The sequence below is a fragment of the Pocillopora damicornis genome, chromosome 1 (genome assembly GCF_964200805.1).
Source record: "Pocillopora damicornis chromosome 1, jaPocDami1.2, whole genome shotgun sequence".
Lineage (NCBI taxonomy): Eukaryota > Metazoa > Cnidaria > Anthozoa > Scleractinia > Pocilloporidae > Pocillopora > Pocillopora damicornis.
In genome coordinates this window covers 16,835,059-16,897,542 of record NC_142670.1, presented here as the reverse complement: position 1 = coordinate 16,897,542, position 62,484 = coordinate 16,835,059, and the positions used below count along the sequence as shown (strand labels likewise).

Below are 62,484 nucleotides of genomic sequence, written 5' to 3'. Positions count from 1 at the left end.
GTAGGAAAGCCAGCGTGTGTGGCGTGTCTAGCAAACAATCATTTTTCTTTTTCTTCTGGCATTTCAGTTAGAGACTTTTGCTTCGTTTTCATATGTTGTGTTTGGTTTCTTTTATTTCTGAAAGGCAAATGTTCAATTTTTGGACTCTCGTGAACATTTTGCAAATCAAGTTCATTATCTCTGACAAAGACACCTTTAATTTCAAAAGGAACAACCCCTATTTGTAAGCAGGAAATTTTCAAATATGACACAAGGTTTTCAATTCCTTCAATGGTAAGCAAAGTACATTTCCCAAATGAGTGGAGCATCCCATACAAATCCCTGGAATGAGCATCAAAAATTTTAAAGCTTTGTTCTGAATTGTTAATCACTGCAACAGTATTAATTCCAATCGTTAAAAAACAACAATTGTAGTTAAGTCGACAATTTGAAAACACTTGTCAGAGAATTTTGAAGAGACATGTATGGCCCATTATTTGATGCCTTGAACAAACTTCCTGTCAATGACTCACCATATTCTAATGTGTATACTTTATTGTAAATTGAAACAATGCATGGAACATCAGTTAAAAGCAAATAATCATTTGTCTGGACAGAACATCTTATAGAAGTATAAAAATTATTTCCAATGGTAAGAATATTATTCAGAGTGGAAGAAATCCACAAATTGATATCTTCTATGTCGTTATAAATAATAGCAGTAAGTGACATTGCTACACATTGTTTACCAGTATTTTCACCAAAAAGTGCTTCATTTCCTTGACTGTAGTCAGCACATATTGTTCTTGTTGGCTCGATCGGATCGTGCCATAATGTGGCTGCACAAGTTGTGTAAGCCACACAAAAATGTCTCCGTCTTTGTATTTTTGTTGAAGTCGATTTTAAAGGTTAAAAAGGTTGCGAGACTGACGGCTTGTAACATCACTGTTAGATCACATGAACCTACTTATTTGTTTTATCAAAATGTATCTGTTCGTGATCGCAAAAGAGCACGAGCCACGCCCAAACTGATTTTCGTTGGTGCAAAATTTTGAATTACAGTGGCAAAGTCAAAGTGTGAGATTGAAGACTGCAATTAAACTGCACAGCTTCTATTGCTGTCCGTGCTTACTTAAACAAACTCAAAACACTTTGATCCCTCGTTAATTCGATAGAAATAATTAGTGATCATCACCAAAACAAGCTAGACTCAACAATATGAATTTAGAGGAAGTAATCGGTTGTTTCTTGTGAATTGAGACTGGTAACAGCAGTCCCAATGGATGCAGTTTACAACATATGCAAAAAGATTTTGACTTAACACTTTTGGAATTACTCAAATCCGTAATCATCAGCTTGTACGTGCCCTTTGGTGAAAATTATATTAAATTTTTCAGCTAAAGGGCATAAAACCAAAGGGACATTTTATGTGCTAACAAATTCCTTCCTGGCTTTTTTCCTTTCGGATTTTGCTTTTTTCTAGGACAACTTTTAGTGCAATTAAGCAAAGTAAATTGATATTGAATATAGAAAACTAGAGACCTCTTATAAGTAAAGAGTACAAAACTTTTAATACATTCCCCCAAAGAATAGGATCATGGTATTTCATACGCTTGAGCTTAACATTCTGAGAATTAACAAACACCATTATAAGGTTGATAATTTGAAGGAAACTGTCGAATGAGTTACATCTATTAACTATCCTATTACAGAAAGTTTTTTGATTAGTAAAATAACGCTTCACAGTAGGCACAGTCGTCTGGTAATTTGTTATTTAGCAACATGACGAAATTAGAGGTGGCGATGGAGAAACAAATCGAAAATTTTGAAAACCTACTTGAAAGTGCGTAAGAGCGCAAAATACTACAAAACCAAAATGTCATGCCGGTATAACATTACCCTCAGTCAGGCTCAGTAGCGGTGGTTGTCGGTAAACACGTGCACGAGTGGGAGACATTTCATTGCTACCTTCTAATGTCATAGATTTCGTGATGTTGTCCACTCAGATGGTCCTTATGTTTTTTCGGTTAGCTGGTGAAGCTTATTTCCCCCGTGGGACAGGCATGTCACGTCGGCAAGGGATAAATTAATGCGCGAAAATTAATGTAAAGGTTTGATAGTGGAAATTTGTTTGCCTCTTTTTTATAAATTTTTCTAGCTAGCGAAGAGTTAAGACCTCAACTTTTTCAGTATAAATTTCTACAGAACAACATTGTATCAAGACGTCTTCTCGAAAATACAGAGTAAAAGTGCGCAGAGTTCACAACAACATGCTACATATTTTTTAATGGTGAGCACGTGCTCTCGCTTCCTCTTACATACGGGAAATCAGTAACTGACGAAATACGTCACGCCACATGTCACATCCTCCCCAATATAAAAGGGAAAAAAAACGAAAAAACTGGAACATGCATGAGAAACCTTAAACAATAATAAACTGGAACATGGACACTATGTGCGAAAGTGTCTCAACTGGTAATAAATGTTCAATCTTGAACAAAAAATAAAAGGTCCGGTGTTAAGCCTAACAGGCAATGTCCACAAGTTGCTTGTAGGTTGGTCACGCTACAAAGTCCTCAAGGTATGAAGGTCTAGTGACCAGTCTTCCTGACTGGGTTCTAATCCCTGAGTCCAGCTCTTTGTAGGGTTCACCACATGGTAGGCTTTTAGTGCCTGATTCTTTGCGAAGTAAGGGCTCATCTGGCTCGTCAGGGCAGCTTGACATTTGTGGTGGCTCAGTAAGGGTATCCTCAGGAGGCAGTTTGCTGGTCCTTCTTCCATGGCCTAACATGTTGCTGTCTGGTATTTGCTGTGATTCACCACTGGTTGCTTCAGGGCGTGACTAATTAGTCTTTTTCAGATGGGCTCTGTTGCGCCTTTAGGAAGATCCATCTGCTGTCTCAATTTCATATGACTTTTCGTCAAGTCGTTCAACAACCACTCCCTTCTTCCATTCCTTTTGCGCCAGTACAAACGGTTTCAGCCACAAATTGTCTCCCTCATTCAATTTAGGTAAGTCATGGGCATCAGAATTGTAGTATCGAGCCTGCCTTTTTTGAACATCTTTCAGCTTCTCTCTCTCGTGACTAGAGCTCAGGGTTCTTGGTTCCAGGAGAGAACCAGTTGTGGGAAGTAATGTCCTTGTCCTCTTATTCATAAGCCTCTGAACTGGACTACTTCCGATTCCTTGAGATGGGATATTGCGCTCAGCGAGTAGTCCCAAGTAGAAGTCATTGCAACCTTTAGCAGTTCTACGGAGGAGTGTTTTAGCAGACTTCACAGCAGCCTCTACTTTGCCGTTAGCCTTACTATTGTAAGGAGAGGTGACCCTGTGCTCAATGTCCCATTCTTTTGTAAGCTTTTGGAACTCTGCAGCTACAAATTGGGGGCCATTGTCACTAACAAGTTGACACGGACTCCCATGCCTTGCAAAGTGGGCCTTGACTTTTCTGACCACAGTTCCAGAATCTGTTATGTAGCCGGTCCAGCTCCCAATAACCACTATGGTAATTGACCGTTACCAAGTAATATTTCTGGTTAAGGGTGAAGAGCTCCACAGCAACTTTCTCCCAAGGCCTCTGGTATGTCATGACTCATGAAGGTCTCTTTCCCATGAGAAACTTCAAATAATCTGCAGGGCTCACAAGTCGAGATCCAGCGCTTGAGTTCAGAGTTCATACCAGGCCAGTACACACTCTCTCTCGCTCTCTTCAAAGAGCCTTCTACACCAGCGTGCGACACATGTATGTCTTTCTTTATCTCAGCTCTCAGCCCTTGAGGCACAACTAGGCGCTCCCCTTTGAACACCAGCCCATCATAAATACTAAGTTCATCTCTCATGCTGTAGTAGGGGGTCAGCTGAGGTGAGATCTTTGACCGATCCTCGGCCCATCCCTTCTGTATGGTTTCTATAAGCAGTTGCAGGGTTTGATCCTTCGCAGTCTCGAGTTGGACTTTCTGTACCCTCTCTTGTCGCATGGGTAGGAATTGGACCTTATAGACAGACTCAAATTCACTGGGGGTTGATTGACCATCAGCTGGGAGAAATGATCTGCTCATCATGTCTGCCAGCAGTTGGGTATGGCCAGGGGTGTACTGGACGTCTATGTCGAAGGCCAGGCTTCTGAGGAGCATACCTTGTAGGCATTTTGGTGCCCTATCAAGTGGTTTCTTGGCGATAGACTCTAGAGGCTTGTGGTCTATTTTGATGACAACATGACGCCCATAGACATACTGATGCCATTTCTCAAGTGCATAGACAATTGCCAACATTTCTTTTTAGATGGTTGCATAACGGGTCCCTGGATCCGTTAAAGCTCTACTAGCATAAACAAGGGGGCGACCTTCTTGCATAAGGACCACACCAAGCCCTAGGCTACTGGCATCGCACTGTATGGCAAGTTCCTTGTCTGGGCTGTAGTAGGCAAGAACTGGAGCTTGAGTGACAACTGCTTCACCTCATAGAAAGCTTGCTCTTCATCATTTCCCCAGTACCATTCGACTCCTGTCTGGGTCAATCTCCTAAGTGGATCCGTGACTTGGGAAAGTCTTGGCAGGAATTTAGCAAGGTAGTTAACAGTGCCATTCAGTCTCTCAATTTTCTCCTTGGTCCTAGGCGTTTCTAGTTTCAAGATGGCTTCGACTTTGTTTGGGTCAGGTTTCAAGCCCTGTGCAGTCAGCAGATGTCCCATGAAATCCACCTGTTGTACCTTCAGCACCACTGTGTCCCTGTTGAGCTTGACGGACTTCTGCCGGCAACGTTCCAATAGCAACAAGAGATTCTTGTCATGATCTTGCCTGGCTTCATCAAGAGTGTCACCAATACCATAAATCAAGATGCCAGAGCTTGGACCAGACGTTTCTGGTTTAGGTTTAGTATGGCTGTCATCGGTGTGGCTTTTAGGGATATACAGACAGTAGTTCCACAGTCCACTTGCAGACTGACTGGCTTGGAGCTAACGAGCATTTCACAATAAATGGGCTTGTCTTGTTTGGATCGAACACCATTATCAACGACACTAAGAGTCTTAACTGAAGCCACGTCCGAGTCAGAGTCTGAAGGGTTAGAGTCTTGACTTACCGATTGAACTTTGTCTTTTCGCTTGCAAATCTCCGAGCCCTTCCAGTGATTCATTTTACCGCAGACACTGCACCTTTTACCCCATTTTTGCAGGACACAGTTCCTTCTTCATAAGATAAATTTTTAAGCAGAATTTGCATTTGCTCTGAAGGGTTAGAGTCTTGACTTACCGATTGAACTTTGTCTTTTCCCTTGCAAATCTCCGAGCCCTTCCAGTGATTCATTTTACCGCAGACACTGCACCTTTTACCCCATTTTTGCAGGACACAGTTCCTTCTTCATAAGATAAATTTTTAAGCAGAATTTGCATTTGCGCTTTCGTGATTGGGAGTTACTCCTGTCAGGTAAATGTTCGGGACGGTCACTCCGTCTCCAGCTCGTCTTTGGAGGGCCCTTTGCCTTGTTAATCCAATGAACTTCCTCGAGTTTTCCACCTATCGCTTGCATATGAGTTGTGCCGCCCTCCGAGGTTCGACAAATATCGATACACTTCTTTAGGTCGAGCTTTCTTTCCTGAAGTAGACGTTTGCGAGCATCCTCCTTTCTGATCCCAAGGACTATGCGGTCTTGTATCAGAGAGTCCTTCATCGTCGGGCATGTGCAGAAATTACATGTGTCGGTCATGTTTCTGAGGGCGGTCAGGTAAGCATCGAAGTTTTCACCAGCTTCTTGATTGCGTTGGTTGAATTTGATGCGCTCGTACGTCTCGTTTACGTCACCGGTGAAGTATTCGTCAAACTTAACGATTATCGTGTCGACCTTGTTTGAATCTTCGCTCGCAGTGCACTGAAATGCGTTGATTTTCCAAGGCACTCTGCCCGATGGTGCAAAGAAAAAGAGCCTTCTGGTATGCCTCTCCTTGCGTTGAAAATTTCGAAACAATAGCAAAGTTGAGCCAAGTTTGCTTCCAAAACTTCCACCTTTTCGCCGAGCAGTCAGCAAGATTGAGTAAGGGTGGTGGTTTCACTTGAGGTAACGACGGGCGATGGATATTTCCAGCTTGGTTCGAAGCCCTTGTGTGTACAGAAACAGTCGCGGGGGTTCCAGAGGAAGATTCCTCGTCGCTCACCGTTGAAACAGTAAACAGAATAAAAACCACCACCGCTGCCACCATGTATCAAGACGTCCTCTCGAAAATACAGATTAAAAGTACGCAGAGTTCACAAAAACAAGCTACATATTTTTTAATGGTGAGCACGTGCTCTCGCTTCCTCTTAGATATGGGAAATCAGTAACTGACATAATACGTCACGCCACATGACACAAACATAGGTTACGTTTTGTACCTAACGGGGCAATTTTTTATGCATTAATACTCGGTACGCTGCAGATAATAATATAAGAGTTGTAAATGATAATGAAAATGGTAATGATAATTATTCAAACTATATCCACCTTTGTTTCAACTTCTTGATTCTGATGTAGGAAAAATATTTTCAACCATAGGACAACATCAGATAACAAGATATATTTTTGAGATCTGGTTTGAAAGAATTAGTACAAAAAATCGTCTTTCATGTACACGGCGAAACAGAAATTTCTGATCTGAAAATTGGTGCGTCAATGATGACATCATCTGCATTTATAAGTTGAATAATGGTGCGAACTAGTGAAAATGTGAGTTGCCGAACGATAGTTATCTTTCTATATGATCAGGGATCAAATTTGGGTTAGAAAGTCTTCATTTTGCTGCAGCATTCTATCAGCTATCTAGTTAGTTTCCAATAGTAGTAGTAATCAACCCTTTTTTAAACCAAAAATAATTTTCTTTTCTATTTTTTACTGGGAAAAAGAAAAACAACTATGTCAGGACAAAGACCGCAGTATTTGCATAGAAAGTAAAAAAAGGAACTTGGCTTTAGAACTAGTACTTAAAAGAACAATAATTGATCTACCTAAAAAATGCGAAAATACATGGCAGATACTAAACATGTACTTTCAAAGTTAAACTCATCCCTAACCTATTTAGGATTTCAAGAGCAGTTGTAGGAGCCCTGATTATTTATGCAAATGAAATTTGGTAGGCATTCGTTCCTTTTAACAGCATGAGCTTCCCTGCATTTGTTACTGTCTGAAAAAACAACATGCAAACTACATAAAGATTAAAATAAAACGACTGTCAATTCAAGATAAAGGAAAATAAACGTCACAAGTTCAATACTCGTAATCTTATGACACAAATGTTAGAAAACACGAAAACAAGAAACAGGATTTTCCGTCAAGAAATCCCACATCAACAAAAACGAGAAACGATCGGCCATCTATTCATTCTAATAGGAAGATGAAACAAAAAATCAGTTAACTCCAGACCCTGCTTATCATGGAGCACAATATTACATCTAAGGCTAAATGTTTGTACTTTGTTTCAAAGAAATTCGCTACATTTCTGCTGGTAGTCAATACGAATTAAGTCACTGATTATTTTGCATTTTGTTTACGAAATCGTGGAGTTCTATCATTTACTGTCACGTATGTGGAATTCTGTTGTAATTGCAGCATTCGGAACGCAATTATACCGGGAAAGGAGTATATAGAAATTAGAGAAGATAAACGGAAGCGAACTAAACAGTTCAGTAAATAGCCTAAAAATCTAACACTATGAGAGAGAGAAAAAGTTTTTTTTTCTTAATTCAAAAATTGTTCAGATTTTCAATTTAAGAACTAAATTAAAATTATTTTGTCACTCAAATCCTCACTTTGCTTCCATTGCTAAACGTAAAGCAGGCATCCCAAGCTCACGTCTCGAGAGAATGCAAACGATTTTTTCATGAATTAACGAAGTAAAGTTGACTTCCACTTCTAGCTGGCTGGCATTTTTTACTCTTAGGTTATTTCGGGCAGCCAGCGCCCCTATCATTGTCTGTACTATTATTATAAATTCTTCTTTCTTGTATATTTTGGGGTGAAAAATAAAGTTGTTGTTGAAAAATAAAGTTGTTGTTGTAGCGGGAATAATAGTAGGAAAAGCGAGCTTAAAACGGCAGAGAACGCCAGAAACCACAACGGACACACAAGATTTAAGTAAATTCTACTGATTTTACGCGTAAATAATATTTCGAAATATACGTATCGTTGTTAATCGACCACATTTCGTTCCCCATATTATTCCTTACAACGTGGTTAAATTCTCAACGTTCCCCCTCGTTACTTAACACCAAGTCACACAACGCGTGACGCTTTTATGAATCAATCGCTTGCTTTTTTTCTCTCAACGTGAGCTTGGGACGCTTGTGCGTAAAGATATTTACATAATTGCTGAGGCGAATCCTGCCAGCTTGGGTTAACTGTACCTACATCGCTTATTTCTTCTTCTTCTTCTTCTTCTTCTTCCGCGTCTGTTCCCAGGTCGTCCTCAAAATTAATATTCATGTCTACTCCATATCGGAGTATCTTTTAAAATAGCTGCAAGTTTCAGTTTCCTTTGAAGCCAACAAACAAAATAAGTTGGTTTCAAATTCGTGTTGTGGAGATTCCTGACTGCATAGAAAAAATTCAAATAGCGTCCCTTTGTAAAAATGGTCCTTCTGGTTGTTCGGTTGGCTGGTGAAGCTTATTTTCCTCGTGTGACAGGCATGTCACGTCGGCTAAGGATAAATTAACGCCCGCAAAATAATGCAAAGGTTTGATAGCAGAAAATTTTTCCCTTTTTTTCAAATTGTTCTAGCTAGCCAAGAATAAAGACAACGAATTTTCCAGTTTTAAATTCCTACAGAACAACATAGGTTACGTTTTTCAGCTAACGGGGCAATTTGTTATGCATTAATACTCTATAAACTGCAGATAATAACATAAGAGAAGTAAATGGTAGTAAAAATGGAAATGATAATTATTCAAACTATATCCACCTTTTTTTCAACTTTTTGTTTCCTAGCAGAGGGGAACTGATATAGAAAGAATATTTTCAATCATAGCACAACATCATATAATTTTGAGATCTGGCTTGAAATTAACACACAAAATCATCTTTTACGTAAACAACGAAACAGAAATTTCTGATCTGAAAATTTGAGCGTCAATGATGGCATCATCTGTATTTATAAGTTGAATACTGGTGTGCATTAATGAAAACGTCAGTTGCCGAATGATAACTGTCTTTCAATATGATCAGGGATTAAATTTGGAGTAAAAAGTCTTCATTTTTCTGCAGCATTCTATCAATTGTCCAGTTAGTTTCCAATAAAAGTAGTAATCAGTCCTTTTTTAGCTTTAAACCTAAAATAATTTTCTTATCCATTTTTGTTGTACGCGTGACTTAAACGCATCACGCGATTAAAATTATTGTCATAACTCTGAATTTCTTTAAAACAACACTTAACAGCAGCTGTAAAAACCTTCACGTTTCTGTGTATTTATTCTCTGCTGCTAATGTGGATAAATGCGATCAGGCTCTGCAAGTGTAAAGGGACAATCAATATTCAGGTACTTAATGTAATAGCTTTGTAGCTTTCTCCTCTACCCTAAGTAGTCGATTACTTTATCCTTCTTGCGGCAAAGTTGTTAACTTAAAGACGGTGAGCAATTTTTTGGGGGTATCGCAGAATAACTTCATTTCCGGTACAGATGTCGATTCTGTTGATGAATACGTGTTGATTTTATACTCTAACGGAATATTTATTCTTCACTTTTTATCTGTGGAACGTACAGTCTGTTATTCGATCCGTCTAGTGTCTTAAAACTCTGTGAAATGACCGAAAAACGAACTGTACAATGAGCTTCCTTTGTGGTTTCAAAACAAAGGAAACATAGCGCTTCTGTAACACTGATCGAAATTTTATTTCTCTCTATAAACATTACTGCAATGTTGTGTAAACTACTGACGAGAATCAAGAACAATCAGCTTGTTAAAATGTCTAAATGCTTAGAGAAACACAACAAGATTTTGTGGTGAGATCTTCGGACTTCAGAGTGGAAAAATCTGCATGGGAGCGTCCACTTGGAATTTTTGTTTTACACTTAAGAACAAAAAAGAGGAAAAATTGGTGATTAGTTTGTAAAACCAAAAATTTGAAAGTCAAATGAAAACTTAGGCGGAGACAAGAAGCAGTCAGCTTGTGGATGATGCAGGTTCTAAAAATTACCAATATTCAATTTTTTATATTTTTGTCGAGGCTAGCTTTTCTTTCTTCAGCATCAATGAAATTAAAAGGAAATAAATGAAAAAAAATAGGAAAAAGAAAGACACACTTGGTCCACATGCTCTTTAGGAAGACGTAAAAACTACTTGAGTTTCAATAACTTCTAGTATATAAATAACTCTTCTAGTTTATACCTGTTAACTTTTAAACAATAATTCTTAATTCTCTAAACCATACCGGGGCTTTCTCAGGAAAGAGGGTAGTTGGAAAAACGCGATTCATCAAATCCCTTGTTCCTTTTTCGACGAGTGATGATAAGAATGCTCGTCATCGATAGTTATCTTTTAATATGATCAGGGATCAAATTTGGGTCAGAAAATCTTCATTTTGCTGCAGCATTCTATCAGTTGTCTGGCTAGCCTCCAATAGTAGTAGTAATCAGCTTTTTCTTTAAACCTAAACTAATTTTCTTTTCTATTTTTGTTGTACGTGTGACTTTAACGAAAAACGCGATTAAAATTCTCTTCCTAACTTTGAATTTATTTAAAACAACAATTAACAGCAGCTGTAAAAACCTTTACTTTTCTGTGTAGTTACTCTCTGCTGCTTATGTGGATAAATGCGATCAGGCTCGGAAAGTGTAAAGGGACAATCAATATTCAGGTACTTAATGTAAAGGCTTTGTAACTTTCTTCTCTATCCATAGTGGTCAATTATTTTATCCTCCTTGGGGCAAAATAGTTGATTTAAATTCTTAACATTTCCTCTCGTAACGTAACACCGAGTCACACAACGCGTGACGCTTTCATGAATCAATCGCTTGCTTTTTCTCATGACGTGAACTTGGGACGCCTGTGCGTAAAGATATTTTCATAATTGCCGAGGCGCATCCTGCCAGTATGGGTTAACTGTGCCTATATCGCTTATTTCATCTTCTTCTTCTTCTTCATCCGAGTCAGTTCTCAGGTCGCCGTCAAAATCAATATTCATGTCTAATCCATATCTGAGTATTTTTTAAAATAATTGCAAGTTTTAGTTTCCTATGAAGCCAACAAACAAAATGAGTTGCTTTCAAATTCGTGTTGTGGAGGTTCCGGACTGCATAGAAAAAACTCAAATGACGTCCCTTTGTTAATAATGGTCCTTATGGTTGTTTGGTTGGCAGATGAAGCTTATTTTGCTCGTGTGACAGGCATGTCACGTCGGCGAAGGATAAATTAACGCGCGCAAAATAATACAAAGGTTTGATAGCGGAAATTTGTTTCCTTTTTTTTTTTTAATTGTTCTAGCTAGCCAAGCGGAATAAAGACAACGACTTTTTCAGTATTAATTTCCTAAAGAACAACATAGGTTACGTTTTTCAGCTAATTGTTGTACTCGTGAGTTCAACGCATCACGCGATTAAAATTATTGTCTTAACTCTGAATTTATTTAAAACAACACTTAACAGCAGCTGTAAAAACCTTTACTTCTCTGTGTATTTATTCTCTGCTGCTTATGTGGATAAATGCAATCAGGCTCTTAAAGTGTAAAGGGACAATCAATATTCAGGTACTTAATGTAATAGCTTTGTAACTTTCTCCTTTACCCTTAGTAGTCAATTATTTTATCCTTCTTGCAACAAAATTGCTAATTTAAAGACGGTGAGCATTTTTTTCTGTGTATCGCAAAATAACTTCATTTCCGGTACATATGTCGATTCTGTTGATGAATACGTGTTTGCTTTGCGCTCTAACGGAATATTTGTTCTTGACTATTTATCTCTGGAACGTATAGTCTGTTATTCGATCCGCCTGGTTTCTTTAGGTTCTGTGATATCACAGAAAAAATGAACTGTACAATGAACTTTCTTAGTGGTGTCAAAAGAAAGAAAAAATAGTACTTCGGTAAAGCTGATCAAAATTAATTTTCTCTTTATAAACATTACTACAATGTTGCGTAAACTGCTGACGAGAATCAAATACAATCATCTTGTTAAAATGTCCAAATGCTTAGAGAAACACATCAAGATTTAGTGGTAAGATCTTCGGACTTCAGAATGGAAAAATCTGCATGGGAGCGTCCACTTTAAATTGTTGTTTAACATTTAATATATATAAAAGAGGAAAAATTGTCGATTAGTTCGTAAAATCAAAAATTTGAAAGTCAGATGAAAACTGAGTTGGAGACAAGAAGCAGTTAGCTTGTGGATGCCGGTGTAACGTTACCTTAAGTCAAGTTCTGTTAACATGTAGCGGTGGTTGTCAGTAAATACGTGCACGAGTGGGAGACAATTCATTGCTACCTTCTAATGTCATAGACTTTGTAATGTTGTCCGCTCAGATGGTCCCTTTTTTTTTGGTTAACTGGTGAAGCTTATTTTCCCCGTGTGACAGGCATGTCACGTCGGCAGGAGATAAACTAATGCGCGAAAATTAATGCAAAAGTTTGATAGTGGAAATTTGTTTCCCTTTTGTTTATAAATTTTTCTAGTTAGCGAAGAGTTAAGACCTCAACTTTTTCAGTATTAAATTCCGACAAAACAATATAGGTTATGTTTTGCACCTGACAGGGCAATTTTTTTTATGTATTAACACTCGGTAAGCTGCAGATAATAACATAAGAGTTGTAAATGATGATGAAAATAGTAATGATAATTATTCAAACTACATCCACCTTTGTCTCAACTTCTTGATTCCTAGCAGAGGGTATCTGACGTAGGATAAAATATTTTCAACTACAGGACAACATAATATTTTTTTTTAAATCCGGTTTCAAAGAATTAACATAAAAAATCGTCTTTATGCACACGGCAAAACAGAAATTCTGATCTGAAGCGAACGTTAGTTGTCGAACTATAGTTATCTTTCGATATGATCAGGGATTAAGTTTTGGTTAGAAAGTCTTCATTTTGCTGCAGCATTCTATCAATTATCCAGTTAGTTTCCAATAAAAGTAGTAATCAGCCCTTTCTTTAAACCTAAACTAATTTTCTTTTCTACTTTTGTTGTACCTGTGACTTTAACGAATTACGCGATTAAAATTCTCGTCCTAACTTTGAATTTATTTGAAAAAAAACACTTAACAGCAGCTGTAAAAACCTTTACTTCTCTGTGTATTCATTCTCTGCTGCTTTTGTGGATAAATACGATCAGGCTCGAAAAGTGTAAAAGGACAATCAATATTGAGGAACATAATGGCTTTGTAGCTTTCTCCTCTACCCTTAGTAGTCAATTACTTTATCCTTCTTGCGGCAAAATTGTTAATTTAAAGACGGTGAGCAATTTTTTCGGTGTATCGCAGAATAACTTCATTTCCGGTACAAATGTCGATTCTGTTGATGAATACGTGTTGGTTTTGTACTCTAACGGAATATTTATTCTCTACTTTTTATCTCTGGAACGTACAGTCTGTTCTTCGGTCCGTCTAATGTCTTTAAGTTCTGTGAAATGACCGAAAAATGAACTGTACAATGAACTTTCTTAGTTGTTTCAAAAGAAAGGAAACATAGCGCTTTAGTAACACTGATCAAAATTTAATTTCTCTCTATAAACATTACTAAAATGTTGTGTAAATTAGTGACGAGAATCAAGAACAAACAACTTGTTAAAATGCTTAGAGAAAACACATCAAGATTTTGTGGTGAGATCTTCGGACTTCAGAGTGGAAAAATCTGCATGGGAGCGTCCACTTTGAATTTTTGTTTTACACTTAGGAAAAAAAAAAAGAAGAAAAATTGGTGATTAGTTTGTAAAATCAAAAATTTGAAAGTCAAATGAAAACTTAGGCAGAGACAAGAAGCAGGCAGGTTCTAAAAATTACCAATATTAACTTTTTTATATTTTTGTCGAGGTTCGCATTTCTTTCTTTAGCGTCAATGAAATTAAAAGGAAATAAATAAAATAAAATACAAATAGAAAAAAGAAAGACATACTTGGTCCACATGCTCTTCAGGAAGACGTAAAAACTGGTAGAGTTTCAATAACTTCTAGTATATAAATAACTCTTCTAGTTTATAACTGTTAACTTTTAACCAATAAAGTCTTAATTCTCTCGACCATACCGGTGCTTCCTCAGGTTAATTGAAAGACGGTGAGCAATTTTTTCGGTTTATCGCAAAATAACTTCATTTCTGGTACAGATGTCGATTCTGTTGATGAATACGTGTTTGTTTTGTACTCTAATGGAATATTTATCATTCATTATTTATCTCTGGAACGTATTGTCCGTTATTCGATCCGTCTAGTGTCTTTAAGCTCCGTGAAATCACCGAAAAATGGACTCCACTAAGAACTTTCTTAGTGGTTTCAAAACAAAGGAAACATAGCACTTCTTTAAAATTGATCAAAATTTAATTTTCTTTCTATAAAGATTACTACAATGTTGCGTGAACTCCTGACGAGAATCAAGAACAATGAACTTGTTAAAATGTCCTAATTCTTAGAGAAACACATCAAGATTTAGTGGTGAGATCTTCGGACTTCAGAAGAAGGAAAAATTGTTGATTAGTTTGTAAAACCAAAAATTTGAAAGTCAAATGAAAACTGAGTTGGAGACAAGAAGCAGTCAGCTTGTGGATGATGTCGGTTCTAAAAATTACTAATATTCCATTTCTTTCATATTAGCATTTCTTTCCTCAACATCAATGAAAGTAAAAGGAAATTTTAAGACCTCAACTTTTTCAGTATTAAATTTCGACAGAACAGCATAGGTTATGTTTTGCACCTACTGGGGCAATATTTTTATGCATTAATACTCGGTACGCTGCAGATAATAACATAAGAGTAATAAATGATAATGAAAATAGTAATAATAATTATTTAAACTACATCCACCTTTGTTTCAACTTTTTGTTTCCTAACAGAGAGTAACTGATGTAAGAAAAATATTTCAACCACAGGACAATATCATATAACTTTTGAGATCCGGTTTCAAAGAATTAACACAAAAAATCGTCTTTTATATACACGGCGAAACAAAAATTTCTGATCTGAAAATTTGTGCGTCAATAATGGCATCATCTGCATTTTTAAGTTGAATATTGGTGCGAACTAATGAAAACGTCAGTTGTCAAACGATAGTTATCTTTGAATATGATCAGGTACTTAATGTGAAAGCTTTGTAGCTTTCTCCTCTACACTAAGTAGTCAATTATTTTATCCTTCTTGGGGAAAAAAAGTTGATTTAAAGACGATGAGCAGTTTTTTCTGTGTATCGCAAAATAACTTCATTTCCGGTACAGATGTCGATGCTGTTGATGAATACGTGTTGGTTTTGTACTCTAACGGAATATTCATTGTTCACTATTTATCTCTGGAACGTATAGTCTGTTATTCGATCCGTCTAGTTTCTTTAGGTTCTGTGAAATCATCGAAACATGAACTCTGCGATGAACTTTCCTAGTGGTTTCACAACAAAGGAAACATAGCACTTCTGTAAAACTGATCAAAAATTATTTTCTCTCTATGAACATTACTACAATGTTGTATAAACTACTGACGAGAATCAAGAACAATGAACTTGTTAAAATGTCCAAATGCTTTGAGAAACACAACAAGATTTGGCGGTGAGATCTTCGGACTTCAGAGTGGAAAAATCTGCACAGGAGTGTCCACTTTGAATTGTTGTTTTACATTTAAGATATCAAAACAAAAAAAAAAGGAAAAATTGGCGATCAGTTGGTAAACCCAAAAATTTGAAAGTCAAATGAAAACTGAGTTGGAGACAAGAAGCAGTCGGCTTGCGGATGATGCGGGTTCTAAAAATTACTAATTTTCAATTTTTTTTTTGTCAACGTTCGCATTTCTTTCGTCAGCATCAATGAAATTAAAAGGAACTAAAATAAGAAAAAAAAGAAAAAGAAAAACAGTTTGTTCACATGCTCTTTAGGACGATATAAAAACTACTAGAATTTTGATAACCTTCAGTATTTAAATAACTTTATAACTGTTTACTTCCAAACAATAAATTCTTAATTCTCCCAACCATACCGACGTTTTCTCAGGGAAGAGGGTAGTGGGAAAAACGAGATTCATCATATGATTCATCACTCAAAAAGACATTTGAAAGAGGAGAGATTTTTTTTAACCTTGGTCCCTAATGACGCGTTTAATCGACCAGAGAATTAGAAATTAGTGTCGTTAATAATGTAAATTTTGAAGATGAAGCGTCAATTCTAATCACGCACATCTTTTAGAATTCAGAAGAAATAAATGTCGGTCAATTTCGTGAAAAAGGTTGTGGTTATTCATCGTGGTGAATAATAATAAAAGCCAACTTTTTCGTTTGTCTCACGATGTTGTCACGTTTGATGTAGATCGCGATGTTTCGACTGCATACTGTTAGTCTTCTTCAGGCGATTAGGTCGACTGGTCATCCGTGATCTTATAAAGCATGATGCTCTGCTCTGATTAGCTGTTTTTTTTTTATTTTGTTAGGGTGAAGTCTTATATGAATTGGCTCTTTGACTCTGTGCGTGTAGTAATAAGGGTCACGATCAATAAACTTTACGTCGTTCCAGAGTGGCTTGTGTCCGGTGTTGTGGGCACGCTCTAAAACGGCGAAGGTCTCGGTACGGGCGAGTCGGATGTCTCGATCGTGCTGCTTAATTCTGTCTTGAATAGGTCTTCCAGTCTCTCCGATGTATACCTTGCCGCATTCACAGAAAATCCTGTAAACTACACCATCTTGTTTAGCCGGGTCGACAGCGTCCTTTGGTCGTACTAACTGAGATCTTAGCGCAGTCTCCGACTTTCAAGTCGGAGACTACGCTAACACTACGATAAAAAAATTAAATTTTAGTCATTCGAGGGAAAACGCTATCACCTCTTTTCGATTAAAAGGAAAATAAACATTTTTTTTCATTTCAATCTCTTTTACCATAGCTCAAAGGTCCGTTGTTATGAAATGCAACTCATTGGCTAAAAACTAATGCCTCCATTCTCGCTAAGATAATGCTTCAAATAGAATTAACTCGGTTTCATATGAAATTGTCCATTTTTGATGCATCAGGATATGTGCTCAATCCATGACAGCAGTATTATTAAATAAACTGTTAAATTTTTTCCCTCTTGTGAATAACAGGCACAAAAATGTTGAAACAAATTTATCAATGAGTAAGATGCAGGAACGAATTGAAATTTTTCGGGAGTTAAACCTATCTAAAAGTTCAATGTAAAGTTGAATATCAGGTTTATCAGTTGAGAATAAACCAAAATTTTTATCACAATATTCAAATGTTCTACGAAGTATGAATAGCAGCTACCAGACAAGACGACAAAATTACTCCTTTCCTTTTACCAGGTCTTAACATACATTGCCACTTATAGAGTACGTGAATTTTTAGCTATGCATGACTGAACAATGGGTAAAGCTCCATGGTGGCTGTATTTATTAGTTTTGAAGTAATTTTTTTCTCATGAGTCATAATGCAACTAACGCGATCTTCTTTTTATTATTCTAGATTACAAAGGGGAATGTTCTAGGACAAAAAGGAGTTTTTTCTTTCGATTGTTTAATGCAGGTTATGAAAAGTATTGTTGATGAGCAATGGAAAAACAACATCTTAATTTTCAGCAGAGTTAAACAATGACTATCTTTTTTAAATTCAACTTTCCAGCAAGTGTCAAGATAGTCTGAGGTTTTTTCTGTTTTACTTTGAAATACGTTCGTTCTGTAGCCGATGGAGACAAATTCATTAAAACCTCAAGAGTTCACTCCAGAAACTTGTGTATAAAACATCGAGCTGCTTCGAAAAGATTTAATTTACTAACCACTTTTGATGAAAGAAACAAATTGAGACATTAACTTTTCTTCTGCAGAAAACAAACTGAAACACGTCATGATGGTACCCTCAATGGCTAAGTGGAGTTTCATCCTCCTTTTCGGTAAGCCCTTCAGTTGTTCACAACTGTTGTCGAAAGTGTTTACTAAAATGATAAATATTTGCATTTGTTGACATGTGGGAGGGAATGGGAGCCCTTCATGGGTAGTGTGGGAGGGGAGGAAGAGTAGAATGCTTGGGAAGGCCCGGGAAAGGGCGAGTAAAGGGAGGAAAAGAGGAGAGGAAGGGAGGAGAGTGCAAGGTTGAATGGATGGATAGAGCGACAAGAAAAACTGCAAGGTGGGCATGAGGATCTGTTGGCAATTGTTATGTCAGGCTTTCTTGAACTGCAATATATGCCAGTGCTTAAATGTAATGTAATAATCACGTGGGATGAAAACTTCTCATACCCGCGTGTAATATCAAACTGCTTCTAGGCATGCAACATGTTGTGCATGCTTGTTCGGTGGTGAGAGAAAGTGGTCCGAAACGTTTACCTAGTCCTACTTTGAGCTCGAGACTGAACCTGTCAAAAACATTGCCACTGCATTTACCTTATACAATCAAACTTCAAAGTAAAGTGCTAGAATAAGATGAAGTCAACAAATTATTCCTCTAATGCATTAATAAACCACTTTCCTTTATCTTCTGAAACACTTTTCTCAGTAAAAGTAGCTGCAAATGTAAAGCGTTAGTAAGTTTTTGGTTAGAATGGAAGACTCAGTTTTGTAATAGCTATCTCAAGCCCGTTGAACTCGAGATCTGAATGAGAATTTATTTTGCAGTCGTGCGATAGATGTTTTGAAGTTTATTGATCTGATATCTGATTAGTGGATCAGTGATACTTGTAAGACCGAGATCAGCTGAGGTCTAAAATGGCGGCCCTTGTTATGTAAACCTGCAGACTTTTTCTTTCTCTTGGTATATACCATTAAGCCTTCACCTACGATATCTATCAAACTTTCCTTTTTATAAGCAAAGTAATTAGCTTGTTGCATTTGCTGCAGTTTTTTTGAAATATCCTCAACAAGTAAAAGGATGGAAGAGAGTTCCTTGGTTTTATAGTACACATGTTCTCTCAGCTCCAAAAGGACACTACGTGGAACTAAAGTTTACCATGCGCAGCTACGGGTGGAATCCTCGACCATGTCTACAGGATCACTATCTTGAGATTCGTGACGGCAATGATCGGTCAGCCAACGTTCTTGGTGTATTCTGTGGAGATCACAAAACTACTGTAGTGCGATCCAGTGGACGGTATTTGTGGTTGGGTTTTTTCCCTGATGACAGACATAATTTGACTGCAAAATATTCGGAAAAATCCTTCAATCAAAGAGGTAAGATATTTCTTGCTAAGTTAATCACCGTTAAGGCACTTGGTTAGAGTCTTTAAATTCAACTGTAATTTCACGACATAACAATTTTTATTCAGGACATATAACGTCGGCTTACATTACTATTGCGTTTTTTTTCACATATAGCAGTATTTATTCCCGTATTAAGTAGCTTTGTATCAGGTATACAACCAGACAGACGAACAGCCACAGATAGAGACAAAGAGAAACAGACTAAGAACGAGACCGACAGAAGTCCTCCGTGACTTTGGAGTAAAAACGGTTGTCCATACAAAATGTATTTACCACACATATTATGCCTGCGGTTTGCTTGTTCTGTATGATACATAATATGTGTTCTTTTTAATCAATTACCTAATGTAGCCACACCCACCATGATCCAAGTACCCAAGACACAGACTGTATTTTCGAACAGAACCTCTGACCTGTGGTGCCCGGTGGAAGGTGCGCCAGCTCCATACATTGTATGGAGAAAAAATGGTGTTGTTGTTCAAAATAGTACCAGTGTAAGACATCAGCTTGTAGCTGCAGAAAAGAATGTGAATTACAGCTGCGAGGTACGAAGAGATAATAACGTATCAAGGAGAGAAATCAGCCTCAGCATTGAAGGTGAGTTTATTTCTTACACTAGTGTAATGGAACTATATCAGTTTTCAATTGGATGCCTAAATGTGTACTATTTGATTAATTTATTTGCATCTTGTTAATTCTTAGTATCTCTCCTCCACGGTTCTCCGCCCTCGTGTAGTCGCTCTCGTAATTTGCCCCGTTCTTCTAGACTGCGATAGATTATCAATATTTTAGACAGTTCTTCTTTCAAATTAAGCTTTCTTTGATCAAATCTATCAAAATGACAATCTTTTTTTGGAAAGAGGCAAGTTTGGTAGAGTGGTTATGGTGCAAAGTTTGTAATCTAGTGGTCTAGGTTCAAGCTGTCCACCCTGCTACTCACTGGATTTGTTTTTTGGTTTGCCCCGCTTTGTAAATTGCCAAATGGGCTGCCTGCGACCAGAAAGGATTTTTGCACGATGTTTATTTTACAAAGTTTGTTTCAATTAACTCTCTCACTTCCAAGATCTCATTAGTAATTCTATTTACTAACTGCGGTACAGTTACTATGATCTTAGTTCTGAGAATTTGTTACTGGATCAACTAATAACCCCTTTATTGATATCTCTCTTTATTATCATCACTTGTTCGCTTGAAATTGTATGGATATTGTGGGGAGAAATTCTCTCTTGGTCACTCGTGAGAGTTAAAGAAATCATTTATTTTGATTAGTTTTGGTAATTTTAGTTTTCAATTTTTTGAACTAATTTTTCTTGATTAATTTTGTCATACCGTTTGTAAGCAGCATTTCATCATATCCACTTTTTAATTCACGCAATAGAAACATCAATCTTTTCTCACGTATGAAGCTGAGACCCATTTTTTAGTTATTCTGGTTATTTAGCATTGTTCAGCCTCTCAGAAGGAAACTCTCCCCTCTGCTATAGTTTGATGAATTTTTTTTTGTTTTAGCTTAAATTCTGACTTCTCTAAATGCTGACAATGATAAGAGTATGTTAGTAATGAGTTTAAAGAAGATGCTCTAAAGTTGAAAAATTTCGCAAATTTAAATGCCTAAGTTTAAAAGTTCATCTCGTGCATTCCGTTGTAAACTATCATTCGAAAGCGACTTTCTTTTTCTTCCTCAATGCTATAAAATAAGTTAGTTTTCTCTTTGAAAGGCAAACTCAGTGATGACATATTACACATTTTTTAGCGATTTAACTATATGAACAATATTTACTGTCTAATATTCAGAGTGCCCAGGCCCTTGTGAGTGCCGCATGTTGAAGGGAACATACAATCTGTTACGTGTGAACTGTGCAGGAAAAGAATTGATGTCGTTTCCGTGGAAAATTCCCCTCACCACAGCAGCATTGTGAGTATTAGCGAGAGATCAATTGTTGAGGTACTATTTAAGTTGCAGACTAAACTGCAGATTACGAAGCGAATGAATCTTATTCTTCATCTTAACTGAGTAAGAGCGACTTCTAAATCAATCTTACACCAGCCTTTTGGTGGTGACTTCGACGTCAATGACCGGAAATTCTTCAATATTGAATTTTTTGAACGTAGGTTTGCTACGGGGGTCATTCCTAACCCGAACTACAATCTCCCGAGTCTCTCGAGCCATGTAAAAGGAAAACTGTACTTGTAAACTCAAAGCTGTAACCTCGTGGCTACACTAAGAAATATCTTAACGTCCATGTCAGCAGGTCACAAAACAAGAACAAAGCTAAACAATAAGGCAGTACTTCGTGACTTCGTGAAGGCAAAGTGGAATCGAAAAAAAAATTGTAGAATGTGAAAAATAACGGCGGAGCACGCTTTCTGTTTCTGCTCGCAATACCTGGTACTTAATGCATAGGAAGCCCTTAGAAACTGAAATATCAAGCAAATCATGAGAACTTCAAAAAACGTAGATATATACCAATTTATTTTAACTGTTTTAGTTATATTCAGAACTATCTTTGGTGTTATATGACTGCTCAAATATAGCCTTAAACGTCAAAGATAACTTTGAAAAAGTAGGTCTAATAGTATGAATGCCATCCCACTGAGAAATGGCTGGAACAATAATGCAATTTATCCATTTCTGGTGTACAACGGACGATTTTGAGTAAAACTGTTCGGTGCGTACATCTGGAAGAGTTTACTACTGAATGCCGTTTTTCTTAAGTTGCTTTTTTTTGTTATTATTAATATTGAAATAAGTAACAAAACCTTTGAGACATTTTCAAGTTATTACGTTCTGTACTATGTCGTTCACCGCCAAGTTATTTCGAACAAGAAATGGTTGTAGATCACTGGTTCATGATCTATGCAATCATACACGTATTTAGCTGCGGAAAGTTGATTATTTGTCCATAGCTGAATCTACTACCATTTTTTCATCCTCATTAGTTTGATAACTTGATCTACGAAATACATCTAAAAAAAAAATGGGTTCTTGAAGCGGAAAATTCGTGCGAAGGTGAAACAAAGACTTTGGAATAAAAGCGGTCTCTAATCTCTTTATAAAAGTATCTTTCAAGAGTATTGAAAACCGTATGTATTTAACACAGTTGTATCAATTTTTTTCTAACAGGAACTTGAGTAACAACCATTTGAACGACTTATCACAAGATATTTTCAGCAACAATACTCTCCTGGCTTGGCTGTAAGCTAAGATTAAACAAATCTGTACCGTGTGCATTTCAATTTAAAAGGGCAGTGATATCCTAACAGGGAATGACAATGATATGTCGCTAATAACTATAAGTATTCGTCATTAGCTGCTTTGAAAGCCATTGCGTATTCAACACAGTAACATTTCTCACCTGGGATGGCTGTAAGCTAAGATTCGTTTCCTCGTTCCATTGATTAATTAACAGCCTCATAAATTCGCATTACCAACTGCGTCTATTTAACTCATATGTAGCAACATCTTAATGAGATTGACCACAGTAAGTTCGCAAGAGCAATAACCAACTTTGATTGTTAACCAAGACCCTTTTACTTAATCTACTGGGCGAGGTTGTTCAAAGCTGGGTTAAGATAACCCATGATTAGTTTGAAACTGATTTCAGATCTGAAAGTTTTAAGACAAAATTCAATGGAATTATTTTTTCCAAGAATGTGATGATTGGATGCTCATAGCTCAAGCATATTTTATCAGCATTATAACCCGTTCTTGTTAAACGTGGTTGGATCAATTTTTTGATATGTGGTTGAGTAAACAACCAGCTGCATAGCCTTCCGATAGACATACTATCGGCTCAGAGAAATGGAGACCGGGTTGTAAAATAGTAAGAGATTGAGATAAAATAGTCTATTTTTTCAAAGAATGACGAACTTCTAAACCCTTAGGTTGATTGATGTTGCTATTAACAGCACAATGCGATTTCTGATTTATCGATGTATTCCTTCCAACCTGGCGTAAAAACAGGAGGTTGTGGTTGTGGTTGTAGATGTCAAAGAAAAGCTAGATATATCGCGATACAGAAGAGCTTGCTCTAAAGTCTTAATTTCTATTATTTTTTTCCTTTTATAATCTTTTCAGTATATTATACCATGCAACGATTTTATGTTGTGTGTTGCTATTTACGCCGTAGATAGCGACAATTTCGATACGCTGCAGCGCGAAAGCCAGATAGTTGTCTTCGATTTTATCGGAATATATTCGATCCATAGAAGTTCTGCCAAAGACTTATGGACACTTTTTAAGGGCGGGATTTCCACTAATCGTTTTCTTTTTACGGACGACTGAGTGTCATTCTTGGTCTAGTATGTTCGACTATGGGCTGCTTTGACTCGCGTCCAAGGCGACCGTGTCGTAATGGTCTCCGAGTTTCACAGTTCTTACCGCGAGTTCGCACGACTTTAGAAATGCTGGTCATTTAAAATTCTCGCTGAAGAGTTACAGAGCGGAGCCTAAACTCCCGTAAAATACTTCTCTCTCATATAGAGCTTGGGCCACCTGTACCTGAATTTCACTCGGCGAGCACAGACGTCAATAGTACTCTGCATCACAGTTTTCATTCTTACATTATTGATAGCTTTTTTCCAACAAATTGATCATCCTTGCCAGTTTTTTCTCAGAGAAAAAAATAGCAAAGAAAAAAAAAAGGAAGCTCAAGTGCGTATTTTCTACATCCCAAGAAAACGTGACCAACACTTGGATTAGGAAATATTCTTTTAAAAATGATTTGGTTCAAGGAAATTTTGTTGTTTGTTACACGCATTACCGAAGAAAACACAGTGTAAAGAAGGCAATGCTGCGATATATATATATATATTTTTTTTAACAGTTACACTGCTTAAGTTCAAGTTTTCCGGTGATAAGTATTTATATAAGAACAGAGAAATGCCACATGATGCATCATTAAAAGAGAGCAATTTCTTGAAAAACTATACGATAACGTGACGTTGTCCAGCATATATGTGCACCGTGCTACAATTCAACGCAGGGTCAGGTCAAACGAAGAGAGCTGAAATCTATATTTGACCTGTTGCTCTATGTGGTAATAAGTGTCAGAAAGATCATTCAAGAGTAATATTTTCAACGAATCAATCCTTCTTGAATATTTCGTATAGCTAAGAGGAACATGAAGACTTAGTTACAACATTATTTTTCGAAGCCCTCTAAATATCGTTCGCTTTAACCATCAGGATCTAACACGGTCTTTTTCACTTTTTTTCTTAAATGACTTTGTTCTCCAGTAGACAATATAGTACACAAATATTATTTTAATTAATTTATTCCTACAACGTTGAAATGCTTTCGAGCGCAAATCCCAGACGGTGTTTACTTGTCAAGAACTTTACCGATCGAATCGGAAAATAATGCCTCGACTGTCTTCTTGTCCTAAAACAGTGAGACAGCATAGCAAAAAATGATTATTTTCGCCCATATATTCCTGCAACGACTATAATGCTTTCGAGCTCGAACCCGAGCAAGTCTACGAATGGTGAAACCTAAGAAAATTCTGAGTTAGAGAAGCTAATCAGAGCACTCCTTCAGCGTTCTCCACTGTGTCAGCAAATACCTTTAACGAATTCTGAAAACTGTTTTATTTAGCTTCTGCTGATTATGTTGCTAATAAATGTATAGAAAGTTTTCTGCAAAGAAAATTGAACGATGTGATCTAAAACAGAATATGAAAGTAGCCTCAAACGAAAACTTTATAACAAAAACCTTTTCTAATCACGTTGTGAACTACTTTGGATTGGCGATTTTTTTCACAAACCTAAGTTTATTACGTAAACGAGCCTAAACGTGGAACTTGAAAAAAGGAAACAAAACCCTTGGTTAAATTCCAAAGCAAATCCAGGACCGAAGAGGCACAAAACTTGTCTGAAAATAAATAATATACATTATTGTTTTTTTAGAGGGCACGGTAACGAATCCTGCAATCTGATTGGTTCTTTACCCGGTCAGTATTTTCCTATCTCTGCCCACGGGCCACGGTAACGCTTTCGTGAGTCGCCCTGTCCATCTCAAATTTCGTTGCCATTTTTCATAAATATACCTCGTTTTGCCCGCTGGGCAGTATTTTTAAGCAAACACATCGGTCACTACCTCAAGCCGACTTATGAATCCTCTCTTTCTCTCTCTCAAATCAATTTAGTTGACAAAAAAATATTGGTTTCAGAATGAATTTGTATAGGCAATGGTGTCATTACGTCGGTTGACAAGCGGCCTAAAAACCGTCTGCAATTGATTTTAATCATTCACAAAAAGTACTTAGAAAGTTAAAACGTGAGGTATTTGGTTACAGGTAAACTGAACAATGGAACTTTCATTCATTTAATGTCTGAATTTTCTCAAACAATTTGTTCGTAGTAAAAGAGCGAGCGAAGTTTTAATTTCAGTTCGACAATAAATATACGCTCTTGGTGAGTCTTTCAAAGTCCGTTCAATTTGGACATTTGGACCATAAATTGCACAACAGAAACTGAAGGAATTTATTGAGAAAAGGCCGCATTAAATCCCCTTGTGTCTCGTTGGAGTGTGCCGTTCGAATTCAGTTTTTGTGGAGGAAAGACCAGATTTACACACGCCGTTGCAGCAAACAAACGAGCAAACTCTCACAACTTCAAAATAAAAAATTTGAATTTACTCACAATTACTTTCCTCGCCGTTTACTTAATGAACAGAGGTAAATCTTCGTACATGAATGAATCGTCGATGAGAGTGAATAATACTTTCCGTTATATCATTGACTGTTTTTGAAGAAAACATTGTCGTGACAATCCTTGCCAAACTAGTTCCGTTGTTTTTCAAATCTTCTTGCGCTTTTTTTTCTTACGCGCTCTCTAATTGACAGGTGTCAGATTGTGGCAGATACTTGTAAAAATAATGTTTCAAAGTTTGTTTGGAAGCCTTTTAAATCATTTTTATCGTTACGGAAAATGAAAATGTTTCGCTGAGGCATCTCTCTTTAATTTGCATCACCGCTATTTTAACTACCATTTACTCACTCAAAAATTGTTCAGTTTATGGAAGATCTTGCCGTATTTACTGCCCTAAATCATTCGGGTTCTTTTGGAAAGAATTTCGTCAAGTTTAAAAAACAATAAATATGTTATTTACCGGCTAAGGGTCGGTCCGTATGGTGAAAAACTGTGACCTCGGTCTTGAAAATGCTGCCCTCGGCCTACGGCCTCGGGCAGTATTTTCAAGACCTCGGTCACAGTTTTTCACCATACGGACCTCCCAGCCGGCAAATAACATATATGTCTTCGATTGTCTGTCTATTCCACACATTCTTGATCCAATACTTTTCCCTTTCAAACTTCTTTTGGTATCTTTTAATTACCTACCATAACCCCCCCCCCCCCCCACCTTACAACAAATCATCGTCGCCTGGCTCATGAAGTGGTCTACACGACATGTAAGTTTGTATGGTAAAGCCTTATGTATTACAACAATGAGTGATTGGAAGATACGGAGGGGGTAGAGAGGAATTTTAAAGTGTTCAGTTGTTTTCAATGCTTCGAATAAAAAACCCTCAAAGTCATTTTGTTCTGCAGTATGGCTCCTTTTCTCATCTCTGACTAAAAAGTAAGCATCGCTTTATCGACGCTAAAGTCTGCAAGCATTTTGTGTGTTTCCTAACCTTCTTTAATTGGTGTAACCTACTAAATACCGCCTTTAAATGATTTTTTGTTAGGCGGCTGGACAACAATCAGTTGAAGGGATTACCATCAGACATATTTAGCAAAAACACCTTGCTATCGGACTTGTAAGTTTATACCCTTCTTTATATATTCAAAGGACGCCTGAAATCCAAAGCTACCGAACAGACAAATAATGCCTAATCTCCAAATGACCGATATTTCCTCTTTCCTCTAATGCTGATGCACAGTACCCTTGAACCCACCTCTCCCTTGTTTTGACCTCTGCTCAACACTATTAAGCAAATCATGAGAACTTCAAAAACTATAGATTTATACCAATACATTTTAACTTTTTTAGTTTTATTCAGCACTATCTTTGGTGTTTTATGACTGCTTAAATTTAACCGTAAAAGTCAACATAACTGTGAAAAGTCGGTCAGACGGTATGAATACCATCTCGCCGAGAAATGGCTACGTCTCCTTAAATGTTAATTTTTCTTCATAAAATGACCAGCCCTAGCAACAGAAATGGGTAAACAAGGATTCAAAATGGATGCTCAAGTATGTACCGCAGACGACATTTTATGAACGAAATTCCTTCTTCTCTTGCCGAAATTTTCATATTCACGGACAAATCAGCACTCCATTAACTGCGATAATATACAAATGGGCGCCTACTGAAGTGGAGTCTTTTTAAAACAATAATTGAGATTGTTAAAACAAACTTACGAGCACACGATCTTTAATGTTTACTTGAAAAAATATATGAAGCCGGCACAAAAGGGAGGCAAATATATTACAAAAAGGAGGTTAGGGGATTTTGTGACTTAAGCACAGGATGAAGCCATATTTTGTCGATAACTGTAAAGTTAGTTTTGTCACACGTAAATATATTCGTACACTTTGGTTACCTGATCGACAGCCGATCAAAGTTATCAAACCACTGAATGATCGGCAGTTGGAAATTTCTCTAAAAACTTAACAAATGAGGAACTACTAAGTGATCCCGAAGTGATTTATAAATCTCATGTCTAGCGCTCGGTCATGCTTAACGTAGGTTTAAGAATACGGAGCCATGGATATTGACGCTTGAAGAAATGCAGTCGACTGCCGGTCACTGTTCCCAAATAACTAAATTTAGGAAATTGAGACAACCCATACATTCCGAGCTATGATAATTTATGTTGTTGAGGAGCTTCTAGGCTTTCTCGAATATATTTATAAATCTCATATCTAGCGTTAGGCTTACAATTACTCAGAATACATGTACTTAGAAAGTCCGCTTATACCACGCGTGATACCCTAGCGGAACAGACAAACAAGGTGAGAACACAGCTCACCCCCAATGAAGTAGCCATCTGCTTTACATCATACACGTTCGCTCTTATTATTTTAGGAAGCTTGTGCTTGCTACCTTCAAGAGTTCATGCAGCACGATTTCAAGAGCAAAGGACTTTGTTGGGCCCATGTTTTGCAAGCTGTTTTAAGAAAATGAGGAATTCGGAAATGAATAATTCGAAAATGAGGGAAAAAACTCAAACAAAGAAGTTAAACGATGAATAACAACTCGAGATATTACTTTATGTTTGGCGATTTGGCGGCCGAAGTCGCACTAGATATAGAGTGTCGATTCCGCCAAGCATATCGTCGAGCTAAAAAGCCTTACAGCCTAGGATGTACTTCTAGTACAAATCGAAAGCGACTTTAACTTCAAGAGGCGTGTTGTAAAATTGGCACGGTCACCGTGTTATATTGCGCAAAGTTGCAAGCAAGATCTTAACACGTTGCTTTGTTTCTACCGTGCGAAGCAAGAAAATGGTTGCGAAGTTAATGAGGCAAGAAATTAATACGCAGCCAACGTTTTAAAAGCTGGTTCTTTTGTTTTAGCGTGCAAACGTGCCGTGTGCTTGCGTTCACCTTATTCCCTGAAATCCCGTGGAGGGTCACATATGTTGATGGGGAGCTTCTAAGCGATCTCGGAGATATTTAGAGATCTCATATCTAGCGTTCAGTTTACGCTGACTCAAAATATATGTAAATAGAAAGTCCGTGATACCATGCCCACACGGGAAGTTCTGTATGCGCTTTAATTGCGAAAAAAAAGGTAAAGAGATAAAAACTACGTTGTAACAGATTGGTAGGGGTACCAATTGTTCGAGTTTAAGTCTTTCCTCTTTAGAAATGCTTCGTAGCTTACAACAGTTCAGCGAAGTTTGCATGAGCCAGTCAAAACACTTGAAGTGCAACAACTTAAAATGAGATTTAGAAATGTGTCATGCACCCTTAATTTATCTTTAAGCGTCTATGAATCAGTATTACGGTATGCCATAAATTTACAAACCTAATTAATCCGAACAAATTGTTTGAGAGGCCAGGAAGGGGTACCAATCCCATCGACTAATCCTTCCTAAATCTAGACCTAATATTTGAGCGTCTCTGAATCATATTACCTTAAGCTCAGTAGCAACAAAGCACCACTAGTAAAGACCTTAATATATGACTCACAACTCTCACGGATTTGTGAAGTTTTTATAGAGATACCCGGGTCGCTCTAACTGTAATTTAATTTGACTACTGCTGATCATATTTCTAATAAAGTGGATATAGGGATATAAGCAACATGAGACCTGAGGGAATATATCTAAAGCAGAACACGAAACTTCCTAAATTACAGTCGCGCTCGATAAGGTACATTTGAACTAAACCAAAGACACCCAGAAATTACTTAGCGATCATAAAATAGAAATCCTTATAATGATTTGTAATGGGAAACAAAACCAGGCATTGGGAGAACGCTTTTCCCCCTGCTGATATCCATTATTTTCCGGCGCTTAAATTAATCAAGGTTGTTTCCATTGTGTCCTCTTTCCAAGCCTTTTGGGTGTAAAATATTTTTCAAATTTGTTAGGGGTGGCAGGAAAAGTTAGTGGATGAGAAGTGTGTACAGCATTAAATCAAATAAACTGTTTCTTTTACGAGAGATTTTGAGGTTATTAATGTATAGAATGTAAAGAAATTTTTATGCGGTATTATAAAATGGAATATGAAAGTGGCATCATACAAAAACTTTGAACAAAAACTTTTCTCTGAATTCCGTTGTGAAGGATTTTGCATTGGCGATTTTCCCCAATAAATTTAAGTTGACTACTTAAACCAGCCTTTCACGTGCAACGTGAAGAAAGGAAACAAACTCGGACTTTGATAAAATATAATGCAAATCCTGGAGTGAAAGGCACACAACCTGTCTAAAAATAAAGAGTATATAGTGGTTTGCCCAACTTTTTAAATGATTTGCGGAGCTAGAACATGTTCATTTTTCCCTTGGTTCTAGCCTTACCCTACTACCGAAACGTATTCGTAGTATATACGAAACCAGTGAGATAATATAGCACAAAGAGCTGATTTTAACTGCTATTACCCTGCAACGACTAAAAGCGCAAATCTCGCGTGCTTTACTCCAGGATAGCTAGGCATTGCTTTGCCGTCGTATGTAAACCACTTGGGATGTTGAGAGAACGCGAAAATAATTTATAAACAATGACGTGCCACTGACGAATACTTCATGATATTCTGTAAGGAAAGCTTTCAAAGTTTGCAAGCGTAGAAAGCAGCTTTAACAACTTTCGGAACTTTTTTTATCGTAAAAAATAAATTCAGTTGTAGGATTTTAACTTGTGGAGTTTATATTCATCGTGAGGACTTAACTTTTAATTCTTTAATAACATTACTGAACCGTACCACGAATGATGGCTGAGTGATCGAAAGACAACAACGTAGAGCCGTGTGTCGTGTGTACTGATTCAAACGTCGTCAGGTATTTTGTTTACTCGCGGTACACTTTTTACTTTAACAAAATTTGTATAAGTTGTCTCAGCTTGGATCAAAATTGTCATGGAGTTGTTGTTAAAAATTTACCAAAGTGTTTAGAATGCTTCAACTTGGCAAAAACTATTAAATGAAAGTTTAAATCGCGGACAGCAAATGGAATTGCCATAAATCTTGAAGGCACATCTACTTCCGAAGGGTTTTTTTTTTATATATCATGCAGATAATATTTTCAGAAATATCTAAAGAAAACGCATATAGTTTGCCGGTGCAATTTCCTTGAAGCAAGAACATATCAAGTTTTTCCCTGATCTTGGCAAGTAGTTTAAGGAGCTCTAGTCTAGAGTTTTTGAAGGTCTTTCACTTTAAAACGCCTATAAGGAGGAATCGGTGACGTAGATATTGTTATAAAAGTTAAATTCTTGTAGTTGTTTTTGGCGTTCAAAGTGTTCTCCTCGTTTCTTCCAAACCAAAAGCTTTTAGGTAATTAAAATTTAGGAATTCGCCAAAAGTAGCGCCATTTGACAGCAGGACGGGAATATGTTTTAGTTTTATTTGATTTTACAAGGAAATTACAGTAGATTTTTGATTAATCAGAGGGCGCGCTGTGCCTATGTTATGTTATTACAGAGTGCATTGGGCACTCTGATACTGCTACCAATTGGGTCATGAAAAATAGTCGCTCACAATAGATGACTATTTAACAAAGGTGACAAAAGTCACGAAGACGCAAAAACCAAACTAAGCAAAACGACAGTCACCAACGAAGACTAGTAGGTAAGAACGTGTTCCCAATTAATAATAACTGTGTTCGTTCAGTCTCTTCAACACCCGTCTTTAGGTTGACACAAAGCATCAAGAACCTGGGTTTAACTTTAAAGCTGCGGCAAAACGTATCATGCCATTTCGAAATGAAATCGAAAAGCCAAACGAAACTTTCGGTACTCCTGTCTAATTCCCTACTTTAAGTTTATATAAATTAAATCCACCGCCGGTGGAATCATGATATTTAAAAGTCTCGTTGTCATCGTGATTTTGGCTTTCTACGGGTCGTACTAATACATTACATCCGACAAACCTTGTTGCCTCATTCAATGCACGTAGTAGCGACGAACGAAATTACGAATTACGCCGGTACTGTCAAACCGCCGATGAACTGTTGATAAGTTTGTATTTCTAAGCGTGGCGCTGTTGGATATTATTTCGCGTTATTGTTTACCTAGTTATCTCTTTGTAAAATTATTCCGATTTCTTTGAGAAGTTGAAGCGTGAGATTTTTAAGGTGAACGCACAAGAAGATAATTTCGAGCGCTGAAGACCATCTTAGCTAAGGGGTCTGGGGGAAGAAAATGTTTACATCTTGGGTCTCAGAGATGCCATTTCCTGCGTTTTTTGCAGGAAAATTTAGGTAAATAAATACGAATTAAAATGCACTTGTTCGTGGTTTAGTTTCCCCACCTCTAATGTTATCAGTAAGGCACAAGTTTACGGCTGGCTGCGGACAGTGTTGCATACATTTGTAGACCGGTATCATGCTGCTATGTACTTCTCTGATTTTAGCAAAAGGCATTTGCAGAAACGAGGTCTTTCATGGACTGAATTTTTATTGCCTCACCGCAAAAATACTTTAGGAAAATTAATTACTTGAAGAGGAAACAGCAAGGTGTGATACTACATATCAGTTTATCTTAAAGCCTTATGTAATACCTACAACAATAAGTGATTGGAGGAGACGTAGGAAAAGAGAGAAATTTTCAAAACACCTTGCTGTTGGACCTGTGAGTTTATACCCTGCTTTTTTTTTTAAGCAGAAGGCACCTTAAATCGAAATCTACCGAACAGAGAAGAAATGTTTTATCTCCAAATGAGTGAGAGGTCCTCTCTCTCCAATGTTGATGCACAGCACACTTGGACCCACCTCTCCCTTGGTTTGACCTCTGCTCATCACTATGTGCCATTCCTTGTCTCCCTGAACGTTAATTTTTCTCCATAAAATGAGCAGCTCTAGCAATAGACCTTTTAGCTGTGCGGTCGCGAAGTTTATAATGGTTGGACGAGAATTCGAAATGGCTCCTCAAGTATGTGCCGCAGACGACATTTTACGAAATTCCTTCTTCTCTCGCCAAAATTTTTATATTCATTGTGGATAAATCAGCAGTCTACAGACTGCAGTCGATAATGAAATCAGTGGTAACTGAAGAGGAGTCTTTTTAAAACAAAAATTGAGACTATTAGGAACAAACTCTCGTGCTCACGACCTATAAAGATCATAAAAATAAATGAAACGGGTACAAAAGAGAAGCAAATATATTGCAAAAAGCAGGTTTTGGAGATTTTGTGATTTGAACTGGGAATGAAGCTATATTTTGTCAATAACTGTGTTTTTTTCGTTTTACGCTGATACGAGTGTGCTTTGGACAAGCTTCTCAAACCTCTGAATGACCGAGCAACTTCTAAGCGATTGCGAAGATATTTAAATATTACGCTGTACTTGCCAATTCCGTGATACCACACGGGTTGTTTTGTACGGGCTTTAATTGTAAAGAAAAAAGAACAACAATTACATCGTAACAGATTACTGAGGGTACCACCAATAAAACGCTTTCCAAACTATTTTGTGTTTTCCGTGAAAAATGGACCTTTTAGGTATATTTTTCATATCGATTCCGCAAAATATCGTCCTTTTTTACAGACAAAATGAAATTTTGGCTTCAAAGCAGTAATATGTGGGCAAAAAACAAAGAAAATTCTCTTATGTAATGAAAGCAAAATGCTTCAATTTTCACGGGTTAAGAAAACGTGTTGCTTCAAAAGAGCAACATTTTGTATAATTCAACGGAAAGTTAAACGTGGGTGCATTTTACTAATACAAATTAATGTTAAATTTTTTACTGCGTTGATTGTTAAATCTGGTAAAGTACACATACTGCTCTGCATGTTTAAGAATGGAACGATAATGTCTGATTTTAACCCTTAAGAGAGGATGTCAGCATCCATCGCACAAATTTGAAATATTGTAGCAAGTCGCCCAAAAACTCGATTTCACCCCTACTTTCAAATTTTGTAGCCCAATATGTCCTAATAATTGTGGTGTAGTTTTTTTGTGAATATATATTTTAGTTTTCGAGAAATGACTGTTTTCGTGCGACCGCTGAAATATGCAAATTTTCACCGTAAATATTACACGAGTTGTGTGACCTCATGTTACGAATTTACTTGACCTCCGGTATTTATGTCAACATAATCCTTTGTTTTATCATCTAAACTTAATTCCCTGTTATTAATGGAGCTGGCAAAGAAATATTTATTTTTTGGGTAATATTTTTGTCCGACATACTTTTCTTATGTCGAAAAGTAGCATCAAAACAAAGTCAGTTTTAACAATGACCAATGTGACAGAATCTACTGAGCTTCGTACTTTTAAAAGACAAAAGATGGTTAACAAGTTGCTGTAAAAATTTCCTTGTGTATTTATGTTGTTCCATCTTGAGACGAACTCAAAGTCCGGCAAAATGTACTTGCTGGCGGCTACGAAATATAGATTGTGTGCCTACTTGTCGGCACCGTTTACTGGAATAAATTACTACAATCTGTAAAGAAATCTAATATAACACTCTTGCCTTGTTTATTTATGATTTTATTAGCTGTTTCGATTATTACATAACGCCTAGGTATTACTTTTTGACAGGAGCCCAGGTTTTGCGTTGTGTTTACCCCTCCCCAATTTACATCATAAGCTAGTCACGCAATAATTTATACTGACATAAATGAATATTTACCCTGTATAGAGATTTTTGTTTATGTTGAATTAAAAATGTTAGAATAATATTGCCTTTTGTGGTCATTAATCGTTGTTTCGGTGGCAGCGAAGCAGTTAAAAGCGGGTTGTTGCTTTTTTTAGTATTTAGACAGGAGGGCAAAGCGTGATGCCCTGGGAATAAAAACTTTTAGGGGCCTTTTATATGATATCCGAATGAGTTTTGTTCAAGAACGAGTTCATACCGGTTGCCACATGATACTAGAGTAAAGTTTATCCCAAACGAGTCATTTCTGATTGAGTTTATTGGGGTTTTCATTCCAGAACGAAACACTCATTCTAATACCTGTATACTAGGTAAGTTAGGAAAGAGGAAAGCATAGAAAAAGAAAAAAAGGACATAAATAATTGTTTTTACATTTTAAATTATCTTGCATGTAAATGTGGTATGAAATTAATTTCGTTCCCAACCGAAAGTTGTTTGGGAATTATGTAAAAGGTATCTTAGGGACGGAACATTAGATTTTTGAGGTTGGAGGCGACTGGGGTAATTCACTGGGGGGCAAATCTTTGTTTTTAGGTGCTGACGTGGGGGGGGGGGGGGAGAAGGCGATCGGAAATGGGTAAGGATGCTTGTTGTACCTTTTACGGGCCAAAAAAACCAGGGCCCAGTTGTTCAAAGGCCGATTAGCCCTAACCCAGGGTTAAATTTTAACTCAGGTTTCTTTATTTCTTTGTCCAAAAGTCTTTTAGGGAAAATTTTCGCTATTCTTTTTAGAACATCCAATGATCAAATTGCAAGCAAAAAGATTTCGACTGAATTTTCTCTTAAAGCTTTCAGACCTGAAATCAAATTTCACACTAACCCCAGGTTACCTAAACCCAGCTTTAAACGACCCGGGCCAGAGACCTAGCTGATATGTTTTAGGGTGTTTTCCGCTCAATAAAACACCTGAAATAAGCATTACTAAGACGACTTAATTTTTAATGAACTGACAAGAGCCTCTAGAGCACATCGATAAAGGAATTTTATTTTTTAGGATTTTTCAATTTTTTGCTTTTGAATTGGTACCTTTTAGGGGTAGACATCAATTGTTGCCACTCCCACACGGATAAGACTCGGGTACCTTTTATAATTTTGTAGGGGTCGTTTCCAAAATTCCTGGCGCGTACCCCCGCCCTCTTATGTAAATGTGTCCCCCGGGGGTGATGATACGCGCAGCACACTTGAAATTTAGCAAGGACAAATTTTGATGTGATTTTAGGTGAATAGAAATAAGTTTGTCAGCCTTTAGTAGCTTGTGCAGGAGGGCTCTTTACCACGGTGTGCATAATTACGCGTCCTGCCAAACGGCGGGAAGCCAACAAAGTGTTTAGACATTAGTATAGAAAACTCAGCCTCAGTCTGGATTTTTGGTAGCCTATTGACCAGTTCCCAATCGAGAACTTAGGTCTGACGGGACGCGTAATTTTTCTCACGGTGGTAAGTAGCCTACTTATCGGAGCCAGACTGTATGAATTTTCCAGACGTCTTGAGTACCACCTGTGACACACGCTTGCCAATTCCCCTATCGACTTTTGGAATCGACTTAACCTTACCACTGCAATGGCCGGACACCACTATGTCACTCTACATCATCATCTGGATCTGAAAACTTGCAACTCCGCGAGTGACTTGAAATGTCTTTTTTACAACTATGCAAGGGAACGACTTGAAATATGTGACTTCGGTCTTCTCCATAACTAAACCCTCAAGTTCCACCAGCGAACGATTTAAATGAACAGCAAATTTCCATGTTAGCATGTAAGATGAGATGCTTACACAACAGATAATTACCAAAATCAGTATGTAAAGCTTGTCAATCAAATTGACTTTTGTAACCAGCTTTGACTTCGGCCGGCAAAGGAATCATTGATGGATCTTTAGTTTTCTAAATGCAGTAGTTCCTGAAAGGTTTTTCTAGGTATCGTGCAAAGAGGAAAAAAACCCATCTCTTGGTATTTCGGAGATTGATAAACTTTGAATTTATATGTGTCATACAACTGATATAAAAAGATGGAGAAGATATAAAAACTGGAACTCAGATCTGGCTAGAATGTGGTAGAGCATCACGTGATCATCGAAACAGCTCATAAAATCATAAATAAACTAGGTAAGAGTTTGATGTTAGATTTCTTTACAAATTATAGTGATTTAAGCCAACAAACGGTGCCGACAAGTAGGTACACCATGTATATTTCATAGTCGCTAGCAAGTAAATTTTGCCTGACTTTGAATTTGTCTCAAGATGCAAATACACAAGGAAATTTCTACTGTAACTTTTTAACCATCTTCTTGTCTTTTAAAAGCTCGAAGCTCAGTAGATTCTGTCATATCGGAATATCATAAAAAATCGAAGTATCATTGTTAAAACTGTCTTTGCTTTGATGCTACTATTCGACATAGGGAGAGTATGTCGGACAAAAATATTCACTAAAATAAAAAAATTACTTTGCCAGCTTCAATAATGACAGGGGATTAAGTTTAGATGATAAACCAAAGGATAATGTTGACATAAATACCGGAGGTCAAGTATATTCGTTACACTAGGTTACAGAACTCGGGTAATATTTACGGTGAAAATTTGCATATTTGAGCGGTGGAACGAAAAAAATCAGTTCTCGAAAACTAAAATATATTTTTACAAAAAAAAAAAATTACCCTCACAATTATCAGGACATATTGGGCCACAAAATATAAAAGTAGAAATGAGAGCAAATTTTGGGTGACTTGTCGCCGTTTGTCTGATGCATGCTGACATTAGCTCTTAATACGTTTAAGCGGCTTTTTTTTTTCATTTTAATTTGACATGGTATCACGAACTGTAATGCAGAAACTCTGCATGGTTTGGAATGCTGCAGAAATTATGCACGGTGTGCCTTCTGATGCTGCAGAAGTTCTACAAGGTACGAAGTTAAATGCTGCAGAAGTTCTGCAAAGTTTGACGGCCCAAGCGTGCAAAAATTCTGCATGCCTTGACGCCTAGTGCTGCAGTTAGTCTGCATGGTGTGGCGTCCAATGATGCAGAAATTCTGCAAGGTTTGACGTTCAGTGCTGTAGAAGTTCTGCAAGGTTTGACGTCCAGCGCTGCAGAAATTCTGCACGCCTTGACGTCCAGTGCTGCAGAAACTATGCACCCCATGACGTCAAGTGCTGCAGGAATTCTGCACGCCTTGACGTCCAGTGCTGCAGAAATTCTGCACGGTATGACGTCCGCAGCAGCAGAAATTCTGCATGCATTGACATCCTGAGTTAAAGGGGAAGTACGGTCTAGAAAAAGTTTACCTATATCAAAAGTTTCTGACTTGTTTTTTCATAATTGGCAATTCATTTGAGCTTTAAGTGTATTTCTTGCCAGAAATTACGTTTAAAAAATTGACATTTTGGAATTGAAATCCGCCATCTTTATTATGACGTAGCTATGACGTAGTAATAGTCAAGCGTTGTAATGTCGACTAAGATGGATGAAAACATAGAAAACAGCGGCGAGGAGAGCGATAATGACTCAATTCTCGACTTGGATCTTAATCCAGACGGTGTCATTCGTCCATTCATCTTTCAGCCGCAACATAGCTCATCTTCAGGAGAAGAAGAAATTTCTGTTGACAAAGAAACTCAGGAAGAGATACAAGAAGAAACATCTACGCGCTCACGTCTTGGAAATCGCGAATGGTGCTCTTGTGGCAACTGTCAAGAGATGCCAACAGAAAACGAGTGTATATGCTGCCAAGAAATGGATGTACTAGGTGATCGACTCGATCTGGAAGGTAATTAATTCTTCTCAAATAAAATCTTCGTTTCTAAAGTGATAATTTTTTATTTTTTTACTAAAGAACGGTGCAGTGCCCGCAATGGATTTATTTCACCCTGCTAACTGAGTGATATGAACTATCACTGAAATTGCAGGTAACAAGCTTCAGTGTATTACAGAGCACGGATCATTTGGACCCGTGTGTTTACTAGCGGACGTCTTGAGAACAGCCCTAGTTGGCATGCACCAAGTGAGAAATGACAGACTTGAAGATTATCCGTCAAATGAGTAAGCACCGACAGAATAAATATTTTTCACAAAATTCATGCAAACAAAACGCTTTAGTTGTTTACGAGTTCGTGTGACGCAACCCTAAGAAACAAATGCAGTGTTGTCAGCCCTTTTAATACAAGTGGTGTTGTAGTCTTTTGTCTGAAGGGTGAACTTCATCGCTATATTTAATTGTAAAGAGCCAGCACACCTCTTCAGTTTGTGTGCTTTGTTTTCCTAATGGAGGTAAATTATGAGTAAATATGGACGTGGGCGAGACAAAATTGAAAGAAGGAGTTCTACATGTAAACAGAGCGTTAGTCAAACGGCGAACCTCAGGAAGTCTCCCTTTGTCACACAATGTTAGCTTAAGATATTGATCTCATTACAAATGAGCCCCTGCTTGGCAAGTAGAATTTGTTTGTTTCAACTGCATTTGTCTGGGTTCTGTTCCGAGCATGTATCAATGTCTTTTGTTTTTTCCTAGGAGTATGCGATTGGCAGGTTATAGACAGTTTACTTGGTGGACTTATAACAGACTTGGTAAGGGAACAGACGCGTGATTCCTTCGTGTGTTGTGGCATCAATAAGACGTAATTACCCAGATGCAGCCGGAAATTATACAGGCTTTAAAGATTCCGAGGACAATGACTCATGGCCGGGATAGTCACGTTTAATTAATAAACTTGTCTTTGTTTTTATTAAACATTCAAGGAGGTCCACGTCGCTATAGGGGTATCGGCTCCAGTTCCAATCATTAAAATACCTTCAACAGTCTGTTCCAAAAATATAAAACTGACTGTAAATGCTAGTGCCATTTTAGGCGGACTATTTGATTTTTGTATTTCTATTTTTTTCACTAGCTTAATTTTTTTCCAAATCTGGATACATGCCGTGCGAGAAGGTCCTCTTTTGGTGGGCGCGGAATGGGTGCGGTGTTTTTTGGGAGATCAGGGACTTGAACTTGCTCTGGCTCTTCTCCTGTGTCTCTCATCTCCAACACTGAGCATAGCATTTCCGTAACGTGCGGCTTGGTCTTCTCTTCGAAAACAGGCCTTACAACCCAATCCTTCATCCCCTTAGGATAAACATAGCGGAATCGTTTCTCCCCACTCGAAGCCTCTGCTTGAGATCGACCAGTGCCCGAATTGTGGTCTAAAGCAGTTAGCTGTGTACGCGCTACCATTCCCAGGTATCCAAAATGTTGCCGCTTAGGCGCGTATTTGTTGTAGAGTGAATGGTACGCTTCCAAGGCCCCTGTGTGGATGGTCTTCGTTAGAAGGTCCAAATCCTTTAAGAGTGTCTTCTCTAGCACTACGTGTTTTAACGCTTCGTGTGCCGGGGAACCTGCGACTAGCCATTTCGTTTTACGATGTGCCCTTGGGGAAATGGGCTCATGTGCACAACGACTGTACAGCACAGTCGAATCCCAATCGTGTTTGTCAGCCGTGTGGTGGAGGATGCTGACCCACTTCTCTTTGAGGAGCTGGGGATTTCCGTCACATGTCATCGCTGACCACCACATATGGTTTGCGACGGATTTTATCCAAGGAGAGAGGTCCCTGCATTCTTTCTTCTTGGCTTTCGTGGCTAGCTTGGACTTGATGTTCTTAGTCAAGTGCCACACGTCTACCTGGTGCTCAACACCGAGGTCCTTATACTCGCTTCTCATGAGTGCCTTGATACCGGTGTGCCTGTCAGTACCTACAACACCTACAGGAATGCCACTATTTAGTGCGCGATCAAGACAATGCTTAAAACCACGTTTCTCCATTGCCTGTGAACTTGTACTCTGCTTTACATGGCAAACTTCGAAATCGACAATTTTCTCACTCTCTTTGTCCATCATGGTGTAAGTTCCGTATTTGGCACTATAGCCTGGGGAGTCACAACGTCCATCCCCGAGGAGAGTGACTGAGTTCCTGTCTAAGAGACCGGCGAGGACTGCCGCCTTTTCCTGCTGCCAACGATCATTTATTACAGGGAAAAGGTGCTTCTTCTGCCAGTTGTGATAATCTGATTTGCTCAGAAAGGCAAGATTTATTGCAGAGGCAACTTCTGAAACACGCGAAAACGTATTTCCTGTAAAAAGTATAGCACCTGAAAGCAATACGTTCCCCGCGGCCGCCCTGTTAACAAGTGGCTGGGAAACCCACTCCTTCGAATGGGAGTTTTTACAAAGTGTCGTTACTTTAAGTGCACTTCCCTTTTTTAATAGCTCCTTTTCAAGAACCTCGCCACCGCATTCAACACAGCGGCCAAATAACTTAAGCAGTTCTTCCTCAAATACTATGTACTTGGGAGACAAACACATTTTCTCATAAATGGTATCGTGACTTTTACTAACGGGCAGATCAGTCTCCAAATCGCTTTGGGTGGTGTCCTGGTCCACTTCTTCAAAGCTGATGTTAAACGAACTGTCTTCCCCAGCCTCTTCATCACAGCTGACTTGAATGGAACTGTTGTTGATATTGTCATCATCAAAGCTGACTTGAAGGGAATTGCCGTTCACATCGTCATCTATTGTTACGTCAGTATCTTCTTCCAGGTTAATCGAGAGTTCCAGAAGCCGAGGTGGTTGGCTAGATGAAGCTTTGATCGGGGTCGAAGTAAATGGCTGCAAAGGGACCCAGGCTTAGAGAATAAAGGCAGCGGATTCCATGGTGGAACACAACTATAGTTGTGATCTTGAAGAAGCAGCGCGTCTCCTGTTTCACTAGCAAGCCATTGTGTTCCACACGTCGTAAACTTTTTTTCAGGTTCGCGGTGTTCTGCACTTGCAGATGTAGCGTCGGTCCGGATAAACTGAGATTCCGTGCAGCTTGGGGAAGAAAGTTGATTCGCCGAAGGTTCTGTTTCAAGCTGTGGAGAAGAGGGCGAAGCAGCACAGGAGGTAGATAGTGTATCGCTAGTGTTTTCCTTTACAACTGAACACGAAGACTTTTCTTGCTCTAAAGATAGCAAATGGGTGTTTTCAAGAAGGGTGTTCAAGACCTACGATGAAATGTAGAATGTACAGTGTTGATTACATTTATAGGCTGGTATCACAAAACAGTAGTTAGTTGCATCATTAATATTTCATACCCCACCTCCTGTCGGCTCTGGCGATTCGCCCTACCAACGCTTGTTTGTCGGATTTTCTTTGGTGGAGGCGCATAGGGAAAAACAGATGGAACTGCATCATCTTTTAAATGTCTCTTTTTCCTGCTACCGTCAGATCCAAGGAGCTCGGACTGTATTTTTACAAGAAAGGAAAACAAACAAGCATTAAACACACTAATGGTTTTCCTCATTGTCTTCTTATTTACACAGAGTGACTAGGAGGCCTTTTTTACCGTGATTCTGGTATAAACAAATATTCACGTGCCTTATAAGATAATTATAAACACTGCTTTGGAAAAATGCTTGAGAAAAATTCTTGGGCGAAAACGGCTAAGCGCCTCATGGTCGCGATTGAATTTACTACACGTGGTCAATCACCAATGCGAGCTTCAATTTGTTTTGCTGCTATAACAGTGGTTCTTTTAAATAATATTAAAGAAAAAAATACAATTCGAGTATGGGAAAGGTAAACATAGCTTTCAGTTTGAAGCAAAGGTCAAATATTCATACCTGAATATTCCGCTTGAAGTCGTCCTTGATAAAGTGATCTGCGCAGACGTAGCAGTTCTCGGGTTTCGGCAGAGCGTCCTCGCGTTTTATTTTTGCCGGCCAAATTTTCTTTAAATTTTAATTTACAGGTAGCTTGTGGAAGCTTACTCCTTTCCCTTTTGTATTTTTGTAAGTATTATGGCAGTTAACTACAAGACAGTTGACCATAGTTAAGCCCTCATTAGAAATACTCGTCAGAAAGGTCAATCAAGTCAACCAGGTCAAAGCGATGAACAACAAGGTTTGACTATTGCTACGTCATAGCTGACGTCATGTCCAAAATGGCGTTTTTCTAGTCGCGAAAGTGGTAGATAAGAGCAACTTCAAAGCGCTGTTGTCGTAATTGCAAAGCAAACTGGAGAAAACGGCAACTATTTTCGAATTCCTGTGGAAAAGCTCTTTTAATAGAAGTAAAATTTTTCTAGACCGTACTTCCCCTTTAAAGAGATTTTCTGTCGCCAGGTTCAATGCTGCAGAAATTTTGAGTCGTTGCTTTTCCATTCTCAAAAAAGACAAATTTTAGAGAGCATATACATACCAACAGTTTCGATCAGTTTTCACTTTATGCTTTTCCTATTTCTCAGTGATCATAGTCCAAATAACAATACTGTGCATGCCGATAGTTTTTGAATGACAGGATAAACTTGTAAAAATAACTCCAGGGCTGGAAACTAAAGGCTATGAACAGAGGCCCATACCCGCTTAATTGAACAGAACTATTCATAAATCAGGCTTTTAATCAATGCCAAAAGTAAGTTGTTGAAAGGAAATTAATTTTCTTTTCCCTGCAAGAAAAATTGTTTAATTGAATTTTTGTACACATTCAGGATGAGCTCCTAACACATTTAAGATCCTTTTAAAAGTTTGTTTTCCAATTTTTAAAAATTTCGTTTAATCAAAGAAAAGATGGAAATAATCCTGTCTTGGCATAAGGAGCTCATTTGTTGCAGAATGAGATGATCCGTTCACTTTTATAGAATTTAAAATTAGATTACCTTGGTCACACCTTCAAATGAACTAAGAATTTGACATTATCCCGTGAGTACTAATCTAATCAACGTAGAAGCTTCCTTGATTCGTTCTCCTGCTCGTTAACTGTTCGAAATTGCTTGCAATTGTCTCAGAATTTTTTTTTATTTTTTTTTTATAAATACCTAGGAAATAGATCTATTTTTCTTCGTCCCGGCGGGCTGGCACTGGTGGTACATTGGGTATCCACTCAATTATGGTTAATTATAAAACTAAAGAGTCAGTGACTGACTGTTAGCAGATTAGAATTTTGCAGAATTTCTGCGACACTCAGTGAACGTTTTGTTGCAGAATTTCTGCGACACTCGGTGTATGGGTGGTTGCAGAATTTCTGCGAAACTCAGTGAATGAGTTGTTGCAGAATTTCTGCAACACCCAGTGTATGAGTGATCGCAGAATTTCTGCGACACCCAGTATATGAGTGGTCGCAGAATTTCTGCAACACCCAGAGAATAAATGGTCGCAGAATTTCTGCAACATCCAGTGTGTGTTATAGCAGAATTTCTGCAATATCCAGTGGATAGTGGTTGCAGCATTTCTGCGATACTCAATGCACGAGAGGTTGCAGAATTTCTGCAACATTCAGTGACTGACTGTTAGCAGATTAGACGGATTACCTCTGCATCTTTTCATGATTGTCCATTGACGCATAGTTTTCTACGGACACGCTAAATATTGCAGAGGAAAATGTAAAGTTTCAATTTATTTTAAATTTTGTCCGCTAGATTTGATTATTTTTAAGTGAGTACTGAAACTTGCGAAGGAAAATTATAAATTTTTCCAAAAATTTGCCATTCTGGACAACAGAAAATAGTTTGGAAAGCGTTACTTGTTGGATTTCAAATTTAGCTAAGAACCATTTACCGAAGTAGAGGTAGCTAGTAGCTTACCAAGTCGCAAAACGGCGATTTAAATATCTACCACTGGCCACCGATGCTGATGTGAGTAGTTGTTTTGGTGTATACTACAATGAGATAATACAGCTCAAAAATATTTTTTTAAGTTATTTATTCCACCAACTATTGTAATGCTATAGGGCGCAAAAGGTTACATAACTATACTTGTAGACATAAACAAAGTTGTTTCAGTCAAACCGAGTAAAAAAAAATAGCATACAATGAACGTAAAAGAAGCATCATTTAGCACAGACTTTCTCTTAATTTCGTTGTGACAAATCACGTGTATATTTTAGGCCTTCATATCAGAGCATGCTAAAAGAAGTGACAAGTTTTTTTCGAGCCTCTTATTCTTTGAACTTTGTTGTCATATACAATGCAATTGAAAATATTAACTTAATTTTGATAGGCGTTTGAGTGACAACCAGCTGAGGAATTTACCATCAGGCATTTTCGGCAACAATACCCAGCTGGACTGGCTGTAAGTTTAGAGTCTTTCTCAATATTGGTGTAAGAGGAACCCATGGAATCCAACCTTCAAAACAGACATTTGAATGCGTGCATGGGTTATCTCGCATATTGAATATGCGAAAAAACGTTTCAAATAACTTTTTCTAGTCAGGTGTTAATGCAGCTTTATTAACATATAACCTATGGTATGGATCATATCTTAATAAAGCTGCATTAACACCTGGACTTAAAAAAAATTCTTTGAAGCGTCTATTGGTTTAGGAAAATTCGCTCGCTAAATAGATCATCAAAGAAAAATTTGTAAAGAAATTTAGAAAAGGAATCATTGTAGTATATAATTTTTCACCTCCGATTTACCCCTCGTTCTTAACCAGTCAAGTTATCAAGTTAAGAATATTCCATGCAGTTGTGTTCAGATCTGTGTTTTGGTTGTCTTCTGATTACTCTCCTTTGCACAAAGGGATGAAGAAAAAAAAAACAAAAAACAAAAAAACAAGAACAAAAAACAATCAGACTATTGACAACTGTAGCCTAATCAAAAAGTGAGAGCCCAGTTTAAGATGAGAATTTAAAAAGGTGTCATGCACCCTTAATTTCTCTTCAAGAGTCTATGAAAAAATATTAAAATATGCCACAAATTTACAAATACTAATTTGAAGAAAATGATTAAGGGGCCAGGAAGGGGTACCAATCCCATTGACTAGTCCTTCCTCAATCCAGACTCAACATTCGAGCTTCTCTGAATCACCTTACCTTTAGCTCAGTGGAGTAACAAAATACAACAGGTGGTAGATGACTTATTAGCTCCTGCGGATTTAAAAAGTTTCTTACAGAGATATCCGGCTGCCTATAACCGTAATTGAATTTAAGTATACTGCTGGTTATATTTATAACAAAGTGGATATAGGGATACGGGCAATATGAGACCTGTTAGGAAACCTCATTTCTTGAAAATGGTATTCCATGCGGGAATGTATCTAAACAGGATACGAAACTTCCTATGTCATAGTCGCCCTCGATGAGGTATATTTGAACTAAACCACATGCACCCAGAAATTTGTTAGCGATCTTAAAATAACTTAATAATAATTTGTGAGAGGAAACAAAACCAGGCAAAAGGAAAAAGTTTTTCTCACTGCTGATATCCATTATTTTCAAGCGCTTAAATTAGAGTTGCTTCCATTGTGTCCTTTTTCTAAGCCTTTCGGCGGATAATATTTTTAAAATTTGTGAGGGGTGGCAGGAACATTCAGTGGATGAGAAAAGTGTACAGCATTGGACCAAAGAAATCGTTTCTTTTTAATTTATTTTGTTCACTCACGCTACACTATTTCCTTTTCTAACGGTCTTTGACTTTAAAACACCTAAAAAGGAGAGATCTTGTAGTAAAACTGAATTTAAAGTTAAGTGATCCCGAATTATAAACCTCAGCGCTCGGTCATGTTTAACGCAGGTCTCAGAGTACGGATCCATTGAGGTTGACACTTAAGTGGCGATCTCTGTAAGAGCGGTCCATGGCATTTCACATCGGAAAATATTTTCCCTCAAACTTTGCCCAATAAACTAGCTATCTTTGTTAGCAAGTAAATAAAACCACATAACTTTCTGGAAATTCGTTAAAATAAAATTTTTAGAGCTCTCAAAAGTCAAAGCTGCAAAAGGCCCTTTTTGACCATTGTGACATCGAAAATTTCAAAAGTTGAATATCCCAGTCCTCGTATCACACTGCGTGCAGCAACAAATCTTTTAAATTCTTAAACTGTGTGATATGTAAGGTGTATAAAATGCATTTCAATTTTGATATTCGTTTATTCAGAGGCTCGTCATAATTTATTTAAAAACACTCGTTAGACGACTTTCTGAAACTGGTCAAAAGTACTCTTTCTTTCTCGATTGATGTTTCTCAAGTCCAGACCAGACGGTTGAAAACTCCTCTTGATTTCGTCTCATAAGATGTTTAGCTGCTGAAAAATATAAAAATATCTTACACTTATTAATTTTCTTGGCCGTGGTGATTTCAAACTTTCAGCGATTTTGCTAGTGTGACAGCCGATTATGCAAACTAGTTTATTGAGCAAACTCCGACCGTTTTATATGAGTAGCCCAATAAATCTTAGATTTTAACCATTTTAAGTAGAAATTATAGTAGGAAAGAGCTTTAAGACCACACCGATTAACACTTTGAACATTTTAAAAGGCCAAAATTTGACAAATGTTATTATTTTGTGACGAAAGACGTCAACGACAACGTGTCGAATATCATAATTTGAATAACGCCTGCAAACTTTTTTTTAAAAATTTGGCTTCTGTTATTTCATGTTTGAGCTCTGACAGCTTACGCTATTCAATTGTGTGATATGTAAGGTGTATAAAATGCATTTCAATTTTGATATTCGTTTATTCAGAAGCTCGTCATAATTTATTTAAAAACACTCGTTACACAACTTTCTGAATTTGGTCAAAAGTACTGTTTGCTGAAGTCCAGACCAGACCGTTGAAAACTCCGCTTGATTTCTTCTAATAAGATGTTTGGCGATTCTGCTAGCGTGACAGCCGATTATGCAAACTAGTTCATTGACAGAGCTTTATGACCACACCGATTAACACTTTAAACATTTTGAAAGGCCAAAATTTGACAAATTTTATTAATTGGTGACGAAGGGCGTCAACAACAACGTATGGAATATCATAATTTGATTAGTGCCCCCAAGCTGTTTTTGAAAAATTTGGCTTCTGTTATTTCATAATTGAGTTCTGACAGCTTACGTCACTTAAACCTGTATGAACATTTCAAAACCGAACTACAGGATTCTATTTAGTGTAACCAGCGATAACAGCACACACTTATATACCCCTTGACCACTGTCACGTATTCAATTGTGTAATTATCTTGACTTGCTTCTCCCTTCGTAATAATGCAGCGTTAACATCGCCTTTCGGATCACAATTCTAGTCGGTAGGAATATGAGAAATTTTGTCTGCACACCTGTATTTATGACAGTTTCTATTCAGAACTCTAGAGAGTTCTTGTGGAAAAGGACCCCGCGATTTTTTGAGGAAATAAATTATTAGATTACGTGCCACCTCATTTTTCCAACAATTAGCTATATCTATGTTGTAAAGCGCGCAATTTTATAAGCTGTAATTCACACGTCTTCCTCAGTACTGGTTTGCTTGTAATTAATAACATAAAATTCTTGAAGCGGTATTCGCAAAAGAAGTTATGTTTTCAGTCGCGTTCCCTCGAACTTCGTTCGGAGACTCACGAGGAGTTTCCAGTTTGTTTAACTTGCCTCAGAATATTGACTCAATAGAGAGTCATCTCTACTTAATCCATTTGTCAAAAGAGAGTGTCATGGAAGGAGAGCCTATCTTTACAAGGGCTGGCCTGTTCGATGTAAAAGACTCAGTTACCGCAAAAATGTGAGTCTACGCAAAGCATAGGCACACTTATGGGAAGTTCTAGCGCCAAAGTTCAGCGTGCCAGTATTCGACACACCCTGGTAGCGATTCCAAAGGGGTAAAGAGCCGGTATTCTGTCAATTTGCAAATGTCAAAGGCCATTTCTAAGATGCATGGCGTTCTATGGAGGTCTAGAAAATACCGCAGCTGGGGGAGGAATTTAAATTATAGACGAATTGGAACGCGTGGGAGCAGAAAAGGATTAATGTAAAAAAGTTCGGAAGAAGCACGAGAGCAAGTTCTATTTGAAGACTACCTACCGTAATCATCGCAAAGAGGACCATAGCAAATGTGCCGATCACTATAGGGTCTTCGCACTGAGCGATGCAGGTGACACTGACTTTCAGAAAGTATGCAGTCACAGTCACAACGTGAAGTGTGAGGATTGTGAGAAGCTGAAGGGTGTTCTTGAAGAGGTAAGGGGCGCTATTCCTGAGTACAGAATGCAATTGGGTAAGGTTCAAGCGGAAGACTATCTGTATGAAGCAAAAAATGCTGCCGCTGAGATCTTTGGGTTGAGAGGGCATATCCTGAGAGCAGAGAGCCAGGATCAGTGCAAGCGGCAAATTGTTGATACTTTGAAGAGAGATGAAACTTTTATAGTAGTTGACTGGGCAATGAAGTTCATAGCGATGAAATTCCGGGAAAAGCGAGCAGAATGGTTTGCTAAGAGGAGAATCAATTGGCATGTGAGCAGCGTTGTTGTAAGACAGGAGGAAAGCCTGGAAATAACCCCATGATACGTACACCTTCTTAAAAGCTGTAAACTAGACTGGTTTTCAGTGCTGTCAGTCCTAGAAAATCTCTTTGTAACCATAAAGTTACAAAATTCAGGTATAATAAAGCCCTTTCCAAGATCAGATGAAGCAGATTGCTATCACAAGAGTAAGCTGGTCTCATCTCTACGAGAGCTTGGATATCGCCAGGAAATCGAACTCGTGAGGTTCCATCTGATTCTTAGCCACAGGTTGGAAAAAATATGTGTGACAGGTATCTATATCCGTTAAAAGCGTCAATCAGTAGATACTGTAACGAAAGCCATCATGTTGTTTCTGCCAAAGACATGCGTACCGCATTGAAAGAGAGACCGGTCAGGGGAACGACAGCGTCAGTGTGCATAGTCCAGGAACAGAACTCCATCCTAGAAATTAACAAGATTGCCAATTTCAGCAACTTACACGACTTTGAGTTGACGTAAGAGGGCCTGTGCGTTTGGAGAGCGTTTAATGTTGGGCCTGGAAAGTTTATTCAGTAAAATTACGACTGCGATTTTTCTACAGAGTTTCTATTTTTCCCCACTACTACTCGACGAATTGCATCAGCAGGAGAAACAATGATGGCAACGACGGTAGTTCCTATCAATGCCCTGAACCTGGTTGCGTTGAAGACTTTAAGACCCAAGCCGAACGTGACCTCCATATGAACTAGCTAGTCATCATGTATGTCCTGTGCCTGCGAGCATGACTGAAAGTCTTTATGACAAAGTGAAGAGGTAGTGGGTTCCTCGCTTTCAGTCATTGTCATTAGAGGATGAAAGTTCGACCCAACTGGTTGCAGTGGCCACAGAACCGTTGACAAGTGCTTCACAGCTTCTCATGGGATGAGCTCTTGAGAAGAGAGGTGCAATTGTGCGGCTTTGGCAAAACGTAAGGCAATACTTGATACAGAAATTTACTATCGGACGAGGCACCGGCAGAAACTAAACACAGAGTAAGTAGCAACGGATATGCGAACTGCTTGCACAATAGATGGAGAGAGAATGTTCGATAGAAGAGAGTGGTTACTCAACATGCAGATTCAGGGTTTCTTCTCGAGACTGTGCCTTAAACAGCGATCTTAAATACAACAAGAATCGGATGATGTCACAGACGCAGACGACGAAGACGACGACTTGATAGAGGCATCCGCGTCTGATGTAGACGAAGAGTGTTTGAGTGAGGCGAGGAACACAGTAATGGATGAGATAGGACTGAAACATCCAATCATGTTTGATATCTATGATGTGTGCTCGTTGGCAAGAGAAGGAAGGTTGCCTAGACTCAAAGTCAAGATGCTAAGAGACATATACAAACATTTTGCGAGATACAAATACAGCACTTCTTGCAAAAATGGAGGAATGATTTCGGAGTGCAGTTGTTTAAATCAAACCGCGAAAAAAAAATAGCCTACAGTGAACTTAAAAGAAGCATCGTTTAGCACAGACTTTCTCTTTATTTTGCTGTGACAAATCACGTGTTTATTTTAGGTCCTTATACTAGAGCATGCCAAAAGAAGTAACAAGTTTTTTTCCAGTCTCTTATTCTCTGAAATTTGTTGTCGTATACCATGCAATTGAAAATATTAACTTATTTTTGATAGGTGGTTGAACAACAACCAGCTGAAGAATTTACCATCAGACATTTTCAGCAACAATACCCAGCTGTACCTGATGTAAGTTCGGAGTCTTTCACAATATTGCTATAAGAGGAACGCCTGGAATCCAACCTTCAAAGCAGACATTTCAATGCGTGGGTTACATCGCATATTGAATGTGCAAAAAAACGTTTCAAAGAACTTTTTCTAGTTCAGGTGTTAATGCAGCTTTGTTAAGATATAACCCACAGTAAGGGTCATATCTTAATATAGCTGCATTAACACCTGGACTAGAAAAAGTTCTTTGAAACGTCTATTGGTTTAGGAAAATTCGCTCGCTAAATAGATCATCAAAGAAAAAATTTGTAAGGAAATTAAGTAAAGTAATCTTTGTGGTATAGAATTTTCATCTTCGATTTACCCCTTGTTCTTAACCAGTCAAGTTATCAAATCAAGAATATTCTAAGTAGTTCAGTGTTCAGATCCGTGTTTTTGCTTTCTTCTGATTACTCTCCTTTGCACAAAGGGACGAAAAACAATCAGCCTAGTGACACCTGTGGCCTAGCCAAAAAGTGAGAGCCCAGTTTGAATGAGCAAGTCAAAACATCTGAAGTGTAACAACTGAAAATGAGAATTAAAAATGTGTCATGCAGCCTTAATTTCTCTTCAAGCGTCTATGAAAAAATATTACGGATGCCATAAATTTACAAATGTTAATCTGAAGAAAATGATTAAGAGGCCAGGACGGGGTACCAATCCTTTTGACTAGTCCTTTATAAATACCCAACATTGGAGCTTCTTTGAATCATCTTACCTCTAGCTCAGTGGAGTAACAAAATACCACTGGTAAACACCTCAATATATCACGGTAGTAGACGACTCACTAGTTCCTGCTACTAGCTCTGTAAAAGTTTCTTACAAATATATCCGGCTCCCTATAACCGTACTTGAATTTAAGTACTGCTGGTTATATTTCTAATAAAGTGGATGTAGGGATACGAGCAATATGAGACCTGAAGATTTTAGATATATGAAAATTCATATATTTGCACTGCGGTGGAGAGATGAAATTAAGAGACCGTCGCAGCTAAGAACACTACTGAAACGAGTAATTGTAAATTGAGCTAACAAGCCAACTGGCAACATAGATGTTTATTTGGACCCAATTAATTGACCAGCTCCCAGTTGGCTTGTTAGCTCAATTGGTAGAGCGCTGCACCGGTGTCGCAGAGGTCATGGATTCAAATCCCGTACGGGCCTGAATTTTTTTTAGGTCCTATTTACAACTACTCGTTTCAGTAGTGTTCTTACCTGCGAGGATCTCTTAATTTCAATATGAGACCTGTTAGGAAACCTCATTTCTTGAAAATGATATTCCATGCGGGAAAGTATCTAAACAGAATACAAAACTTTCTAAATCATAGTCGCCCTCAATGAGGTATATTTGAACTAAACCAACTGCACCCAGAAATTTGTTAGCGATCATAAAATAACAATTCAGATAATAATTTGGGATAGGAAACAAAACCAGGCAAAGGGAAGAAGTTTTTCTCACTGCTGATATCCATTATTTCGAGTGCTTAAATTAGGGTTGCTTCCATTGTGTCTTTTTTCCAAGCCTTATGGGGGAGAATATTTTTAAAATTTGTAAGGGGTGGCAGGAAAATTCAGTGGATGATAAGAGTGTACAACATTTGACCAAAGAAATCGTTTCTTTTTAACTTATTTTGTCTACTCCCTCTAAAGATCTTTAACTTAAACACCTAAAAGGGAGCGATCTTGTAGTAAAACTTAATTTAAAATTAGGTGATCCGGAATTATAAACCTCAGCGCTCGGTCATGTTTAACGTAGGTCTCAGAGTACGGATTCATTGAGGTTGACACTTAAGTGGCGATCTCTGTAAGAGCGGTCCAGGGCATTTCGCATCGGAAAAAAGTTTTCCCTCAAACTTTGCCCAGTAAACTAGCTATCTTTGGTAGCAAGTAAATAAAACCACATTAGTTTCTGAAATACGTTAAAATAAAATTTTTAGAGATCTCAAAAGTCAAAGCTGTAAAAGGCCCTTTTTTGACCATTGCGACATCGAAAATTTCAAAAGTTGAATATCCCAGTCCTCGTATCACACTGCGTGCAGCAACAAATCTTTTAAATTCTTAAACTGTGTGATATGTAAGAAGTATAAAATGCATTTCAATTTTTATATTCGTTTATTCAGAGGCTCGTCATAATTTATTTAAAAACACTCGTTAGACGACTTTCTGAAACTGGTCAAAAGTACTCTTTCTTTCTCGATTGATGTTTCTCAAGTCCAGACCAGACGGTTGAAAACTCCTCTTGATTTCGTCTCATAAGATGTTTAGCTGCTGAAAAATATAAAAATATCTTGCACTTATTAATTTTCTTGGCCGTGGTGATTTCAAACTTTCAGCGATTTTGCTAGTGTGACAGCCGATTATGCAAACTAGTTTATTAAGCAAACTCCGACCGTTTTATATGAGTAGCCCAATAAATCTTAGATTTTAACCATTTTAAGTAGAAATTATAGTAGGAAAGAGCTTAAAGACCACACCGATTAACACTTTGAACATTTTAAAAGGCCAAAATTTGACAAATGTTATTATTTTGTGACGAAAGACGTCAACGACAGCGTGTCGAATATCATAATTTGAATAACGCCTGCAAACTTTTTTTTTAAAATTTGGCTTCTGTTATTTCATATTTGAGTTCTGACAGCTTACACTATTCAAACCAGTATGAACATTTCAAAACTAAACTACAGGAAACAACGCATTGGAAATGCGGTGAAAGTACCCGTAAACAGCAACAGCACCAGGGAAAATGTGGAGCAGTGAAAGAAAGCCAGACTGACTAGAGATGTTTTCGAAGTTTTCGGAATTAAAGTTGTAGTCGGATCACATGGGTAATATATTTGCAATTTCTTGAGGGTGAAGGCTATTATTTAACTAAAAATCGATTCGTAAGTGCTTATCTGGGCTATCTGCAATGGCAGACAAAACCAGAATTCTTTTGACAATATCAAAGGACAAAATGTGTGTCATGACGAATTTTTGTCTCGATTTTTGCATCCGCTAAACATTTCAAACCTGTCAAATTTCGTCTGCGCTTGAACTGCTCATGAGACTAGCTGGCATAGTTGGCCAATGGCCAATATAGTTGGCCCATGGCCAATATAGTTGGCCAATTTTAGTTTTTTATTTTATTTTAGTTGCGCGACAAAAGAAAGTTAATGCTTTCCAGGTAAATTTTAGTGAGTTCAATAACAAGCTGGTGGCAGCTTTTACGACGAATGGCGTTGAAAACTCAATCTCCTTTCATTGCCTCACATTCCATTTTTGCTGTGGATGCTAAAAAATACTTTTATTACATTTTCGGTGAACCCTCAGGTGTTCTGATGTTTAGAACATACCAATAACTGTTTAATTTTTTCCAAATCAGGGCTAAAATACCCAAAGCAACTCCAATCTTTCTTTCCATGAATCAAGTAAGCATTTTAAAAGATAAAACTCTCATTAAATTGTAAAATTCTTCTGTCCATTTTAACAACTTTCGATTCTAATTCGTTACAGTAACTAATTTTGGTTTCAAATTGTAGAACCCGCGAAACAGGCCGTATGACAAGGGGAACATTTTGCACAATCACGTCACGCAATATATCAAGCCGGGTTTGTCCAGTTGATTTTGATGATCGCGGGGAAATGTTGAGTTTGTCGCTCAAAATCGTTGCGGTCCTTAAGAGTGTAACATCATTAATAACAGAAACAAATTTGTAGAAAGGAGGGCTAGTTCATCGGGTTCCGTACACTAGATCTCGGAAGAAACTGCAAGAATTGTTTCAGAGTTACGATGGCCCAAAAGGGTCACAGTCTAGTTTTATTTTTCACAGTCTAGTTTAATTTTCGCAGTCTAGTTTTATTTTTCACAGTCCAGTTTTACTTTTTGACAGTCCTGTTTTATTTTAGTCACAATCCAATTTTTTTTTTCTCACAGTCCAGGTTTATTTTTTCACAGTTCAGTTTTATTTTTTCACAGTCCAGTTTCATTTTTTTCACAGTTCAGTTTTATTTTTTCACAGTCCAGTTTTGTTTTTCTCACAGTCTGGTTTACATTTTTTCACAGTCCAGTTTTATTTTTCCACAATCCAGTTTCATTTATTCACAGTTAAGTTTCACTTTTTTACAGTCCAGTTTTATTTTTCTTACAGTCCAGTTTTATTTTTCTTACAGTCCAGTTTTATTTTTCTTACAGTCCAGTTTTATTTTTCTTACAGTCCAGTTTTATTTTTCTTACAGTCCAGTTTTATTTTTCTTACAGTCCAGTTTTATTTTTTTTACAGTCAAGTTTTATTTCTCCACAATCTAGTTTCATTTTTTCACAGTCCAATTTTATTTTTTCACAGTCCAGTTTTATTTTTTCACAATCCAATTTTATTTTTTCACAGTCCAATTTTATTTTGTCACAGTCCAATTTTATTTTTTCACAGTTCAGTTTCATTTTTTCACAGTCCAATTTTATTTTTTCAAAGTCCAGTTTTATTTTTTCACAGTCCAATTTTATTTTTTTACAGTCCAATTTTATTTTTTCACAGTCCAATTTTATTTTTTCACAGTCCAGTTTTATTTTTTCACAGCCCAATTTTATTTTTTCACAGCCCAATTTTATTTTTTCACAGTCCAATTTTATTTTTTCACAGTCCAGTTTTATTTTTTCACAGTCCAATTTTATTTTTTTACAGTCCAATTTTATTTTTCCACGGTCCAATTTTATTTTTTCATAGTCCAATGTTATTTTTTCACAGTCCAATTTTAGTATTTCACAATCCAGTTTTATCTTTCTCACAGTCCAGTTTTTATTTTTTTCACAGCCCAATATTATTTTTTCACAGTCCAGCTAAATTTTTTCACAGTTCAGTTTAAATTTTTTCACAGTCCAGTTTTATTTTTTCACAGTCCAGTTTTTATTTTTTCACAGCCCAATTTTATTTTTCCACAGTCCAGTTTTTTCACAGTCCAGTTTTATTTTTCTCTGAGTCCAGTTTTATTTTTCTCTAAGTCCAGTTTTATTTTTCTCTAAGTCCAGATTTATTTTTTCACAGCCCAATTTTATTTTTTCACAGTCCAGTTTTATTTTTTCACAGTCCAGTTTTATTTTGTTCACACTCTAGTTATATTTTTTTCACAGTCCAGTTTTATTTTTTCACAGTCCAATTTTATTTTTTTCACAGTCCAGTTTTATTTTTTTCACAGGCCAGTTTTATTTTTTTCACAGTCCAGTTTTATTTTTTTCACAGTCCAGTTTTATTTTTTTCACAGTCCAGTTTTATTTTTTTCACAGTCCAGTTTTATTTTTTCACAGTCCAGTTTTATTTTTCTCTAAGTCTATTTTTAATTTTTCACAGTCCAGTGTTATTTTTTCACAGTCCAGGTTTATTTTTTCACAGTCCAGTTTTATTTTTCTCTAAGTCCAGTTTTATTTTTTCACAGTCCAGTTTTATTATTTTCACAGTCCAGGTTTATTTTTTCCCAGTCCAGTTTTATTTTTTTCACAGCCCAGTTTTATTTTTTTCTCATAGTCCAGTTTTATTTTTTCACAGTCCAGTTTTATTTTTTTTTCACATTCTAGTTTTATTTTTTTCACAGTCCAGTTTTATTTTTTCACAGTCCAGTTTTATTTTTTGTCACAGTCCAGTTTTTATTATTTGTTTTAATTTCTAATTTAGTTATCAGCTCTCTATATTGAAATGCAACCGCTATACGCATGCTCACGTGCTGTGAAAGCTGGCTTTTGGCAAGAATTTTAACACTACCTGTCGTGATGCCTTTGCCAATAAATACGCCATGTATTATAGTAAATAACGGATCTGCTGAGGATTGTCTGGAGCTCAAATCACAATATTTCAGACAAGGCTTCAGTAATCTGAAGCTCTATGGGGTGGCATTAGTTTATCAACTCTAAAGAGAGGGCTAACTTCAGCGCACAATATGGCTGTCAAACGTGAGCATGTGTATGTATCAGTGGGAAGAGATCTGGTAACTAAATTAAAAATTAAACCTGAACTGTGGAATAAATTAAACCTGAACTGTGGAATAAATAAAACTGAACTGTGAAAAAAATAACACTGAACTGTGGAAAAAATAAAACTGAACTGTGGAAAAAATAAAACTGGACTGTGAAAAAACCAAACTGGACTGAGAAAAAATAAAACTGAACTATTTTAAAACATGTGCTTAAACCCTTTTCATGGGCAAAAAAAATAGAAGAAAACTTTTTCCGACGGGAAGACGAGAGGACCGCTTTTAGCGAGAGCGGCACTTCATTCCTATTAGCCAGCAACGATTACAAGCGCAAAACTAGCGTCTCTCTTTGCTCCGGGAGGCGAAGAGCTAAACAATAAACCAAATCTTTTCATCGGTTTACCACCGTATAAAAACCACTTGGGATGTTGAGAGAACACGAAAAAAAAAGTTTGTGAACGATGACTTTCCTCTGAAGAATATTTGAGTTTGGAAGGCGAAAAAAACATCATGGAAGTCCACCTCTGTGCAAGTTCAAAGACTTAATCTAGACTGGGCAGCGCGTCAAACAGTCGTAACACAAGGAAATTTTCCTCATACACTTCTGCGAAGATCTGTCTATTCCAGACATTCTGTATCATTAGTTCAGTGCTTTTCCCTTTTAAACTTATTTTAGTATCTTTACCTACACTACCCCCCACCATACAACATACACTAAATGTCAGTTTGTATCGTAAAGCCTTATGTATTACAACAATGGGTGATGGGAGGAGTGGGAGGGAGAAGAGAGGAATTTTAAACTCTCAAAATCATTTTGTTATACGAAATAGCTCGTTATCTCGCCAAACAAAGGGTTGGAAAAGGAAATTTTAATAAATTGCTTGGTTCACAGAAACTCGTTCGCGAAATCAATTAGAGAAACTGCAAAAGTTGCAAATAATGTCTAAGCTATTTCAAGTGCGTTCTCCCTTTATTTCATGTTGTAAGGAAGAACCCGCTCAAGAAACTCAAACATCATGTTGATTGCCATGACGACATTGAAATCCTTTCTGCTGAAAATAATAGATTGACGAATGGCAAACTCAGCGATGGATGTCTTAAAAGAAAACTACGCATGATAACTAAATAATGGAGTTAACAGATTTACCTGAAAATATAAATACGTTGCAGTATCAGCAACCTGGGTTCTTACCAAAAACATTTCTAGCCACTTGATGATATCAATGGTAATGACAATACGTTTATATCGGTAATACGGCTAAACACTTGTTACACGTACTAACTTTCGTCATTTATTGACAGATCCTTGGGCAACAACCAGTTGGAGAATTTGCCAAAAGACATGTTTATGAACAATACCAATCTAAAAGAGCTGTAAGTAAAAAGTGAAGACAATTCTTTCTAATTTTAATCATGCAGGCAATGTACAGAGACGATGAGTAGGGACAACGAAAGACTTAAGGGATAATTGATCAGACATATTCACCAGTCACAGAGTGTATCGTTGTTTTAAAAAAGTATCAATAGCTAAGGCCAGGCTTTTTAGTCATCAATCAGACAAACTTTATGATGTATCCACCCAGTCCATCAGTTCCCATCCTAACTTTCCTCCGAGCATTAGGGTGGAAGGAAGGGGCGGGGAGGAAGGTTTGGTAGCCACTAGAGGGTTATACCTTCCATGCCAGGGGAAAGGAGCTCGTACACTCGCGCTTCATTACAAATCTTGGATAAGTTCGTGACAGAAACTAAAGGAAGGAAATGAATTATAAAGACTTTTTCTGTGTTTACATACTTTCAGAAGTTATGCGTCATAGGTTTGCTTCGTGTTTAGATAAGAATATACTAACACAAAAAAAGCTCCCTGCTGTTTAAATATAGAATTAACTGAAACCGCACAATTTGGTCCGAATATTGCTAGAACAACGAAGCAAAAAGAAAGATATTAGCGTTTTTTTTTCTTTTTTTTCCGCAAATACTTTTATTAATTTTTTTTTGGTGCTTCAGCTTGACAGCTCAATTTAAAGAAAATTAATTAAACTACGGGAAAATGCTGATACACCTCGGCGAAAAATGTGATTTAAGTAAAGACGATTTTTTTTATATTTTTAATGGCCTCAGTATTTAGCGCTCAGTATTAGATATTTCAGTAACTTATAAATTATTGTAAACGTAATACTTAGATGCAAGACCACACAACCACCAGCTTAAACTAATATCGTGCTGAAATAAAGTGGATGTAGGTATGGAAACTAGAGTCAAAAGATTTTGTCATTTGGGACTGACACGGAAGGCATTGAATTTGGAGAAAATTAGTTTGATAATATCACAAGATACTTCTCAGTTATTAGGTCAGGTGACACGTCCAGGCTATACCCGAGAAAAATATAAATAAATTACGAAACGAGGCTTTGTTGAAAAATAGGGTGTTCAGGAAAAATTTTCAAAAGACAAAATGAGCTCCCCCGCGTGTGGATAATATAAATCCCGGTTACTAAGACAAGACAAAAAGAAATAGAAATCTCTTCTCTCTTGTGTTTGATTCAAGACCTTTCAAGGGAGCATGGCCGAAAGAGTCGGGGGTAAAGCGGGGCAGGAGCCCAATAACTATTTATGACAGAATGAAAAAATTATTGAAACATGAAGCAACAGGATAAATCACGGAAATCAATAACACTTCAATTATACTATAACAAACTATGTGTGTAAAACTTATTCGATTCCTCCAATTTCTAAAAGAAATAAAGTATCTCCGTTACAAAGAGAATCCTTAGAAATTAAAGAAACTTATTGGAGACTCTCATAAGCCGATTATGATCGGTAATATAAGAGACATTATTAAAGAAATTTTCGATGGTCCACGTCAAGTGACCTTAGGGATTTCGATTATCCTTCCAGTGAGGTAGTGAGAGCCCAGTTTGAATACGCTGGTCAAAACACTTGAAGTGTAACAACTGAGAATGAGAAGTCCAAGATGAGTCATGCAACCTTAATTTCTCTTCACGCGTCTATGAAACAATATCACGGTATGCGAAAATTTACAAACTTCGTTAATCTGAAGAAAATGTTTAAGAGGCAAGGGTAGTGTACCAATCCAATTAACCAGTCCTTCCTAAATACAGAACTTATATTTGAGCGCCTCTGAATCATTTTACCTCAAGCTCAATATAGCACGGAACTAAGTTGTGTTAGCACACCAATAGTCCACCCGAGTCCCTAAAATGCTGATAAAGCGGATAAATAAAGGGATATGGGCATCATAAAACCTGAAGAGAAACCTCATTTCTTGTAAAATGATATTCCATGCGGAAAAATAGCAAAAATAGAACACAAAACGTCCTAACTTGGAGTCACGCTCGATAAGGTGCATTTAAACTGAACCAAAAGCACCCAAAAATTTGTTAGCAATCCTAAACTAATTTTTCTTTTTCCAAGAAATTAAGTTTTACTAATTAAACAAGCCTCAAAAAAGGTAGTTATATATGTAAATGCACTCGAGCTATTAAGAGTGTGTCCACGAGAGCACCGGACAGTCGTGCTACATGCCTTCTCACTGATTTCGATGAAACTTTGCCAGTTTAAAGGGTCTACTCCAAAACTCAAAAAGACAATGTAGTTTCTGTCTTGGTTTTTCCGAGGGGAGATAGATCAACCCCCTCCCCCCCCCCCCACGGTTTTTCTTGGTTTTCACCGAGGAAATCGCCTCAAAATAGGTAAAATATATGAAGCTCTCACTGCGAAGATATTTAACCAATTACTCTGAGGGCTTACACACATATTACATCCTTAGTAAATGTGTGACGCAAGTATCAGTCAATTTGACCAGCGGCTTGGCAATCAACAGAGGCAAATAAACGACTGCGCTTTTAGACTTTTCGATTCATCCAAATATTTGACAACTTTGAGGTCAAATATCTCCCCTCTGCCAGAAAGCTACAACACTTACCTTAATTCCCCTTTATAATCCATCATTTCATCTCTGAACTCTATCGAAAAAATATTTGGGCACTACCGTACTTTTCTCTTGGATGCCTTTTAAAATCTTCGACTGTGACAAGTTTCTCTTAACTACACCTGTCACGCAATTCTGGCTCTAGGCGGTCACTTGATCGCATAAACCTACATTTTTAGCTCTTCCTACAAGATGATTGATCAAAGAAAGCTAAAAAATTTGAAAAACTTTCGAGATTTTTCGTAGGAATGGAAAATTTCACGTTCAGAGAGTTGCATGTAGGCAAAAGTCGATGAGAAAATCGTGGCGTTTCTTTATTATGTCATTTATTACTTTAGAGATTTGCTAAAATCAGCAAATATGGCTTTCGTAGGACACAAAGCACTCATCAGTCTGTAATTTTATTGCTTATCATTATCACTGCTCATTTAAGGAGATTTTAAAGTCACACGCTGCGTGTCGGTTGACATTTATTACAAGAATTAGAATTAGAATTACTAAGAATTAGTCAAGCGCGTCGTTCCTTCTGTCTGCTAGATAACAATTTCAGAATAATCTGCAGATCTCTATGATTATTTTGCTTCCTTCCATCGTAAAGTATTTGCATTTTTTTTTCAAGCATTCTATCACTACATGTAAATCTATATCTCTCTCGGTCGAGTGTTGCCGGCGTTTAAATGCATGATTTGTAAAATTGATTAAGAATGAGAAATTGCGAATTTCTCTGGCGGAATTGCTTTTGATTTCTCAATTGATGTTGTCGCAAACACAGCTTTTGGGAGTTACGAAACAAAAAAACTTATCGGACCTAGTTTCATGTTTTAATGGGAATAAATAGCAAATAAAAACACATTTTCTTGAGAAATAAAGTCATAAATAACAGGGGTTCTTTCAAGAAACATCTAGTGATAGAAAGGGTTTCAGTTCTGGTCAATATTGACTTTTCATAGCCTACTTTCAAATCTGACGGAACGCGCTAAGGGAATTAAAATGAGATACATGTGTGATAATGCAGGAAAGAGAATAAAAATAAAAATAAAGAAAAAGGAGAAAACATAGAAACCTGTGTTGCAGTGTGCAGATATCTTTCAAGCCGGACCTACACACCTTGGCCCGACACCACGCAAAAAAAACTAGAAAGGGTGCTGTATACCAACTGACTCGCACGTGCACGCAGGAAAGGCCATGACAATCAGCGAAAATAATAGCAAATGCAGACGATTCTTGCATTAAAAAACATGCAAATAAATAACAGAAGGATTAAGAACTTTCTAAAAGAGTTTTCCTGTAAAAAAAGACAAACAATTTTTACTTCTCATGAAAGGTCACGAAGTCACGCTACAAATACTATTTCTACGTGGAACTTTTTGACGGTGGAAAGTGGAAAAAACATTTTCCAGTCTTATTTTCCGGAAACATGGCGCAGTTAATGAATTTTGTGGGGCTACTGATATTTCCTTTCAAATAAGGGGACCGATTTTCCCGTCGTCCGCGGTCTAAAAAAACCAAGCTGTTCATGAACTTGGACGTCAACAAGCACGCGACATGTGACTTTAAAATCTCCTCTCCTGTTACAGTTTCCTTATTGTGAACTGTTCAGTAATGATAATAAACAATTAAACTACAGACTAATGAATGTTTTGTTCTGTACAAGAGCCCTAGTCGCCGATTTTAGCAAATCTCCAAAGTAATGAACGATATAAGAAAAAAACGCTACGATTTTCCCATCGATTTTTCGCTTACATGCATCTCTCTAAATGTGAAATTTTCCATTCCTACGAAAAATCTCGATAGTTTTTCACATTTTTTTGGCTTTCTTTGATCAATCATCTTGTATGAAGAGCTAAAAAATGTAGGTTCATTTGGTCAAGAGACTAGCGAGAGCCAGAATTGCGTAACAGGTGTATTTGAGAAAAACTTGTCACACTCGCAGATTTTAAAAGGCATCCAAGAGAAAAATTCGGTAGTTCCCAAATATTTTTTTGATAGTTTTAAGAAATGAGATGATGGATTATAAAGGGGGATTAAAATTAATGTTAGAGCTTTCTGGCAAGGGGA

The 62,484-nt window shown here is 37.4% G+C and overlaps 2 protein-coding genes, 1 long non-coding RNA gene and 1 pseudogene across 4 annotated transcripts; 2 read left to right on the top strand and 2 right to left on the bottom strand.

Annotated features, from left to right (window-relative positions):
• Positions 1–17,936: 17,936 nt before the first annotated feature.
• Positions 17,937–57,855, top strand: LOC149052372 (uncharacterized). Its single transcript, XM_089194811.1, has 9 exons — positions 17,937–17,999; positions 18,943–19,272; positions 19,654–19,899; positions 21,097–21,217; positions 22,427–22,498; positions 26,994–27,065; positions 44,569–44,640; positions 50,451–50,522; positions 57,780–57,855. Exons 1-9 carry the CDS (start codon positions 17,954–17,956, stop codon positions 57,853–57,855), a joined length of 1,107 nt encoding a protein of 368 aa, XP_089050937.1. The 5' UTR covers positions 17,937–17,953.
• Positions 38,132–39,250, top strand: LOC149052375 (P2X purinoceptor 7-like; annotated as a pseudogene). Its single transcript, XR_016183292.1, has 3 exons — positions 38,132–38,329; positions 38,469–38,601; positions 39,071–39,250. The product of XR_016183292.1 is annotated as a P2X purinoceptor 7-like (transcript).
• On the bottom strand, positions 39,443–40,915 carry LOC149052374 (uncharacterized). Its single transcript, XM_089200606.1, has one exon. It carries the CDS (start codon positions 40,895–40,897, stop codon positions 39,443–39,445), a length of 1,455 nt encoding a protein of 484 aa, XP_089056732.1. The 5' UTR covers positions 40,898–40,915.
• LOC149052373 (uncharacterized) lies at positions 41,438–42,444 on the bottom strand. Its single transcript, XR_016183370.1, has 3 exons — positions 42,196–42,444; positions 41,673–41,816; positions 41,438–41,577 (listed from the first exon to the last, which is right to left on the bottom strand). It is a non-coding gene; the product is annotated as an uncharacterized LOC149052373 (long non-coding RNA).
• Positions 57,856–62,484: the final 4,629 nt, after the last annotated feature.

Coding starts and splice junctions, on each gene's coding strand:
- LOC149052374 (XM_089200606.1), bottom strand. CDS start 40,897: ATGTGTTTGTCTCCCAAGTACATAGTATTTGAGGAAGAACTGCTTAAG.
- LOC149052372 (XM_089194811.1), top strand. CDS start 17,954: ATGATGGTACCCTCAATGGCTAAGTGGAGTTTCATCCTCCTTTTCG. Junction 19,273..19,653: donor AAAATCCTTCAATCAAAGAG/GTAAGATATTTC, acceptor TACCTAATGTAG/CCACACCCACCATGATCCAA. Junction 27,066..44,568: donor AACACCTTGCTATCGGACTT/GTAAGTTTATAC, acceptor TAATTTTGATAG/GCGTTTGAGTGACAACCAGC.